At 39.3% G+C, this 71,883-nt stretch overlaps 4 protein-coding genes across 16 annotated transcripts in view; 2 read left to right on the top strand and 2 right to left on the bottom strand.

The window, feature by feature from the left end:
* LOC108533427 (uncharacterized) overlaps positions 1-9,639 on the bottom strand; it is a 17,312-nt gene extending 7,673 nt beyond the window's left edge. For 2 of the 4 annotated variants that reach the window (XR_001886732.1, XR_001886731.1), the window contains exon 1: positions 9,559-9,639. Coding sequence is in view for 2 of the 4 variants with exons in the window: in XM_017878081.1 (XP_017733570.1) it covers positions 9,078-9,324 (247 nt within the window). In the remaining 2 variants the exon portion in view is untranslated. Of the gene's footprint in view, positions 1-9,077; positions 9,352-9,558 lie in introns of those variants that run through there. The other 2 variants (XM_017878081.1, XM_017878082.1) reach the window with 1 other exon arrangement.
* Positions 1-17,530, top strand: part of SLC25A27 (solute carrier family 25 member 27) — a 41,482-nt gene extending 23,952 nt beyond the window's left edge. For 4 of the 8 annotated variants that reach the window (XR_001886729.1, XM_017878072.1, XM_017878073.1 and 1 more), the window contains one exon: positions 1-70. This exon is cut by the window's left edge and continues 499 nt beyond it. The gene's annotated coding sequence lies outside the window, so the exon portion shown is untranslated. Of the gene's footprint in view, positions 74-3,122; positions 3,236-17,436 lie in introns of those variants that run through there. The other 4 variants (XR_001886727.1, XM_017878077.1, XR_001886728.1 and 1 more) reach the window with 3 other exon arrangements.
* On the top strand, positions 9,508-23,581 carry TDRD6 (tudor domain containing 6). 2 transcript variants are annotated; one of them, XM_017878065.1, is made up of 4 exons: positions 9,508-15,787; positions 17,437-17,561; positions 19,165-19,254; positions 23,029-23,581. In XM_017878065.1, the coding sequence occupies exons 1-4, from the start codon at positions 9,742-9,744 to the stop codon at positions 23,065-23,067; spliced, it is 6,300 nt and encodes a 2,099-aa protein (XP_017733554.1). In that variant the 5' UTR covers positions 9,508-9,741; the 3' UTR covers positions 23,068-23,581. The 2 variants fall into 2 exon arrangements, with proteins under 2 accessions (XP_017733554.1, XP_017733556.1); XM_017878067.1 differs by lacking the exon at positions 19,165-19,254.
* Positions 23,582-25,441: 1,860 nt separating this feature from the next.
* PLA2G7 (phospholipase A2 group VII) lies at positions 25,442-58,526 on the bottom strand. 2 transcript variants are annotated; one of them, XM_017878070.1, is made up of 12 exons: positions 58,268-58,525; positions 43,901-44,042; positions 38,078-38,199; positions 37,487-37,631; positions 35,571-35,664; positions 33,371-33,439; positions 32,605-32,728; positions 31,665-31,778; positions 30,439-30,530; positions 29,090-29,260; positions 26,268-26,416; positions 25,442-25,812 (listed from the first exon to the last, which is right to left on the bottom strand). In XM_017878070.1, the coding sequence occupies exons 2-12, from the start codon at positions 44,007-44,009 to the stop codon at positions 25,682-25,684; spliced, it is 1,320 nt and encodes a 439-aa protein (XP_017733559.1). In that variant the 5' UTR covers positions 44,010-44,042; positions 58,268-58,525; the 3' UTR covers positions 25,442-25,681. The 2 variants fall into 2 exon arrangements, with proteins under 2 accessions (XP_017733559.1, XP_017733560.1); XM_017878071.1 differs by having other exon boundaries at positions 25,661-25,812; positions 43,901-44,039; positions 58,268-58,526.
* Between the last annotated feature and the right edge of the window lie 13,357 nt (positions 58,527-71,883).

Genomic DNA, 71,883 nt, shown 5'->3' with positions numbered 1-71,883 from the left:
TTATGTTTTGTAATTTTTAAAATTAAGTAAAGACTGGATCAAAATAATTACATCCAAACTGGACCATGAACAATTGATTTAGCTTTATTCTTTGGGGGGTTGGGGAGTTGGGATGAAAACACTGCTTATGCACTGACATCATGCCTTGGGATCTGGATCAACATGAATTTCAGGAATTTTTAACCTGAAATGACTCCTTGAGATTATCTGATTAACCTTCCCATTTCACATGTTAGTAAACTGAAATTCAGAGAAGTAGAGTTGTTTATGCTCATGAGTGACTTAGTAGCAGAGCCAGGATAAAAACACAGTTCCCCTAATTAATATGATTATTATGACTGAGAGTTATTGTTCACTAATTAGGTACCAAGGAAGGCTCTTATATCATGGTCACAACCCAGTAAAGTCTTCTAAAACAGATTTTCCTTATGGCATTTTATGTCTCATACATTTTAAATGAATCTGAATTACCTCTAGCATACATTTTAGAATGGAGTCACCATGCTTTAGCTTGAACAGTAAGACCTTCTATAATCTAACCAAATCCAGTATACCCAACACTCATCCAATCACATTCATAATTTTCTGATGAAATCATATCTACTGATTATCTTGGAACATTGCTTATTTTTGCCAACTTGGAATCATCAACTCATTTTCCAAAATAATTCTCAGTAAATAAAAGGATTAAAATTTCAGTAATTTTTGTGTCCATACTCACAGGCTTAAGAATTCCAAACTCACTTACTTATTATAATACCACTCTATGTGGTATTTCTCTACATTTTTTCTCCTCTCAAATGATTTTTTTCTTACTGAAAATGCATATACTTATTTTTAATTATGTACAGTTTTTTATATGTATAAATGAATTAGTATATATAATTATAGACATACAATATATAAGATATAAATCATATATGAATTTATATATATAATTAAAGGGGTAACATTTATTAAGTTTGCTTTCAATATGGAATAACATGTCTTTTTCAAGTGCTCCAAATCCTATTTGATTGTAAGCCACTAGTGGATAGGTGTACATCTTCCATTTTTATATAAATCTCTGCTCTCTTTAGTAGCATTTCTTTGCTATTAAGAAAAAAATGATTACAGCTACATATAACATGAATCAATTAATTTTATCTTTATTGTTTTAAGAATCTGTGACTATCATATGAGTCTGCAATTTCTCTTTTACTTAGCTAATAAATTCAGGACAATGTAAATATAAAAGAATTTGTTACTCAGTCATCTTCAAATTTTCAAGCACATTTATTTACAGTTGTTATAATTACATATATTTTTTCTATTAATGAAAACAAATTCCATCAGGACTTTCCTAGAAAAAAATGGTTAATTTTAATACTTGATGGTTAAAACAAGTTCTTTGGAAAGGAAAATAAGTAATTCTTTGCTTTCCAATTAAACTGAGACTCTTTAGAGATGACTACCAAGCAAATATATATTATTATTGAATGCCAGATAATGTAGAAGAAAGACTGAACCCAGAGTCTAAAGATCTTTATCCTACTTTGGGTTCTACTTCTGACAGAAGAGTATAACTAGGATCAAGTCCCTTCACTTCTGAATTCCCATTTCCTTAAAAGCTGAAGTGAGACGGGCGCAGTGGCTCACGCCTGTAATCCCAGCACTTTGGGAGGCCAAGGTGGGCAGATGCCTGAGCTCAGGAGTTGAAGACCAGCCTGGGCAACAGAGTGAAACCCTTGTCTCTACTAAAATACAAAAAATTAGCTGGGCGTGCAGGCATGCGCCTGTAGTCCCAGCTACGCGGGAGGCTGAGACAGGAGAATTGTTTGAACCCGGGAGGCAGAGATTGCAGTGAACTGAGATTACACCACTGCACTCCAGCCTGGGCAACAGAGGGAGACTGTCTGCGAAAGAAAAAAAAAAAAAATGCTGAAGTGATTGAACTCTAGAATCTTAACCTGTATATACTTAAAGGGAGCCATTATATTTATGTCATGTTTAAAAAAATAGAATTTTAAAATTTCATTAGGATTCTTTTGCCTGGGTTTATTTTCTCATATTTCAAGATAGGGGAAAAAAATTATTCAGACCTAAAAGTATAATACAGAGTTCTTAACGTGTCTGGACTGTCTCATCCTGAAATCCATTCTTCACAGGGAAGCACCGTCATCTTCCACTGGGCAACTTTGGGCATATTCTCACCTTCAATTTCTCCTATATACACACATAGTAAAAATTAAAACCTTTAATGCTATATCCAAGACCTTCTCATTCTGACCACAGGCCATTTTTCTCACTTTTACCTTTCACTGCTACCTGTACCCTACCTGCTTGGAAATGCATTGCTCTAATTATTTCCCTGGAGATGCTCTATACTTGCTGCTTTTCTATGTAGTTTATTCTGTTCCCTCCATCTACCTTTCTTCCCACCACCACCACCTAGTCATCTTTATTTGTATTGATTAAATTCTACCTCAGTTATCTAAAACGATCACCTGCTATTTCCTCTCTGAAGCCTCAGTATCTTCAGTACCCCTTTCTCTCATTGCTTCCCCTACTACATAGATGTACATATCAGCATCCCCTACACAAGATGCATCGCTTGAAAGCAAGGACCATGTAACACATCTTTGTATCCCTTATAAACTTCAAATAGGAGCCACTCTGAAGGTATCTGTTGAATTGAGAGGGTTTTTTGGGGAGTGGGGAGAAAGACATTTATACGCATGATTAAATCATTTTGTTCTTCAGAATAATTATGTTGAGTCAATAACATTTCTGATTTTATAAAATTTTTTACCATATTAAATGCTTAATTGTTTTTACATGATCATTTGTGTTTAAAACATGTCATAATTTTAAGGATCATCTTCAGTTTAACAGCTATTCCATAAAATCTAGAATTTGATAGTTTCAAATAATATATAATTGACTAACAGTTAATAAATATGTGATATGCTTACATTATTCTTCATTTTAAAGCATGTATGGAAATGTATGGAAACAAAGCATTATTTGGCCTTCATTGATGCCATACACATGCACATTTTACCCACACTCAAGTGTTTTATTATTTCTGAATTTTGAGGAATACATTATTTTTTTCTCTCCCCATACTTTACCCCCAACAGGCTGCTATGATTGTCAACAGCAGCAGGAGCCACTTCAAAGTTTGATAAAAGCAGATGAAGATGCTTAAAGATGTCTGTTTGCTGAAAATATCTGGTAACAAACAGGAATATATGTGAGTAAATAAACTATGTTATTCTGATTTTAAAAGTAAATGTTTTAAAGTGCCTAATTGCTTGTTATCACGGGTTTTGTTTTATCCTGGTATAGTTCTGAGTTAAGAAGGTAATAACAAGGAAGAAAATACATGCTACAGCATGGATGAACCTTAAAAACATTATGCTGAGTGAAACAAGCCAGGCAAAAGTGAACACATACATGATTTTACTTGAGGTACTAGAATAATGAAATTCATAAAGACAATACAGAATAGTGGGGAGGGAATGAAGAGTTGTTTAATGGGTACAGTTTCAGTTTGGGAGATGAAAAAATTGAAATGGATGGTGGTAATGGTTGTTCAACAATGTGAATACATTTAATGCCACTGAGCTCTACACTTAAAAATGGTTTGAATGGTAAGTTTTGTTTTACGTATATTGTACCACAATAAACAGAAAATTTAAAAATCCATGTGCATAGATGTGAAAAAAATTAGCAAATTAAATCCAGCATCATATAAAGTATAAATACATCATAACTAAGTGAGATTTATCCTGGTAATACAAAATTGGTTCAACATCCTAAAAAATCAATATAATTCACCCAATTAACAGAACAAACAAAACATGTATCAATAGAATGTGAAAAAGTATTTGATAAAATTCAATAGTATTTGATGATAAAAATTCTCAACAAAATAGCAAAAAAAAGAAACTTCCTCATCCTGTTAAAAAGGATCTAAGTAAAACCTGTAGCTAACATTGTATTGGTGAAAGACTTTCTCCTTAAATCAGGAACAAGGCAATATCAATTCTCACCATTTTATTCTAATCCGTACTGACGTTCTTAGTCATTGCAGTAAAGCAAGAAAAGGAAATAAAAGACACATATATTAAAAAAGAAGACATAGAACTGCCTTTATTCACAGATGATATAATTATGTATATAAAAAAACCTCAAGGATACCAAAAGCTACAAGAATTAATAATGAAGTCCTAGCAAATTCACAAGATATAAGGCCAATATACAAAAATATATTTTGATATACTGTCAATGAAAACTGGGGACTAAAATATTTAAAAATTAATATTATTTATAATAGCATAAAACATTAAAACTTAGATATAAATCTAACAAAAGTGTACAAGATTTGTTCACTGAAGAATATAAAACATTACTGAGAGAAATTAAAGATTTTAGTAGAGCAATGAACTGTGTCCATGGATTAAAAGACTCAGTATTGCTCCAAAGTTAATTCTTGTCAAATTGATCTCTACCTACAATGAAATTCTAATAAAACCCCAGCAGGTTTCGATTTTTTTTTTTTTTGCAGAAGTTGACAAATATATTCTAAAATACATATAGAAAATCAAAACAATTTTGAGGAAAAGAACAAAGTTAGAGGATTAATATTACTTAATTTTAAAATTAGCTTTCAAGCAGTTTAGAAAATAATCAAAACAAAGGGGTATTGGCACAAAGATATACAGATTGATGCAACAGAATAAAGAGTCAAAGAATAAACTCACATACATATGGTCAATTAACTTTTGGCAAAAGCGCCAAGATAACTTAACTGGATAGTATAGTCTTTGCAACAAATGGCAATATAACAATTGGATATCCATATGTAAAAATAAAATCCTCAACCCTTACCTCACTACAAAAAGTTAACTTAAAATGAATCATAGACCTAAATACAAGAGCTAAAATTATAAAACTTCTAAACAAAACACTGAAAGTTTGTTTTTGTGGGTTCTTGTTTTGTTTTGTTTTTTCACCTTGGGTTAGTAAAAGATTTAGTGGAACAATAACAACAAAATAAACTACCATTTAGAAAAGAAAAATGTGTGAATAGTTTGGTTTCATCAAAATTATAAACTTTTTTCTTCAAAAGACATATTTAAGGGAATAAAACTGTAAAGATTTGTCAAAATATCATCAAACTGTACAATATGAAAGTGTGAGTTTTACTGTACAAAATTATGCCTAAATAGATCAAATTTTTTAAAACCTAATTTAAGATTTTCAATCTTTAAGAATCTTAGAAGAGAACATATTTTTAGGTTTTAATTTCATTCATATTACTAATAACTACAACTTACTACGTTTCCTGTGGTGGGTATTTTACCCATATTGGCTCATTTAGTCATCATATTTAAGTATAGTTCCATTTTTATAGATGAAGAACCTAACTCAGAAAATTTTATTATCCATGTCACCCTGAGATGATAAACAGGGACTTTCAAAATCTAAAGTCCTTCCTTTCCCACTATGTTTTGTTGCATCTCAAGTATGTATTTAATGCAAACATGTTAACTGTATTTACATTAATTCATGCAGTCCTTGGAACCAAAGTGTAAGGTGCATGTCGTTATATCCGTTTTCAGATATGGAAACAGAGAGTAAATGATTTGCTTGGGTTACATGGCTCTTACAAATGGAGGCCAATCCTGCTGTAACTCAAAAGACTATGCTCTCTCTACTCTCATTGCCCCCTATAATGATCTGGTCTTGAATTGTCTGTGTGTGTATTCTAATAAAATTGTATTTTGTGGCACTAAAATCTTAATTTTTTAGAATTTTTTAAAACTTTTTTTTGAAATAATTTTAGATTTTCATAAAGTTTCCAAAAAAATTGTATAGGGATGTACCGTAACTGTTGTACACAATCAAAACCAGGAGCAAACAGACATTGGTACAATCCAGATTCCAAAGTCACTCATTTACAAGCACACATTTCTCTGTGTGTGTGTGTGTGTGTGTGTGTGTGGATGTGTGTGATTCCATGCAATTTCATCACCTTTGTGTAGCTTTGATAACTATCACTACACACAAGATACAGAACAGTTCATCAGCCCATGGCTGATGCTATCCCTTTATAGCCACTTTCATCCCTTTTCTTCCCCATCCCTAACTCCTGGAAGCCACTAATCTTTTCTCCATCTCTATAATTTGTTAATCTAAGAATATTATGTAAATAGAACAATGCAGTATGTAACCTTTTACTATTTTTTTCACTCAGTAAAATTCTATGGAGAACCTTCCTATTGTTGCTCACATCAATAATTCATTTTCCTTGTTATTGCTGTGTAGGACCCTTTGGTACTGATGTACCACAGTTTGTTGAACCATTTACCCATCAAAAGGCATTTAGGTTGTTTTCAGTTTAGGGTTATTAGGAATATAGTTGCTATTAACATTCATGTACAGGTTTTTGCATGAACATATTTTCATTTCTTTGGGATAAATGCCTAAATGCAATTTCTTAGTCATATGGCAAGTACATAGTTTTTAAAATGTGGCTGTACCATTTTACACTCTTACCAGCAACATAAGTGATGCAGTTTATTTACATTCTTGCCAGTACTGGTGTTATCACAATTTTTTAGCTTAGTCATTATCATGGAATGTAGTGATATAACATTGTGGGTTTTTTTTTTCTGTCTAATAACTAATGACATTGAATATCTTTTCATATTCTTCTTTGTCATCTGTACATCCTCCTCTGCGAAATGCTACTTCATATCTTTTACCAAATTTATTTTTTTTTTACTATTGAGTTTTGAGAGTCGTTTATTTATTATAGATACAAGTCCTATATCAGACATATGGTTTGCAAATATTTTCTCCCTGTCTATAGCTTGTCTTTTTCATTCTCCTAACAGGGTATTTCTTACTTGAATTGTTTTCTAAAAATATCCAGTGAATGTTAATTTTTCTAAGCAACTTTAAACAAGGCCGACTAGTAGTATAGAAACTATAGACTGTAAAGTATACTGCATTTCTACTTAAGAGTTCTCTATATACAGAGGTCTAAGATAGCACAAAATAAATATGATTTATTTAGCCCAATTTTCCTGCATCTTTTCCATAAAAAATATTGAAGTGGCTCACAATATTAGTATTCAAACACCTGTCATACATATTTCATCCCTGGCCTTATCCTTTCCCCTTTTATCCTTTACGTATTTGTATTAGGATAAGACTATCCCCTCTCCCAAACTTCACATACCGGGGCCTGTCAAGGGGTAGAAGGATAGGGGAGGGATAGCATTAGGAGAAATACCTAACGTAGATTAAGGGGTCATGGGTGCAGCAAACCACCATGGCATGTGTATACCTATATAACAAACCTGCATGTTCAGCACATATGCCCTAGAACTTAAAGTATAATAATAACTAAAAAAGAATATCCCCTCTCCCTTCCTTTCCAAAACCAAGGGCCTCTCAAGACTAATGGGAGGAAAGTTTATTATAAAACTCAAGATATTTTGCTTAATATAGTATGGGAGATATATGAGGGGAGCTTAATCTTCACAGTGCACTGACCTGATTTTCAAAATTAACCCAAGTCCTTGTCCAACAGCAGAGCAAGACAGAACAAACTAACATTAACTGCTCCAGATACAGAAAAAGTGGGACATTGGAAACATCTGGGTGGATGGGGGTAAGGGATTCGGATCAACCCATAACGGTCACGTGATACACCCAGACATCCTAGGATTAAGGCCATGAGCCATGAAAGGAGGTTGGAGGACAAATGAAATAGAAAAAGTAAGTCATAGTATCTACAACCCTGTGGTCTACAAAGGAGTTTGGTTATACAACATGAACCTGAAATAGACGATGGATTAAAGTCTCCATTATTCCATGTAATGATAAAACAATTTCAAGTGTTCATAAGACCATTTTATAATGAACTCCTTCTTTCCACTGTAAAGGGCATAGTGTTAGATTGCTTACCCTTTTGTTAAAATTTACTGGATGCTAACAGTCCAGCACTGGCTAGGCATCGAGAACATAAAAATGAGAAATGTTCCTGCTTCTAAGATGTTCCTACTGTGGTAGATAGAGAGCTACAAAATATGATAATATAGAAGTGTGTTAAAAAAAAAAAAGGAATAACTAGTTCTGCCAGGGTGAATAGTAGGGTCATGAGGAAAAAACGTTTGAGCTAGGTTTTGCTAGATGTTTTAAATAAAATGTTTTCTTCCATAATGAATAGGAAACAATTAGAAAAAAAATGGGAAAACTGAGTTTTCAAGGATGAGTTCTTCAGGAAAAAGCCAAAGCTTTTAGAGAAATTGGATTCATTCATTCATTCATTCATTCATATTCATTTAGCAAATATTAATTGCCTTCACTCCAAGCTAGATTCCAAGAATCCAACAAACGGTACTTGCCAAATGGAACCTGTTGGCTGGCGGAATGATAAGAGATCTGACAGTTGCCACACAATGTTAAAAGTGCCATGAAAAAGTAAGCATAGGGTGATGTGGAAGCACATGGTGCCTCTAATCTGGACAGATTGAAGACACTGAGATTTACAGTTAGGCAAGGGTCATTTTAAGCACTGCCTTATTGTATTTGTATTTAATGACATTTCGAAACAGGGAGTAGAAGGAAAAGTACAGGCAAACTATAAGAAGCTTCCAGGGATGTGTCTAACTTTGCAAATGAACAAAAATCTAATGTAGACATATCCTGGAAACTTCCCATAATTTACCTGCACTTTTCCATTCCAAATGGAGGTTTGGACATTTAACAAACAGAGGCCTCAAAGGGTTATCCTGTTAAGATTTTAGTAGATACAGCAGGGACTTGAAGGAATGTTGATTCCATATCTCTTGGCCTCCTTTTATGAATCCAGTTCTGTGCTAGCTCTGTTAGTAAATGAAAATGCCTTCAAAATTGGGATGCCAGAGTTAGCCTGCAAAGCAGCAAAGGAACCCTTATCAGCTAAGTGTGGGAAGGGAATATACCCGTCGCTATATACTTTCATACGTTATTTCAACCTCATATCAACTCTACCAATTCAGATGATGAAACAGGGTTAAAGAACAGAGGCTGAGCACCTGGCTGTCCACAGACACACTGAGCCAGCAGGAGCCGCGGCAGCGCCCGGGGCCCTCCGGGAGTTCCGGCCTTAACGCCTAGAAACGTGCCACTGGCTCCTGTGTTTCTCGTTCCCGTTTCTTGTCGGCTAGTACCACTGGCTAGTACCGTGGCTGGCCCCCAGCGCTCAATCCCTGGTAGTTGGGCGGACGAAAAGGAAATCCCTCTCTGGTCCGTCCTCACCGCAGGCCAGAGCCAGGCCCTCATACGGAGGCCTCCAGAGTCAAAGGTGCTCTGAGGAGATGCAAGTTGTGTCCAAAACCTCCCACTTCGGGGTCTCCTGAACGTCCCAAAAAGTTCCTTAGGCCCTTAGGCGTTAGGCCAACCCCAGGCCTCGACTGGCTCCGCCCACTTCCCGCGGCCGGAAGTGGCAGCGCAGAGCGCAGTAAATGCGTACCGTAGGCGCGACCTCGGGCGGTTGGTGGGGCTACCGGGTCTTACCAGTCGCTGCGTGAGTCCCGGAGGGGGGGTTGCTGAGGAAACGCCTCTCCGGCGCTCTTCCCCTCCCTGGGGTCCTTTGAACATAGTTTGGCTGGGACTCGCCTTTTGGCGGCGCGGAGGATTTCAAGGCCCTGACGCGCGGCCCTGAATTTCCGGAAGTGGGGGCCGCACCGCGCCGTCAAGATGTGCTCGACGCCCGGAATGCCGGCGCCAGGGGCCTCGCTGGCCCTGCGAGTATCCTTCGTGGACGTGCATCCCGATGTGATCCCGGTGCAGCTGTGGGGGCTGGTGGGCGAGCGGCGGGGCGAGTACCTGCGGCTGAGCCGGGAAATCCAGGAAGCGGCGGCCACGCGCGGCCAATGGGCGCTGGGCAGCGCCTCGGCCTCGCCCGGCGAGCTGTGCCTGGTGCAGGTGGGGCTTCTGTGGCACCGCTGCCGCGTGGTCAGCCGGCAGGCACAGGAGAGCCGTGTCTTCCTGCTGGACGAGGGCCGCACCATCACTGCCGGCGCAGGCTCGCTGGCGCCCGGGCGCAGAGAGTTCTTCTACTTGCCCTCGGAAGTGCTCGGCTGCGTGCTGGCGGGCCTGGTGCCGGCAGGCTGCGGCGCGGGCGCGGGCGAGCCGCAGCACTGGCCTGCCGACGCTGTGGACTTCCTTAGCAATCTTCAGGGCAAGGAGGTGCACGGGTGCGTCCTGGACGTGCTGCTACTCCATCGCCTGGTCCTCCTGGAGGTGCCCGATGTGTTCCAACAGATGCGGGAGCTGGGCCTGGCCCGGCGGGTGCCCGACAGCCTCTTCCGTTCGTTGCTGGAGCGCTATCTCACAGCGGCCACTGCTAGCGTGGGCTCTGGGGTCCCGGTTCTCTCGCGAGTCCCGCAGAAGCAAAAGCAGCCTGGTCTGGATTACTTCTATCCCCAGCTGCAGCTGGGCGTGACGGAGCCCGTGGTCGTAACCCAAGTGTGCCATCCCCACCGCATTCACTGCCAGCTCCGCAGCCTCTCGCAGGAGATCCACCGCCTCTCTGAGAGTATGGCCCAGGTATACCGGGGTTCCACAGGGACAGGGGATGAGAACTGTACCAGCGCCACCTGGGAGGAGAGGGAGGAGAGCCCAGACAAGCCGGGCTCTCCTTGTGCATCCTGTGGCCTGAATGGACATTGGTACAGAGCACTCTTGCTTGAGACTTTTCGGCCCCAGCGCTGTGCCCAGGTGCTTCACGTGGACTATGGAAGGAAGGAGTTAGTGAGCTGCAGCAGCCTTCGGTACTTGTTGCCTGAATATTTTCGAATGCCGGTGGTGACCTACCCTTGCGCTTTGTATGGACTCTGGGATGGTGGGAGAGGCTGGTCTCGGTCACAGGTCGGTAATCTGAAGGCACTGATACTGGGCAAGGCAGTGAATGCAAAGATTGAATTTTATTGCTCCTTTGAGCATGTATATTATGTCACCCTGTATGGAGAAGATGGGATTAATCTGAACCGTGTGTTTGGAGTACAGTCGTGTTGCTTGGCTGACCGAGTCCTTCAGAGCCAGGGAACAGAGGAAGAGGAACCAGAAACATCTCCTCAGTCTCAGTCTCCTGCTGAAGAAGTAGATGAAGAGATTTCACTCCCAGCCTTAAGATCTATCAGGTTAAAGATGAATGCCTTCTACGATGCACAGGTAGAGTTTGTTAAAAATCCTTCTGAGTTTTGGATTAGGTTGAGGAAACACAATGTCACCTTCAGTAAGCTGATGAGGAGAATGTGCAGTTTCTATTCCTCTGCCAGTAAGCTGGATGGTGTAGTTTTGAAACCTGAACCTGATGACCTTTGCTGTGTCAAGTGGAAAGAAAATGGTTATTATAGGGCCATAGTCACCAAATTGGATGACAGGAGTGTGGATGTATTCTTAGTTGACCGAGGCAATTCGGAAAATGTGGACTGGTATGACGTACGGATGCTGCTTCCTCAGTTTAGGCAGCTACCAATATTGGCTCTGAAGTGCACCCTAGCTGATATTTGGCCTTTGGGAAAAACTTGGAGCCAGGAGGCAGTTTCCTTTTTTGAAAAGACTGTGCTCCACAAAGAATTAGTCATCCATATTCTTGATAAACAGGGTCATCAATATGTTATTGAGATTCTTGATGAATCAAGAACAGGGGAAGAAAACATCAGTAAGGTAATTGCCCAAGCTGGATATGCCAAGTATCAGGAATTTGAAACAAAGGAAAATATCCCAGTAAATGCCCACTCCCCAGGGCATGTTTCAAATCATTTTACTACGGAGAATAACAAAATACCTTTTGCCAAGACTGGAGAAGGAGAGCAGAAAGCCATGAGAGAGAATAAAACCACATCTGTTTCAAAAGCTTTGAGTGACACAAGAGTTGTGACAAATGGTTCATCTGAACTAGTTGTGCAGGAAAAAGTGAAAAGAGCATCTGTTTATTTTCCTCTTATACAGAATTTCTTGGAAATTAAGCCAGGCTCCTCTTGTAAAGGAGAGCTGGAAGTTGGAAGTACAGTAGAAGTCAGAGTGTCTTATGTTGAAAACCCTGGCTCTTTCTGGTGTCAGCTGACCAGGAACATACAAGGACTTAAAACTCTAATGTCTGATATTCAGTACTATTGCAAAAATATAGCTGCTCCTCACCAGGGGAACACGCCTGCTTGTTTGGCTAAGCGAACGGTAAACAGACAATGGTCCAGAGCACTCATTAGTGGTATACAATCTGTGGAGCATGTCAATGTAATATTTGTAGATTATGGAGACAGAGAAATGGTATCTGTGAAGAAGATTTATTCAATTGGTGAAGAATTTCTCAAGGTTAAGGCTCAGGCTTTTAGGTGCAGTCTTTATAATTTAATTCAACCAAATGGTCAAAATCCCTTTGTTTGGGATGTAAAGGCGATACAGGCTTTCAATGAATTTGTAGATAATGCATGGCAAAAAAATCTAGAATTAAAATGTACAGTATTTGCTCTGGCTTCAATTAATAATGAAGAACTGTTTAACATTGTAGATTTGCTAACACCCTTTCAGAGCGCATGCCATTTCTTGGTAGAAAAGAGACTTGCGAGACCGGTAAAACTTCAGAAGCCTTTGGAGTCCTCTGTTCAGCTACATTCCTACTTCTATTCTACGCATGATATGAAAATTGGAAGTGAAGAATTAGTGTATATAACGCATATTGATGACCCTTGGACATTTTATTGCCAGCTGGCAAGAAATGCAAGTATTTTAGAACAGTTGTCATGTAGTATTACACAATTAAGTAAAGTTTTGCTGAATTTAAAAACATCTCCCTTGAACCCTGGAACCTTGTGCCTTGCCAAGTATACTGATGGAAACTGGTATAGGGGCATAGTAATAGAAAAAGAGCCAAAGAAAGTCTTCTTTGTTGATTTTGGGAATATTTATGTAGTAACAAGTGATGATCTGCTTCCAATACCTAGTGATGCATATGATGTCTTACTTTTGCCCATGCAAGCTGTCAGATGTTCATTATCTGATATTCCTGATCATATACCAGAAGAAGTGGTGGTGTGGTTTCAGGAGACTATTTTAGATAAGTCATTGAAGGCTTTAGTTGTAGCAAAAGATCCAGATGGAACACTGATTATAGAACTATATGGTGATAATATTCAAGTTAGTGCTAGTATTAATAAGAAGTTGTGGCTACTTAGTTACAAAGATAGAATAAGAAAAAAAGAAAGTGAAGTGCTCCCTTCTACAACTGAAAATCTTGCAGAAAAAAATGAGAATATGAAGTTGCCATGTACAGAGTATTTAAGTAAATCAGTAGGGAACAAGTTACATAATAAAAAAATTTCAGAACAGTCATATAAACCTAAGATCAACTCATCATACAAGGAACTCAGACTTTTACAAAGTTTAACAAAAACAAACTTAGTCACTCAATATCAAGACTCTGTGGGAAATAAAAATAGTCAAGTGTTTCCATTAACAACAGAAAAGAAAGAAGAAATTTGTGCTGAGACACTCTTGAAAACAGCAAGAGTAGAAGCCACTCTTTCAGAGAGAAAAATAGGTTCATGTGACAAAGATTTGCCTCTGAAATTTTGTGAGTTCCCACAGAAGACTATAATGCCTGGATTTAAAACAACTGTATATGTTTCTCATATAAATGATCTTTCAGATTTTTATGTTCAATTAATAGAAGATGAATCTGAAATTAGTCATCTTTCAGAGAGATTAAACAGTGTTAAAACAGGGCCCGAATATTATGCAGGTCCACCTTTGCAAAGAGGAGATGTGATATGTGCTGTTTTCCCAGAAGACAATTTATGGTATCGTGCTGTGGTCAAGGAGCAACAACCCAATGACCTTCTCTCTGTGCAGTTTATAGATTATGGCAATGTTTCTGTGGTTCATACTAACAAAATAGGTAGGCTTGACCTTGTTAATGCAGTATTGCCAGGATTGTGCATTCATTGCTCCTTGCAGGGATTTGGGGTTCCTGACAATAAAATCTCTAAGAAAATGATGTATTACTTTTCCCAACGGACCAGCGAGACTGCAATAAGATGTGAATTTGTTAAATTTCGAGACAGATGGGAAGTTATTCTTGCTGATGAACATGGGATCATAGCAGATGATATGATTAACAGGTATACTGTCAGTGAAAAATCTCAAATAGAACTTTCTACCCAAGTAATTAAAGGTGCCAGTTCAAACTCTGTTAACAAATCAGATGTTGACACTTCAGTATTTCTTAACTGGTATAATCCGGAAAAAAAAATGGTAAGAGCTTATGCCACTGTGATAGATGGACCTGAGTACTTTTGGTGTCAGTTTGCTGATACAGAGAAACTTCAGTATTTAGAAGTAGAAGTACAGACTGCTGGAGAACAGGTAGTAAACAGGAGAAATTGTATCCCATGTCCTTATATTGGAGATCCTTGTATAATAAGATACAGAGAAGATGGACATTATTATAGAGCACTTATCACTAATATTTGTGAAGATTATCTTGTATCTGTCAGACTTGTGGACTTTGGAAACGTTGAAGACTGTGTGGACCCAAAAGCACTCTGGGCCATTCCTTCTGAACTTTTGTTGGTTCCCATGCAAGCCTTTCCATGTTGCCTCTCGGGATTTCACATTTCAGAAGGAGTATGTTCTCAAGAGGGAAATGACTATTTCTATGAAATAGTAACAGAAGATGTGTTGGAAATAACGATATTAGAAATCAGAAGGGATGTTTGTGATATCCCTTTAGCAATTGTCGACTTGAAAAGCAAAGGTAAAAGTATTAATGAGAAAATGGAGAAATATTCTAAGATTGGTATTACTAAAAGTGCTCTTCCCTATGAAAATACGGACTCGGAGATAAAGCAGGCTCTTGGGTCCTGCAATCTTGATGTAGGACTTAAGAAATTAAGTAATAAAGCTGTCCAAAATAAAATATATATGGAACAGGCAGATGAGCTTGCTGAAAGAACTGAAAAAGATGTAAACAATATCGGAACCAAACCAAGTAACTTCCGTGACCCTAAAACTGATAAGATTTGTGAAGGTTTTGAAAACCCCTGCAAAGATAAAATTGATACTGAGGAACTGGAAGGTGAAGTAGAGTGTCATCTTGTTGACAAAGCAGAGTTTGATGATAAATACCTAATTACAGGATTTAACACATTACTACCGCATGGTAATGAAACAAAGGAGATACTAGAACTGAATTCACTTGAGGTGCCACTTTCTCCTGATGATGAATCAAAAGAATTCTTAGAGCTGGAATCCATTGAGTTACAGAATTCTCTGGTGGTGGATGAAGAAAAAGAGGAGCTAAGCCTGGTGCCACCAAGTATGCCACTCTCCCAAGAGTGTGTCACAAAAGGTGCCCTGGAGCTATTTACAGGGCAGCTTCCTCTCACCTGTGAAGCTGAGAAACAACCAGAACTAGAGTTACCTACAGCCCAGCTGCCTTTAGATGACAAGATGGATCCTTTGTCTTTAGGAGTTAGTCAGAAAGCACAAGAGTGCATGTGTACTGAGGACGTGAGAAAGGCAAGTTGTGTAGAATCTTTTGATGACCAGCACAGGATGTCATTGCATCTACATGGAGCAGATTGTGATCCTAAAACACAGATTGAAATGAATATATATGAAGAAGAATTTATAGAGTATAAAAACAGGGATGACATTTCAGCATTGATGCCTTTGTTCTCTGAGGAAGAAAGCAGTGATGGAAGCAAGCACAATAATGGTTTACCAGATCATGTCTCAGGTATGTGAATTTTTTTTCCCATTTACTTTTTTTATTTTGTTTGTTTGTTTATTTGTTTGAGGCGAGGTCTTGCTTTGTCATCTAGGCTGAAGTGCAATGGTGTGATCTTGGCTCACAGCAGCTTCTGCCTCCTGGACTCAAGTGATCTTCCCACCCCAGCCCAGCCTACTGAGTAGCTGGGACTACAGGCGTGTGTCACCACGCCCAGCTAATTTTTGTATTTTTTGTAGAGACGGTTTCGTCGTGTTATCCAGGCTGGTCTCAAACTCCTGGGCTCAAGCAATCCTCCTGCCTCAGCCTCCCAAAGTGTCCTTTTACTTTTAAGTTTAACATAGTGACTTTCCAAAGTTGTTGTTTGTTTTAAAGAAAAGAGAGTAATTCTTACATGGATTTCTAAAAAATAATTTTTTGTAAAAAAGATTAAAAACCTGGGAAGTGAATCAGATTGGATTTTATGAAGGGTATTTTAAACTTGGGGAAAATATATTGTGAAATCAGTGCAAAATTTTATATGCTGGAAGAAATGCTGAAATATTAGTTTTGTGTTTAAAAATTGAATGCTTAAAATCTGAGTCTCCAAAAGGTAATCACATTTAAAATGTAATCACATTTATAATCAAGAGGGCAAGTGTTGGTAAGTTTTATAAAACATGGTATTCCCTTGCCAAGTACTACGGTAGGCATAAATTTACAGTAAGGATTATTTTAACACGGTCTTTTAGACTTAACTGTATCATGCATTGATCTTGCAATTCATTAGAAACCCTTAAACAAAAAAAAATAGATGTAGGTAGCCTATATTAATACTTTCTCATGAGTAAATCTTGGAGAACATCTATTATATTAACTTTTTTATAAATTATTTTTACTGCTGTTTTCTTTGCTACTTAAAATTTTAAATGAGTAACTTTTAGCTTTTATAATCAATGCTATACTTTTAAATGTCGTTTTTTGTATTATTAAATTTGAACCATTGTAAAAATAAGGAAAATAATGAAATAGAATGAAAATCAACAAGAAGTTATCAATGTTAACACCATGATGTATTTTCTTTTTGTTGTCTTTTACCGTCTTTGTGTGTGTCTACTACACAGTTTTAAAAACAATTTAGATCATACTATCATACAGTATTGAATCCTGCATTTTAGTCCCTTAAAAATGCTTTCAAAATATTTTAATTGCATGGTATGCCATCCTGTCGGTACACATAAGTTATTTAAGTATTTCCCTTGCATTAGATATTTATTCCTCATTGTCACATTTAATAATAGTAAGTATTAACTGTGATAAGAATGTCTGCTCATTTGTAACATGCTGCTTTGTTATAGAAATGGCTGTTGTAAGTGTAAAAGACACTTGTCTTAATAGTACCATATTTTATTAGCAATTTTCAATGTTAGAAATCAGATTCACATCCTTATGATGGTGATTTTTTGTTTGGTTTGTTGGTTTAGAAAAGCAGTTAGAGATTATATGGGGGAGGGGCGCTAGAAGAATTTTAAACAAAATTGAGGGAGACAGTCATACCAATGTACTAATTACATGATATTGATGATATAGAAATAATGCAGATTAGGAAAATGCTTTGCTTGCATATGTTACATTAAGGAATTAAGAGATATGCATTGAGTCTTAATTCAATTTGGCAGCTCAACCACAGAACACCTACACTCTGAAAGCCTTTACTGTTGGATCTAAATGTGTTGTGTGGTCAAGTCTAAGAAACACATGGTCTAAATGTGAGATTTTAGAAACAGCTGAAGAAGGAACAAGGGTAAGTGACGTTTAAGTCCTTTATCTCCAAATGTTTTTGCAGACAATTAAGGAAATTTTACCAGACTCTGTCAGACTAGAGAATGCAGTTGAACAAATGTTTACCTGTTTGTTCCCCCTGATAATTTGATGTAATGCACAAATATTTAAAATCTCCATATATAAGAGTCATAGCAAGAAATCATCCTAGGCTGTATCATCTCTCTCTCTCACTCTTTCTAAATTCTGTTAGTCACCTAGTTCCACACTTTACACATCTTACCTCTTAGTTGGAATTTTTTATATCTAATGCCACTACCTTAGTTGAGTCATTTCACAACTACATTCCTCTAATAACCTTCTATTTTGTTTGCTGCTTCTAGTCTTCTTTAAATTGATGGTCCACGATGTCAGGGTGAAGTTTGTAAAATGCAAATTTGTTTACATCATTATTGTGTAAAACTTATTAGGGACTTCCAGTTGATTGTGTTTCTCCTGTGATTTGAAAATCACCTGTTTGAGAATTACCTGCTGTATTTTTTAATTGTATTATAGATTCCTAGGCCTTGGCCTGGCCTGCTAATTCAGAATTTCTGGGGTTAGGATTCCAGAATGTGCATTCATATTCCATTAAAATTGGAGAGCCCCTGACCTGGAACATAAAAGTCAAGCTCATTAACATGGCATAGGAAATCCTTTAGGGTTAAGTGTTTATTTACTCTCTTTGGCCCTAATTCTTTATATTTTGTACTTTATATTAGATGGACATCAAACTTCTTGGCTTCTCTTACGTATACAATCTCCTTGCTGTTTTGATATATTTAATAATTCAGTTCTATTTTACCTATATTCCATCCTGTTACCAAACTGGTTAATTCCAATTTACTTACCCATTGCATCTACCAGGGAGCATTCACTGATGTTGTTTTCTAAATTTATCCTTGTCCTCAACCTTCCCCCCCCTCCCAAAAAGGCCTTATTTCTGTATTACATTCCTATACCCCTTACTACAGAAGTCTGTACTTCTATAGTGTATTGTAATTATCTGCTTAGAGGTCTTTCCTCCGCTAGATTTTGAACTATTTGATGTTGAAATTTTATCCATCTTTGATCACCAGTCATAGATACTCTGTATATGTTTGGGAAACTGAAGTAGCATGGAGTTTGAAACATAAGGTTGAAGTTCAATACATTCATTTTCATTGTTTTTGAAAGTATTTCATTTTAGGGCCAGGTGTGGTGGCTCATGCCTGTAATCCTAGCATTTTGGGAGGCCAAAGTAGGTGGATTGCTTGAGCCAAGGAGTTTGAGACCAGACTGGGCAGCATAGTGAAACCCTGTCTCTACCCAAAATACAAAAAATTAGCTGGACATGGTGGTGTGCGCCTGTAGTCCCAGTTATTCAGGAGGCTGAGGTGGGCAGATTGCCTGAGCCCAGGAGGTCGAGGTCACAGTGAGCTGTGATCCTGCCACTGCCCTCCAGCCTGGGCGATGGAGCAAGACCCTATCTCAAAATAATAATAATGATAGTATTTCATTTTTTAAATAATTGCTCTGGTACATAAATCAGTTATTTTTTTGAATTGGACACTTAAAAAAAAAAAAAAACTTGTTTTTTCCTGTAGGTTTTGAACCTTTCAAATGGTTTGGAGGAGATAGTGAACCCTGAGAATGTCTGGAATGGCATACCCAAATCGGATAAGCGTCCACCTGAGGTATGGAATTCTATAAGTAGTAATTAGTGAGAGCATTGTTCTTCATTTTGAAAGGTGATTTAACAAACTATTTCCAAAGCCCTTGCGTTTGGAAAATGGGAGAAAAACCCTGTGACAATAGTTAAAAGCAGCAATAACAAAATGGATGATTTTGGTCCTTATGCCAAGTATTCTTCTGAGAAAACTAGTTATTAATGTTTTACTCCTTGATTAGAAAATGTTTTGGTGTTCATGACTCTCATAAAATATATATTAAATGCAGAAAACCTGGGAAATACAGCAATATTAAAAATGAGAAAGTAACAATCACCTGTAATATACCCATCCAGAGACAAGTAGGTTGACCAGTTTGGTTTTCTTTTATAGTTTTTCTGTTTATATGTAATGTAAGTATTGCATCTACATAGTTTAGACACAATTGATTTCATCCTATGTGTAGTTTTATATTCTGATTTTCTTCATTTAAGACTCTATGGTGGGCAATTTGCCGTGACATTATGATGTGTCTGGGCATTTGAGTTTATCCTGTTTGGGGTTGGTTGAACTTCTTGAACTTCTCACTTCATAATCTTTGCCTGATAGTTTTAATATCTGGTCCTCTTGGGGTTTGTAGCTGTTGATTTTCTTTCCCCTAGAGAAATGGTCAGCTTTCCTTGGTTCTTTGTATGTTGAGTAATTTTGGATTATATCCTGAACATTTTGCATATTATGTTTTAAGACTTTGGGTCCTGTTAAAATCTGGAGAATGTTTAAGTTTTTGTTATAGCAGATGATTGGCTGATTTCAATTCATACCACATGTTCTGTTTCTCTTTCTGTAGTTAGTGATTCTCCTGTTGGTTTAGTTTTCAATGCCTTTGCTGTTCAGATCCTCCTGGTACATAAGCCACCCAGGGTAGTCAGGGACTTTGGTCAGTGGTTTATATAATAGTTAGGTGTCAGAGACTTCGCTGTGCTTGTTTGGCTCTGTTCTGCATGTGCATAGCTCGGGGCAATCCTGAGACTTACAGTTCACGTGTAGCGTTAGGAGTTAAATATTTTCAACTCTTTTCTCTCTGAGATGTTCTCCACATTTTCTGGCTCCCAGGATCTTGTTTTATCCAGCCTCCAATGGCCCCTTTTTCTGGTCCCCTAGCCAGACAGTATTTTTCTCTCAACCTCTGTTCCACCACACAGTTCTGTTTGATTGCACATAAGAAGCAGATAAAGAGATAACAAAAACAATCTCCTATTACTACTCTTCAGACGACAGAAAGTTCTTTTCCTGGTTCCACTGGCTGGAGAGATGGGTCATCTCTCACATTTGTAGGTGCCTATGTTGCCATAGCTGTCACCAGGCAGTAACTGGGGCTAGCCACCCTCAGGGCAGGGCCAGAGGAAAAACAGAAAAAAAAAAATAACACCACAATACAGCAAAGAGATTTCCTACCTATTTCTTACTCTCTAGCATTCAGGGTTCCTTTATCCCTAGTCCACTGACTGTAAATAAGAAATTTCTCTAGAATTTTGCTGTCTACCCTAGCTGGGCAGTTTTGATTTGGCCCACCCTTAGATCAAAATCAGGAGACAAAGAAGTAAAAAAAAGAAAAGACCTGTGAAACTCACTCCTGTTGTGAGTCATTATTCACGTTTTTACTTTAATTCTTAATCTACCTATTCCTGTTCACTTTTGAATCTTTGAGTAGTTGCTTTTTATATTCTGTCTAGAATTTTTCGTTGTAATCAGTGATAGAGAGGTTATAGTCAGCTTATTCCATCTTGGCTGCACTCAGAAGGCCATAGACAATATTTAATAGCTGAATAATGCTGCATGACACTAGTGAGCCATGATGTAGTAAATATTTCCCATAGTGTTGGATATTTAGGTCATTTGAAATTTTTACCCTTAAAAATCATTGAACATCTCTCTTTACATTATGTTAATTACTTTTTTGCTTAGGTCAGAAATAACAGCCTACTACACTTTTTGCCTCAGTATTTACTAAAACTTTTTACATTCGGGTTGTCTCCATCCATTAATTATGAAGAATCCAGAGCCAAATGCATACATATGTACATACAAGATTCAGTTTGGATAAAGTTCTCTATCCCTGCCACATAGAAAAGAACTATTTAGGACTATTTAAAGTAAACATAAAATTATGTATCTAGATAAGTAAATAGATAACTACCTCTGGCTTTGACTAAGCCAGTTAGCAGACATATAGAAATTACTTATGAGTAAGACTCTAAAATTTTTGATTTGGCTACTAATGACATTTAAATATCCTTCCCTCAAATTTGAGGAAGCTCTTAAATCTGGATACCTGTCTACAAATGAGCTAGCTTTCCTTACAAAGTGAATATTGTACTATGCATGAAGTTTTTATGATACCTCAAGTCACTATGATCTAGGAATCTAATTACTTTTTTTAAAAAAATGGTTTCTTATCTGAGTTATTTTATTTTACCATAAGGGTATCTTGTGAATTAGTTTCTGTATCACATAATGCATGCACATGTTGCTGTTGGTTGTTAAAAGGAATATAGGAGAAATATTTCCCTTTTCATTGTCTTTAATAAAGCATCTGTGGCTCTACATGGATACTGTGTTTTAATAACAGCCCCTTGAACAATGATATGCCTCCCTCCTTCACCAATTACCAGAGTTGTTGGGGGTTTGGGAGCTAAACATTGGAAAAGGGTACTTTACGCCCCGTGTAGAGTGCTCCAGGGGTATGTTCTAGAGAAATGAGTATTTGAAGAATAGAAAATGTACTTCACATGATCCTCATTATAAAATCAGATTGTCATAATTTTGATAAAAATACATTTCGTTGTTTACATCTTTTCTGGCTTATCTGTGGTTCCATTTCTGATTTGAATTATTTTGTACTCATGATAAAGAATCAATAGCAATTCAAAGGTTCCTTTTGTTAGGCTGTATCCCAAAGAGTAAGGAAAGATCTTTACTTCATGTCATCAGGTGATACCACATTTAAAGGTAACTTGTGTTTTTAAAACAAAATACTTTTATCACCCAGAATTACAGTCTCTCAAAATACTGTTATGCTGAATCCCTCAAACAAAAATGGTTTATCAATTTCTCTGGACATAGGTAGCAGGGAAGAAAAACTACTTTAGGTAAAAAAAAAGTTTAAATATACTTATGGGAATAAATAACCAAAATGAGGATTTCTTGAAATATAGGAAATTTGTTAATTGAATTAATCTTGAAAGTTAAATTATGAATGTGATAAATTCACATTTTAAAGAATTTTATCTGTTAATTAACTCATATGTTCAAATGATCTTTGTTAAATAATCTCTTGGAATTTTTGAATCTTTAGTTTATATAAGATTCAAATTATTGGTTGGTTCTTGGTATTGCACATTCTTGTTCATAAATAATGCAATGTTCTTAGAATTGAGGCACGTTGAGAATAAAATCAGCTCATGATAGCTTTAATATCATGTGAAAATATATACAAATCAAAAGGACAAAGAACTAATTGATTATCAGCCTTGTTCACACCATTCTAGCAAAATATAAAATATGCCAATTTCATAATTTTTTAGAGAAACTTGATTTGATGGTACAGTGTGAGAACCAAAATATTAATAATAAAATAAAACATTATTTCTATGGAAATAATGCCCTGTAGTAACTAGACTACTCATCTGTCCCCTCTCCCTTTTAGAGAACTTTGCATTTGTCATGGTAACACCCGTGGAAATAAATTTTTTTGTTTGTATGTTTCTTTCTCAGTTTGAAGTTTTTCTCTTTTTGTTTCAGGGGTTTGGAGATGATGGAGATTTAATTGTGGATCTATAGCTGTGGCCAATCAGTCAGAAGCTGCCCTTGAACAAGTGGCATCTTACCCAGACCAACAGAATATTTGAGAAAATTGAAAACATGTAACCACAAGAAGTTGTCATTTTCAAAAACTTTTATATAGGTGGAAAACAAAATAGGTCTCAGGTTGACAGTGGAGTATATTTATAGTGATACTGTTGTATATACGGATCTGGGATCTTTCTTCTTTATTGTCTTATGTTTCTAATTAGTTGGAAGGATTTATTTTGCTAAACAGTTCACTAAGACATTACATTTCAAAAAACTATTTTGGTACCTTTCAAATACAGTGTTTACATTAAAATAGAAAAATAAAGGCTCATGACAAGTACATTATTTGATTCTACTTAGGATAGCTTTTTAGCAGGATCTCCTTCAGAATTTTGTCTTGATTTTGAATCTTTGCCTGTTTGTCTAAACATTTGACTAACATTCTGTTTGAATTTGGAAGTATTCTAATACAAGATTTGAATAAAGTTTATCCTTAAATAAAGTTTATCCTTAATATGATGGTCTCATTTTATTAAAAAGGAAATAGTTCTCTTAAATATACTTGGTTCCATCTCTCCTCTATAATGGAGGACTGGAGAAAGCACAGTAATATTAAATGTTAGTTCTTATGTATTAGTCACTTAGCTTGTACTTTAAATGCATTTTTTCACTTTAATCATCAACTTTGAAGTGCGTATCAATATTATCCATATTTTATAGGTGAGAAAATTGAAGCTTCATAGAAAGGTTAAATAACTTGTCTAAGGTCAGATAGCTAATGAGTCTCAGAGGCTTGATCAAGCCCAGACCTACCTAACTTTAAAGCCCATGACTTTTTAAACATGATTTTGCAAAGTATAGATCTTAGCTTTTGGAAACAGATCTTAGCTGTATGCTGCTTAACAGATATGTGACATGGGCAAATTATGTAATATTTTGAGATTGATCTCCATCTGTAAAGTGGTGATGATAAATCCTTTCTTGCAGTGTTTTTTAACATTAGAAATAATTGATATAAAGTCCCTGAAAAGGTTTAGGCATTTGGTAAATGTTTCCTTTCCCTGAAAAATACTCAGTGTGCACTATATTAGGTTATTTCTTTTTAACCTTATTAGATATTTTCAATAGTTATTTTCTCCTTTCAGCATCAGCATGCACCACCAACAAAAGAGATTGTAAGAAAAAAAAAAGAAAGTGTTGAATGGCACATCCATACAGTTGGAATGTTTATTTCTAAAATGAATGGGGAAAAAATGTTTGCTAAATGAGACTGGGGTAAAGTTGTATCTCTGGGAAGCATTCTCAGACTCTGAAGCCTAATGGAAATAGAATTATGAACCTTAAAAACCAGGTATAATTTCAGTAAGTAGAAGGGAGAGAGGTTTGCATTAAAAGTAATTGAGGTAGATGAGTATATTACTTATTCCTGGAATAATGAATAGACAAGTTTGGGTTACTCCCATAGACAATATAATGTGAATTGTCAGGAGCAAAGCTCAGAGAAGATGTGTTAGGGTCAGATTATAGAAAGCTTTCAGTTTCAAGCTGAGTTTAACTCCCTATTTTAAAAAATTTAATCTGAATGGCTACAGAGGTAAAATTTCTCAGAATTAGTGACTTTGCACCTGACACCACTAAGATAGGACTAGGGTACCAAATGAGTGGTAAAAATTTTTATATCCCTTGGGAAATAAAATCATTTTCCATGATTCCCATATTTATAAGTGTATAAATTAAGCTATATTTTTATCTCCATTTAATCGTGTTACTCTGTTTTACTACTACATATAGAATTGAAAACATAAAATTGGAATATGAAGAAGCTAAATGTAATTCTGAATGTTTTATTATCCTTCACAGCCTTTGTGTGAGTAATGTATTTTAACTGGAATCCCTGCTATATGCTGTAATACCTATGGAACCTTTCTTTAGTAAGTAGAATGCCTTAAAGAATTAAAGAAAATGCCAAAAATTACCAATTTTCTCTAATCCACTGCCTTTGCCTCATCTCTAATATTCTTAACCCTTCTCCACTCCTCATTTTTAGTACCACCAATCCTGTGCTACAACAATGGGCTTTTGCTTGTTCTAATTTTTCTTATCATGACCAAAAGTCAAAGAGAAGTGCTGCCAAATTCTACCTAGAATATCGTGTTGCTAAAATTAAACTCTACCACCCATAGTAGATAATAAAAAGCAAGAAATTCTGTTTTTAACTGTATGTTTAGAGGGTCTTGTATCATTGCAACAGGTTTTCACTGGCATTTTGCCTGTTTTAATCTGCTTGTCTGTCAATGTAAAAACATGTTTTAACTTCGACACTAAAAGGAAACATTTTGTAAAATTAAAATTTAGGCTGATATGAATATTGTATGCTGTATTCTTTCTTTACATCTAAAGGGAAAAAATTAGTTCAAGCTTCAATCACGATTACAGTATAGCCTATATTTTAAAATATGAGTCATTTGGGAAAATACATTAAGAATCTCTCTCTCTGTCTCTCTCACACACACACACACACACACACACACACACACATACACACACACATAATTTTAGGCAGTTTTGAAGCAAGACTTTTAAAACTGTTTTAATCCTAATTCTAATTCTCTGTTCCTGAAGAATTCTGTAACATGATGTATTGATTGGTTGTATTAATGTTGGTCCCCGGAATAAGATTCTCATCATCTCCTTCAATCAAGCAGTCCCACTGATCAAAATCTTTATGAAGTCCTGTAAAATATAAAGTGTTAATGAACATATTAAACTTTTGAGAGCATTAAACAGTTTGGTGCCCCTAGGTGGCAATACAGATTTACAAATTACCCAAGTTGCATTAGGATGGTAGAGACAAAGCTCTGTTTCAGCTGCCCCATGGCTGCTTTAGCAGCTGAATGCAAACGGGATAGGAGTGAGGCAACCTGCTGTCAGTGTCCTCAACATGGAAGTCCACTCTAGGCTTCATACAAAGACTATTAGCTTTAACAGTTGGGTTTGCTTTCTATGATATATATGATGTAAAGCAGCAAAATTGACTCTCAAATTTCTGTTTTCAAATTGATTTTACTGCTTTGTTCCATTGTAAACCAACTGGAAATAGTTTAAATGGTACTAAAGCTGTATTAAGATAGATAGGTTTGTCCTGAGATTCATCTGGTTTATTTCATGAAAAAATATTAGTTTCTTACCTAAATGCTTTTGTAAGAATGCTAATGAAGCTTTGTTGCTAAGATCAATCGCTACATCTGAATCTATATCTCCCTTTAATTTGAGCATGCGTCCAATTATTTTGCCAGTTGCAAAAGTGAAGTCAGCAAAATTCTGATGGACTGAACCCCTAAAAAAAAACAAGACATTTAAAAGTCACATTGGTTGATAAAATTATTATTTTTTTAGTTAGGGTGTAAGAAAGATACGGGTCTTGTTGGTCTGTTTACTGAAAACCAAGGAAGAAATAAAACTTGTAATTTGATCTACTTAGATGTATTTCAAGGGTCACAGGCTGTTTGTTTAGGGATCCCAGAGTATATTCATCTTCCCTCTAGAAAAACAAAGAATCTTGGTCTTGCTTGGCATCTTGATTTTAGAAGAAATGAGTCTTGCTTTTTAGTGAATTGGAATACATCCAATTTGTGTGTTGAGGGTCCCTGAACTCACAGCCAGAGCCTGCCACCTGCCCTCACCACTGAACATGGTATGTATTTGATGCTAGTCACTTTAAATTTAAATCACTTTAGATTTAAGCCTTAGAGGAAATAGATTTCAAACAACACCTTTCCCAGTTTTAAACTGTAAGCACTTTATAAATATCATTTGCACTGCTCTCTACATTCATCAATAGCCTAATGTCAAATAGAATGGCCTTTTTTCAGTCCTCGTTTTCTACCACCACTGGGACATTTGACACTTGATGGCTTTCTTGCACCTTTTTTCTTTTCGCTTCCTTAACGTTGCACCTTCCCTTCTGACACTAACCACTCTATGTTCTTCACTGGCTCTTCACCCATTTCCCGTTGGCTGAAAGTAGGCATTCCTTACGATTCTGTTGCCACACCAATTCTTTTCTCACTTTGCAATCTCCTCTACTTCAAATGTTTCATCTATGTTATGTGAATTATGTAATTATCCAGTTTGTGGCCAGACATCTGTAAACAGACTCCCCCGTTCTCAAGCCAAGAAATTGTGAAGTTAAAAGACATCTTCCCAGCCCCGCCCAAAGCTACTCTGCCTCTTGACTCTGCTGGTTCTTATAAGCAAACCATCATTCTTTTAGTTTTCTAAGCTCAAAACAGGGCCACTTAACTCCCTCTCACTCTTCCCCACACTGTAGTAGGAAACTTGAATGTCAGAAACATAAAAAAGATAAAACGGCAAGATTACAAGAGAATTGCAAGCAGAAGCTTGGATGCTCTGACTGTGGAGAACTGGCTGGAGGAGGAGAAATGGAAGGAGCAGTATTAATGACAGGAGATGCAGTAAAGAGGAGGGTCATAGTAGCCAAGGGAGCAGGAAGAGGTGTGGTCAGCAATGTTGAACAGATGCAGAGAGCAAGGTTGAGACTCTGAAGAGGCTGCTGGTGTGGCATGCAGCAGGCCTTTAGTGTCTTTGTTTTGGCATGCCGGTGGGGGCTCAGGAAGCTAGACCATAAGACTCAAAGAGTGGGTAGAAGTAAGCACATGCAATAACTAATATTTTTTATTCTTTGACAGTTTCTAGCAGAGAAGGGAAGAAAGAAAAGGTGAGAGCCTAGCAAGGAAGTAGGGTTGAGGGAGGGTTAGGTGTTCTGTATTATTTCTGTTTTAGAATTAGAGAGTCTTGCACAGACACATAAGCTAAATGAAGTCCTTGCCTGAAATACCTAAACCCTTCCTTACTATCTAAACTCTCTTGATCTAAACAACATCCAATTTTAGTGTCATCTATGAATCCTTTTCCGTTGGAAGAGACCCCTCTATTCTCTGAGCCCATAGTGGTTATTGCCTATACTCTGTATGTTTCATTCCCGCCTCTTCTCTTTTCCTAAATAAACCAGATTTCAGATAGGAAAGGGGTGAGTTCAGGTCCATCTTTGCTTTGTAGTATCTCATTAAGAGTTCAAAACCTTATCAGGAGTTCTTTTGCACCTCCAGAATACAAGAATTGCCAACACTTGATGGTACCCCATTATAGCTTTGGGGAATTTATAAACTCATATTTTTCTCAACAGGTAAGTATATTGCAGGTCTCAATAGATAATCTGACTTTTTCTTTAAAGAGTTCCTAGCCCAGTCTAATGATGAAATACTTCCCCCTAGCTCTACCCCCAAAAATCTGTAGGCATGCTCTGATGTTTAGATTAAAGTAGTATATAGTATAATGCTAATTTTAAAATTTTAATTACCAGTGATATAGTTTGGATCTGTGTCCCCACCAAATCATATGTCAAATTAGAATCCCCAATGTCAGAGGTAGGGACTGGTGGGAGGTGACTGGATCATGGGAGCAGTTTCTCATAGTTTCATACCATCCCCCTTGGTGCTGTCATTGTGACAGTGAGTTCTTGTGAGACCTGGTTATTTAAAAGTGTGTAGTACCATTACCCATCCCTCTCCTCCTCCTGCTCTGGCTATGTGAAGTGCTCATGCCCCCATTGCCTTCCGCCATAATTGTAAGTTTCCTGAGGCCTCCCCAGAAGCCAAGCAGATGCCAGCATCATGCTTCCTGCACAGGCTGCAGAACTGTGAGCCAATTAAATCTCTTTTCTTTATAAATTACCCAGTCTCAGGTATTTCTATATAGTAATGCAAGAACAGACTAATATAACCAGTATATATACAATATACATTAACATTCCCATTTTAAAAAGAGTAAGACTAAATGTTCTTAGAAACTGAGATTATCTAATTCTCTCCTTATTGAAAGTCTAAACAACAAATTCAGCAATTCTGTAATGGTTACCAAATGATATCTATTGTTATTTACCCAGGCTTCAAGTTTGTTTCAGATAATGAAATAAGTCACTAATACTTACCTGATTGTAATCATCTTTCTTTCTTTATCAGGTGAGTAGCATTTTTTCATTTTTATGATATTAGCAGGATATTGGAAATATTCAGAGTTGATAAAAAAGAGGGGCTGAGGAATTCTGGAATATACTTCATCACCCAGTGGAAGCATCCATGCATCAAGGGCAATACCACATCTGTAGATATTTGTTGACAATGATGAAATTAAACCAGTTACATACTAGCCAACATTGAGGACATCCTAATAATGCTAGGATTGGTGGACATGCACCATACCAGTTTATTATGGGTTATCTCATTGGAATAAAGAGGTATTATGCTTCAATGTGGGAAAGGGATATGATTAGCTTTGTAAAGTATCAGACCTGGAATTATGTATAATCATTTTCTTTATATGCCTTTTAGGAATTGCAACCATTTGAGTGATATATCCTTAACAATTTTTATTCAAAATAAATTTTAAAATACATAATAATTTCTTCAACACTGTGGAGTATCTGAAAAAGTATAATAAATGCACCTTTGTTTTCAGAGCTTTTATGCACCTTGTAGTGTGTTTATTATAGCTTTTTCAGAGTAGCAACTGGGCCCATTACTCTATATTTAGAGGCGCTTCAGCTGAAAAACTGTCAGAGGGTTGAAAAAAACACATGGAGCATATCATTTGAAAATGGAACTAACTTCCTTTTTAAAAATAAGTTTATCCTACGTTTCCTGACCTTTTGCTAAATGGATGAAAGAAGAGAATTCTCTTACACTGAAATGAACTTCTAAGAAATTTGAGGTGAAGTTTCACAAATGATCCTGCCCACTGTCTGTACAGTCGGCCCTATATGATCTCATCAATCTGGAATGAAGTAGTTTAAGAAAGAAAATGTTCCTGCAAGCTAGAAAACTGGGGTCTGGTCCCCACTCCTACCCAAATAATCGTAATTTTAGATCCAGCTCCATCTTAAAGGTGGAAGGGGGAAAAGCCTAATTAAAAAATGTCCTGCCAACTGGAGAAGTCTGGCAATACTGTAAGATGACAATATTATTATCACAACCATTATCTCACAAAAAAATTATATAAAGATAAATTTTTAAGTGAAAAGTGTTAAGCCCTTGGGTAGACAAGAATAATGAGGGAAAACATATGGGAGTAAGGGGAGATTTTAATAGCAGGAGAAGTAGATGTTTTAGCCTAGGAAAATGTATATAGAGTACTTGATGGGGGCAAAAGAATAGCCTTATAAACTCCAAGAGATCCCTTCTTCACTAAGAATTTGAATAAAAAATTATATCTTACATGAGTTATCACTCCCCCTCTTCCAGTAATTTACTATTCTCTTGCTTTACTATCTTATTTTCTTACCTGAATCTCTGATCTTCACTAAGAGTCTGAATAACCGTTGCTCCACCAAAAGAATGTCCAATTACTGCTATTTTTTCCCTATCGATAGAGTCCTGTGTGAAAAAGCATGGTATAAATTTATAATTATCTCGTGGTGTTAGAAGAAATGATTCTGTCAATTATGTAATTGTTCATCTTATGGGGATGGTTAAATACCTTGATTTCTTATAAAATATACATATACACACATACATTTATATATACCATACACACATATACATATATACATACCCATATAAAACACATTTACACACATATATATAACATATGTAAAGGTTTGAAAGTAAACTTAATGGTCTTTGTAGTCACCCACACTGGAAATTTCAACATCAGTTCTGACTTCTACCTCTCCTCACCCCATGTTTATTTGTTTTTTTCTTTCCATGAGTATTTATTGAGTACCTACTCTGTGCCAGGCACTGCAGTCTCATTTCAGGGAGCTTGCAGTCCATCAGGGAAGAAAGTTACACAGAGGCATGATGCAATACTGTACAGTGGTACAAAGGAGCACACAAGACAGACAGCGAGCCTGGTCCAGAAGTGGGCATTGGGGTCTAAGAAAGCTTCTGAGAGGAGGTGATGCTTAACTGGAGTTTTGAAATTAAGTAAGAGTTAGGCAAGGGGAAGAGTGTGTCAGGCCAAGGGGACAACATGTACAAAGGCAAGGATACAGAGGAGAGTGGCTGCTTGAGGGACAACAAATTTCTTCATTGTATCTGGAGAACAGACCATCATCTTATTCTCTAGTTCCCCCTAATCCCTGCACTCTATATGCCACACACACTTTTGAGTCTTTGCTCGTTGCTGCCCACTCTGTCTGATATTTTTCCACCCACTCCCAAACTTGTGTCAAGTTTTCAAGGTCAAGCTTAAAAACTAGCAGGAGCTGTCCATGAAATAATAACACTTCCACGGGAGTTATGTTGAACCACATGACATTGCTGTTTTTGTAGATCAAAACTGACTAACTTTTGGCAATTTCATATCTAGTCCAAGATAATGCATTCTTAATTGCTGCAATACTTTACCTGTACTGCTTTGTGTGTGTATGTGTGTGTGTGTGTTGTGGTGGGAGGTGGTTGCAGCCCTTTATGATGTTATACCTTGCAATATAGCAGAAAATGAGATGACAAAAAACAGTAAAGGACTGTAGGACAAGAGAAAAATTTCTTCTTTTTTTAGCTTACCTTTAGTTGTTCCATATCAAACTTTAAATCTAATGCATTCTTCACTGGCTTTCCATGATCAATGTCAAGAATCAGATTGAGAGCTTGGGAACATTCTTTCGCTCTTTGCCGTACCTAATATAATTATTAGAAGAAGGAAATGACAAAGTAAAAAGTTAAAACATTTATTTTAAAGTTTGTGTAGAAGCTGTATGTGGGAAAAATCGTTGGTCAGTTATAAACTGGAAACTGGATACATGCTACCATAATGACACAGGCCCCAGCTTTGCACATAGGTATAGCTTAGTCCAAATCCTGGCTCTGTTGCTTACCTACTATGTGACTTGAGATGACTTACTTAACCTCTCTGAGTTTCCATTGATTGTACAATAATGCCTACCTAAAGGAAATGTGGGTGGGCTCAAATGTAATAACATATGTAAAACACTCACTATAAAGAGGAAGCCAATATGCTTCACTTAACTTAATTGCCCTAATAGCTCTGTAAGACAGACCATGTTTTTATTCATTATTTTGTAACAAAATTAAGTGGTGGAGCCAGGGTTCAAACATAGAAAGTTGGGTTCTAAGGCCTATACTCTTAATTCTATTGTATACTGCCTCTCTGAAAAGTAGTCCTTTTATATTGCCTGTGAGGAAGAATCTATTAATTTATTTTCTAGCACTTTTTAGATTCTAAAATTAGAAGTTTTAATTCAGGGGAATTCTGACTACTCACTGTCATCTCCCACATTTTTGTATTTGCCTTTGTTTTCACTATGAACGAGATATTCCATTAAGGGAATTTTACTACTCCGGGAATCTATTGACAGGTCTTTTGAGAATGGGAAATAGGAGAGCTAGAAGCATAACTTGCCATATCTAAAATTAAATTAACAAATGTCATCCTTTTGTACATGCTTTTAGGTCACCATCCACCTCTCTTTTCATTGTAATGTACCTGCTTATTTCGTATATGTATCTCCTCCTCTTCTTTCAGGGTTCTAAGGTAGAGCCAAGACTTTTTCCCTATTTCTGCAGCAGATTGGTTCTTGAAATAGTAAGTTGCAGATGCAGATCTATCTCTATAATACAAGTAAAATTATTATTTATGTATGCTCCTTCCTTTCCTCATCTGACCCATGTTTCTCAGTTCCACCCTTGACTCAACTTCCTCTGATCTTTTGACATCCCTTTCTTCTTCCACTCTGTATTTTCCTTTAAAGAAGACCCTAAATGAGTTCCAGGAAATAAACCTTATTGTCTATTGTCAAGTTGCAGGTAAACTCAATCCATTCTATCTTCCTGATTCTGGGAGGCAATGTTAGCCATGTTGAAACTCACTCTCAGGAATCAAATACCGGCACTGCCACTTACTAGTTGTGTGACTTTGGGTAAATTACCCTTTATCACCTCTATATTCCCCTTCCTTAAAACAACAACAATAATAATAACCATCTCATAGGATTGTTATGAAGACTGAATGAGATGGTGTATAAAAAACATTTTGCATAGAACACGGCAGGCAAATAAACCCTCTAGAAATGCTGGGTGTTTTTAAGTCTTTCAAGTCGACAAACTCAATCTCCTTTTTTGCTCATCATGTTATCATACTTGAAAGTTCCATCAACATTTTAAATAAACTTTTATGAAAATTAGAAACATAATTATGAGCATTGTCATTCCCTGTAGTTGGCCAAAGAGCCCAATTACATCAGATAACATACCTGTGTTCTACAGCAGCAACTATAAACCCATGAGATGCCAGGTCAATGCCAATAGCAGAATAAATTGTCCTTCAAAACAAAAAGAGGGAAGCATTACGACTACCAGTCATGATTACAAGGCTGAGTCTGCTAATAAAACTGGGAACATGGAGGCCGTTACCTCCCATAGTAGTGCCCTGGGGTGGAGTGGAGAGCTACGGTTCTTAAAGGAGGGTGATTTTGTTCCTTAGGGGATATTTGACAATGCCTGGAGGTATTTTCATTACCATGAATGTGGGCGAGGGTACTACTGATGTCTAGTGGGTAAAGGGATGTTGTCAAACATCCTACAATGCACAGGGCAACACTTCACAACAAGAAATTATCTGGTCCAAAATGTCAAGAGTACTGAAGTTGAGAAAACCCAGTGCAGTGATTATAAATATTGCCTTTGAGAGTTTTGGGTTTTTAATCTTGGGTCTGCCTTCCCAGCTATATGATTTTAGGTGATTACTGCATGTTTGTCCTCACCTGTAAAATGGGCCTAAGAGTAAAGCATTTGTTCTAGGGTAGTTGCAAGGTTTTGCTAAGATAATGTATATAGGAAAGCACTACAGTATAGTAGTTATGAGAATGAGACCTGCAGTCTGACCACTGTCTTTGAACCCTGGTTCTACCACTTGTCAGCTGTGTACCTTTAATAAGTCACAATATTTTCTCTGCCTTGGTTCTTTATCTATAAAATGGTGATGCTATAATAGTATGGTACCTCATCAGTGAGGATCAATTGAATTAATACATTTTCAGTACTTATAATCATATTAGAAACAGGTAAATACTTACATACATGTTAGCTATTATTAAATGATTGGACTGGGTGAAATACTTGAAAAATCATGTGCTAAGCACTGCATTTATGCCCTCTTTCACAGCTTCATTTGCACAACCTTTTCCTCATACCATGCGTCCAATAGGAAATGTCCACAGAGAAGAAAAAGGAGGTAGCTAGAAACTATGTCTTTCTTGCTGAAGATACAGGACCTTTTCAAGAGGGGGAAATGATATGGCACAGGGATTAGCAAACTTCTTCTGCTGAAGGCCAGAGAGTAAATATTTCCAGCTTTGTGGGCCATACAATCTTTGTCACCCCTACTGAACTCTGCTGTTGTAGGACAAAAGTAACCATAGACAGTGTACAAAAATAAATGGGTGTGGCTGTGTTCCAATAAAACTTTATAGAAATAGGCAGTGGGCTGGATTTGGCCCTTGGGTTCTAATTTGTCAATCACTAGTGTAGGAGAAATCAAATAGCTAGCTGAACTACATTTAAAGTGCTGAAAAGAATTCTTTATTGCAGGTGCTACCCAACTTGTTCCCAGCTAAAAGCCATCTCTCTTATTTTCTGAGTTTTACAATCCCCTGCGGTAGAAGAGGTACGACAGGTGATAAAGTGGTGGAAGAAAGTGAAGAGGGTGGTTGTTGTCAGGAAAATGTGCCACTCAGCTATCATGCTACAGACTTCATAACTTGCTAGAGACCCTATCCAGCTCCTGCCCCTCTGGATCCATCACCATGGTCAAGTGGAAGCTAAGCATCCAGTGAGCTGCTCCCAGAGACTTGTCACAGCATGGGTACTAACATTAACCCATTCCTATGAGATACAGGACTCTTGATAAGCAAATTTGGCCAAGCACCCCTTCCATTGGCCTGGCTCAATATTTCTTAGAACCATGCTGCAGTCTGAAGCTCTTCTTATCCAATCCTTCTCCCTTCCCCATCACCTTTTCAGGTGTCCAACCTGTGTCATGGTCCAAAGTTTCTCCCCATCTCTTCCTGCTCCTTCTCTCGCCTTCACAGATATTTCTCTTAACAAATGTCTTTCACAGCTAATCTAAAATTGGTTTTTCAAAAGTCCTAAACTTTACAGAGGATAATTTTAAGAGTGTAAATATTACAATATAGAAGGATAACTATAAAAAATGCAACACCCTTTCTTCTCTGCTGTGAGGCTAATCTCAATGAGCTGGTAATAGGGAAAAAAACTACTTGACCATACAGGGCTAGGACTGATCAACAGACCCACAGTCAATTATTGAGGAACCCCAATTCCTCTAGACAAGGGCCTGCATGACATTCCAAAATCTGCTATTTCTTTTTTGAATAAAAAAAAAATTGTCATTTATTCCTGGAAGCTAAAAGTGTTCAGCCTCTTAAAGATTACCTGAATGCTCCAAGACCATGAGAAAAAACAACAAGTGGATATTTTTCACCAGGCCTCAGAGGGGAATTCCAGTCTGCAGGAGTTGTCACTGAACCTACACAACAATGGGAGATTATAGTTAGTGTTTTCTCTGAGTGTTGCTAGTAAATTTATTTCACATCTCATTAGCATAAAATGCAGACCCATCTGATTTATATCTACTTTTTTATGGATGAATAATAGTAGATTCATTAAAAAGACTGCTACTAGATACCCACCAACCAAAGACCCGAACTATAAGTTTTTTGTTTTTTGTTTTTTTTTGAGACAGAGTTTTGCTTTTGTTGCCCAGGCTGAAGTGCAATGGCACAATCTCGGCTCACTGCAACCTCCGCCTCCTGGGTTCAAGTCATTCTCCTGCCTCAGCATCCCGATTAGCTGAGATTGCAGGCATGCGCCACCAAGCCCAGCTAATTTTGTATTTTTAGTAGAGATGGGGTTTCTCCATGTTGGTCAGGCTGGTCGTGAACTCTGGACCTCGGGTGATCTGCCCACCTTAGCCTCCCAAAGTGCTGGGATTACAGGCACGAGCCACCGCATCCGGCATAAGTCCTTTCCTCAGACCACAGGATTATTAACGATGAGTTGTCACTGACAGCTCTGGACTTAAGGTGAGAGATTTTCACAGGTGTATTCATAAAGGCTGCTACTTATTGCCATTCCCAGGTTTTGGAAAAATTTCAAAGGGAGTGTTCTGAAACCAAACTACCCATAAAACCTCACATACATTACACTGAGAGCTAGAATCTAAGAAACAGAGATGCTGTTCATTATGATTTGGTCATAATCATGCAGCAAAAGGTAGAGAAACCACTGACTTCATACTGAGTCATGGATGCAGCTCTCCCACTTCCTAGCTATGGATCTTGGGCAAGTTCCTCAAACTTTCTGTGCTTCAGATACCTCTTGGGTAAACTTGAGAAAATGATATCTCTTTCATAGGAGTTGTGTGAGAATTTTATTTAATTAGGTAATATATGTAAAGCACCTATCCATCACATAGTAAGGGGCTCAAAAATGGATATACTGTCTTCTTGCACTTCTCAATTTTTATTATCACCATTATTATCAGCCGTCATTTGTGTTTCATTTTCTTGTCTATAAAATGCAGATGTGGTCACAAAGACTGAATGTGATGATTGCTATGGAAGTGATTTATAAGTTATTTTGCAATATAAATATGCAGAGTTATGGCATTTTCATGTCTGTTATAAGTGGTTTTTAAGACAATTAGAAGCCGATGTTTAAGATGAATCCCAAAAGTTGTAAATAGTTTTGTGGGAGAAATGTGAAGACACAGTTAACATCAGCTCAACAGTCATGTCTAGTCAAATAGGTAAGGAAGGAAAAGTCTACATTAGCGTAATGTAGACAGTAAGTCAAGAATGCACATCAGATGGTCTTAGTGATGGGGGTAGGTGATGGGAATGAGAGTAGAGTCTCTTCATTTATGACAAGTAAGGCATTAGCTTTGACTCCTTTGTTTTGGATCTGGAGAGTTTGGTGGCTTCTACTTTCTTTCCCTTTTTTTCTAACTTAGCACAGAACATGCAGGATAGTGGCCGCACCAAAGTACCTGCATTCTCACCAAGGTATTGCCTTCTCCTTGGTATGTCAGATGAACACTAAAGAGCAGCCATAGAAAGATGTCAGAGTCAGTCTGATACTCTCGGCCACTCCCATCCAACTCGGAATGGACAAAATGAGAACCCTTGATTCTGTCATAGTTGCCTGGGCTTTAAAGAAATAATTTCCTTATCATTTTTGGAGCTGTTGGGAGTGGAGAAAAATCTACTCTGGGCTTAACTGCTTGAAATTATTGTTGTTTTCAAGGTTTTCTTATATGCAAGCCTACAGAGGACCAACAGAAATCTTACCAAAGAGTAAACTCAAAATGTTGCCCATAAGCCAGTGTTTTCCAAGATATTTGCTAAGACCCCAAAAATATTCCTTATTTGGGATCCAAAGGGTGTCAAGGCGATCATCATCTTGGGATGGATAATATAAACGCAAGAAGGTGCCCTGTTAAGAAAGAAATTAATGCACTTTTAGAGAAGTTGTGTCTCAAACATATTCGAGCAGCTATTTTGCATATTTAATTAGTGGGGACACAAATACCTCTGTGTTCACAAGGAGGTCTAGAGAACTTTTTAGGCTGCTGTGGTGATTGAAGACAGTCATGAAAGAGAAACAGAAAAACAATGTTCTATCTCAGTGAAAGGAAAATATAAGCAGCCTGGCTTCAGGTATTTTATGAAGTGAAAAATAGGGTTTATAGGGAAATTAATCAGACAATAGCAGTGAATTGGGGAATGGCTAAACTAGTAAAAGCCTTCATATGAAACAATACAAATTGCAAAATGAGTCATTCTCAGGTGAGGGCAAGGTCACATTTGAACACCTTCTAGTAGTACATAGCGACAGACAACAGTAGAGTATCAGGATAAGTTGTATAAATCAAGCATTACCTTTTTAGTGTGATCAAACATTAAGTCTGTACAACCAACGGAATAAGGCCCATTTCCCTTAGGGATTTTAGCTTGGCCAAAGCTTGCAGCAGCCATCAGTACTTGTATTTTGTTGACCCATGCTGAAAAACAGGTATATATTATCTCATTTGTCATCCATTACACATCAGATTTTATTATGCAAAGGAATTCTAATGGAATCAAATTACTTCCCATAGTTTCTGGCCTTCTTCCTTTCTCAACCTAACAAGTAAAATATGCAATTATTGAGGGTCTGCTCTGTTTGAAACACTGTGTAGGGGTTTTGGAGTGTAAAGAGATGAAAGTAGACATAGCCTTTCTCCCAAGCTACCTTGGACTGTTACCTCCTAATGTTTGCAGCCTTGCCCTCTCATTCTACTTCTATCCAGAGTATATTAAAGATGACTCCACAATCTGTTTTCCTAAACATGAACTTTGTGTCACATTTCAGATTTGTGCCTACAACTTCTCCTTAAACATTTCTACCTGATGTCCTTCCCATAAGAATGTCAAAGCCATTTAGTTTCCAAAATGAAACTAAATGACCATCTTTCAACTCCCCCTTCTCATCTTCCAGCCACACAGCCTACAACTCAAGAACTCCTCATCTCCTGCACCACAAGCCAGAAACCTTGGAATCATCCTACTCTCCTAGCTCTTTCTTCCCACCAACCCCCTACATTCAACCAAGCTTCTATTTTTTTTTTTTTTTTTTTTTGAGATGGAGTCTTGCCCTGTTGCCAGGCTGGAGTGCAGTGGTGTAATCTTGGATCACCACAACCTCCGATTCCCTGGTTCAATCTATTCTCCTGCCTCAGCCTCCTGAGTAGCTGGGATTACAGGCATAGGCATGCACCACCACGCCCAGCTAATTTTTGTATTTTTAGTAGAGATGGGGTTTCACCATTTTGGCCAGAATGGTCTTGATCTCCTGACCTCGTGATCCACCCGCCTCAGCCTCCCAAAGTGCTAGGATTACAGGTGTGAGCTACTGCGCCCGGCCCCAAGCCTCTATTGCTAACATTAGCTTTTAGCTTAGAATGATCTCCACAATATATCGCTGACCCTCTAGCTCAACTGTCTCATTTATGCCCTTACTGTCTCTTGATCAGACTGTTGCTCTCTCTCTCCTAACTGTTCTACCCACTTTGGATCTTGACCCCTTCAAACACATCCTTTACACAGCTCCTGGAGGGATTTAAAGCACAAATCACACCAGACAATTCTTAAAATCCTTCAATGGCTTCCTATCAGCAAGTGTTCTTTCCTTGAAGGGGGAATGTATTGGAGTCTTTTTGGAAGGCAGTTTGTATGAGGAATTTAAACCTCCACATGCTTTTCTAAGCAAATACATGGCTACTTGCAAAAATGTGGCCTATCCTTCCAGTGCTCTGGGGTTGAAACATACTGAGGTTCACAGGTGCACAAGTTAAATCCCAAGTTTCTGGGCACTGCAAACCCTCCACTGGACGTCCATTGCCTCGTCGTCTTCTTCTGCCTCTTCCCGTTAAGTTATCACCCTTCCTTGTGCTACAGTATTCCTGAGTGACACACTGGGCTGATTTGATGCCTCTGCACCTTTGTAAATGCTACTGCCTATGCTTAAATCCCCTTGGCAAACTCCTATTCAAACTTCAATACCTTGGTCAGATATCCTGTCTTCTCTGAAGCCTTCCCTGATTCCCCAGACAGACTTAATCATTCCAACCTCAGTATTATATAGATTCTAGGTGCCTGTGTGTTTACACACATGTAATCATTCTTCCTATCACATATTAAAATGATGTGTCTGCATTCTACACTAGGCTATTTCTCCAGAGTCATATCCATGTCTTTGCATCCTCTGATCTTAACACAGTGTCTAGCACATAGTCAGTGCTCAACAAATACTTGTGAAAATGAGCTTAGTTAACTTGAATGGCCACTGGTCTTTCTTGTTTTCCTTTAAACCCTTTATCATATGTAGTATTTTACTCACCTGCTCCTACAACTCCTTTTCTCTCTCTGGTGCAATCCTTCCACACACCTGCAGCTTCATCTGTTCTCCTTTCCAAACCCCAATCAAATCCATATTTAATTCCAAGATGTTGAATCCATATATCAGTATATTCAGACTCTCACTTTTCTTGACATATTCAGCTTGTCCACCTATTCCTTCCATTGGATGGTGAGAGTTGATTACTCTCTGCTAGCCAGCTATCAAGAGCTATGTTAGGTAAGGCGTCTGCATCAATACCATGGAGCACTGCCCAGAAAGGTTTTGAGTCATGGGAAGAAACCAATTTACAGCCTCCACACTGGTGACTCATGTGTGAAACACCTGCCCATCATGAAGCCTTTCAGTACATAAGGCTCGGCTACCCAAAGCTGATCCATGGACCAGCATCATTGGCACCACCTGGAGCTTGGAATCGCAGGCTCCTGGACTTCACCACAGTTCTACTGAATCAGAAAAGGAGTGCCCATTAAAGTTTAAGGGACACTGGGCTGAAGTTCCAGACCACCTGGCCTGACACACTGCTCAGCAATCCATGGTCAAATGGTAGGAAGTAGTTCCAAGACAGACAAGGGGAGAGGGGGTTGAGATGAACAAATCCTGGGAATTGGAGGGACATGGTTCTATTTCAGATTTCAGGTGTACCTCTTACAAGCTATAATCCTCTGGCCTAGGCAATTTGCTCCCCTCTCTGATCCACATTCATGAAATGACAAAAGCACTTGACCAGCCCACAGGACAGTTGTCAAGATGAGGTGAGAATGTAGGTCAAGTTCTTAGTACAAAACATGACACATAATGAGCAGACAACTAATGCTGTTTACTCCTTCCCCAGAGTTCATTTACTCTTGCTAGGTAAATCTGTGCTGAGTCCTTAGGGAAGTTTTAGCAGGTCTAACCTCCCCCCAGGTAGATTCAAACCCCAGAACCTTTTTTTTTTTTTAACTTTACCTGTAAGGTGAACTTTCAGGGTCTATTTAGAATTACAAAAGGCTCTTCTTCTTCCATTAAAAGAGTATCTACTGAGCCATGCTTCTGGTGTAACAGGGAGATGTGAAGTCCCAAGGAGGAGGACCTTAGGGCAGGAACACCTGCCTTTTCTTCTGTGGTGAGCAGCCTGGTGCTACTGCGCCCCCACCCCTAGGCAGGCAAGGTGTGCCTGTGCAGGGCTTGGGGCAGGGAGACCTCTGGCTCACACAACTCGCTAAGGAGCCCCAGAGTCACAGCTGCTGTTGGAGATACTAACCTTTAGAATTGGAGGCTCAGTTCTGGAGGCATGGGAGGGTTTCACCCAACACAAGCCTCCATTTGTGAGATCTCAATTCCAAAGGACCAGGGAACCTTTTCCAATAAGTTAGGAGTGCCCTGGTTGTCCAACACCTGTTCTCCCTGAGAAGGTTTCTCACTCAGCATTCAGGAGCGTCAAGGTGAGGCTATAAGTCTGCCTGTTTCAGGACACCTGACCCCTGAGAAGGCCTCAGGAATCGTCAGGCTGACTCAGGTTTTGGTATAGGTCTATGGGGTCCTGTGCACCAGTACCAGGGTGCCTGGGAGTGGCATGGAACAGGCTCCATAGCCTGCAGCTGACCTGGTTATGGGCCTGGATTTCCCATTCTCTAACCATCTGTCAGGAGTCATCATTAAGGAATTGGAAGGAGGAGACTCATCAGATCAAATGACCACTCACACAGTTTTGTGGTTTAGAATTTATAAATGTCTCTTCTTAGTTTTCTTCTACTTTATTGTAATAGGAGGATTGGAACCTATGGTATGCTATTAATTTTATTACATATTTTTGGGGGTGTTCATTTGTCAAATATTCCTGATGTTCAATCTTGGGTTTGGAGATGAACTGTAAACATGCTAGGAAAATTACACTCTTATATGGCTTTAGGTCCTCCATTAGCAAAGAGGATATCTCTAGCCCATTCTTAGAAACCTTTTAACCTGCATAGCCATATTTTCTGTGTATTCATTTAGCAAGAAATTATAAAGAATCACCTATTATTTTAATCTTATTTAATAAACTATTTCTAATACTTTAAACCAATATGTATGCATTCATTTTTTTTGTTTGTTTTGGGACAGAGTCTCGCTCTGTAGCCCAGGCTGGAGTGCAGTGGTGAAATCTAGGCTCACTGCAACCTCCTCCTCCTGGGTTCAAGCAATTCTCCTGCTTCAGCCTCCCAAGTAACTAGGACTACAGGTGTGCACCACCACACCCAGCTAATTTTATGTTTTTGTTTTGTTTTGTTTTTTAATATAGACGGTGTTTCGTCATGTTGGCCAGGCTGGTTTTGAACTCCTGACCTCAAGTGATCCATCCACTTTGGCCTCCCAAAGTGCTGGGATTACAGGCGTGAGCCAGCATGCCTGGCCTGCATTCATTTGGGCACTGCATTGGGCTCAATGCTGGGACTATAAAGATAAATAAAGCAACGTCCCTGTCCTCAAGTTTCTGTCAGTCCAGTGACAGCTTTCCAATGATTTTAAAGATAAAGGGATTTAAAATTTGTTTAAATTTTTATCCTGTACCAATAAAAAGTGAATGATATAAATGTTTCCTGGATGATGATTTTCCCACCATATAAGATATTACCTGTTCTCAATCCACGGAAAAGGTAATAGGAAAAATCAACTTAATGTCATCTAGGATGCAGGACCCTTGAATTTGGCTATAAATTTATTATCTTAGTCACTAGTGTATCCTTGATGACTTAACTTCCTGATGTGTTGTAGGATGAATGGACCTGTGAGATATTATTCTATTTCCTATGCAAATGTAGATATAAGATATAGGACCTCTCCTAATGCATTCATTTTCCTGGTTATGTAGTAGGGCAGAATTTAAGGTACTGAGTTATGAAAGCTCTTTTGCAAATTCTGTAGTAAGGAGTCACCCATCAAGCTTGAACAACTAGATCCAGAGCAACCCACAACTACCCAGGTGCACAGCTCTGTAGGTATAGTCACTATGACACCATTCAGAAGCCACCTACACTGCTCTCCATAGGAGACTGGGAAGAGAAGTTTATGCATCACAACCCTTTGGGATGAGCAGGAATTTGCAAAGCTCCAGAAACAATCTCTTTGCAATTAAGGTCCCTCTTAATGACATTAAATGTAGCTGTCTAAAGATGGCTGTCCTGTTTTGGCCCCTCCTCCTCCTAGGTTTGTCTAAGCTTTCCTCCGCTTTCTTTCCCCTCTTACCACAAGGCAAGAAAGAATCAGTGATCACATCCATTCTCATCTGGAACTCCCTAGCACCTCCCTTGTCCCTACTTCTCTCTATCATTAGGTAGGAAAGATTGTTTCCCTTTGGATCCCAAGACCTGAAATTGTTATCTCACATGACTTTCCACTATTAACCAGGACTAGGCCTGTTGAACAAGACACCTGCTTCTTCTCCACCTCATGGAAGCAGGTTTTGAGGCTGCCTTGGAGTGGACTCCAGAGCCATTGCATTACTATGCTTGTGTGGGCATATGTTAGGGCAGTTGGAGAGAGAAGGGGTGGCATTAAGGAGGTTCTCCGTGGTGATTGCAAGCTGAGCTTCCAGTGCATCTTAAAATGTCCCATCCTGGTTCTGTCCTGCAGTCCTGACACTGAAGAACACAGGCGCTTCTTCAATTTCCGTTGAAATGAGAAAAAAGTGAGAACCTCTTCCCGACTCCAGCAGAATGCAGGATCTCCATAAGCATTTAAATAAGACTTGTTTAGATGTGCAGATGTGCAACTTCTTGGGGCCCACTTGAAGTATGCCAACAGATCAGTTGCTCAAGACCTTGAACAAATATACCTCTTACCTGATGATGTCATATGTGCAACAGGATTTAGGTATTGCCAGTCAAAAGGATGAACCACAGCGAGGCAGCCGCAGAGGCAGAAAAGCACACACAATTTGGGTGGCACCATCTTGGGAGCTGAGCAGCAGTTTCAGCTAGTCTTCTTTAAAGCAAATGATTAAAAGAAAAAAAAAAACATGCAATTAAGCGGCCTTAAATAGGCTGACAAATCAAGAGAGGCTGAGGTACTAGTAACACTCGGAAAAAATAAAACATGTATTTTCTGGGCTGGGTTTTAGATTGGCACTAGAATAGTAAAATCTTTGGTAATGTAGGATTACCATTACCTACATTACCAAGGATTATATTGGATTGTAGAGCACAGAAATAATACTTTCAGACAGTTAGATTAAGCTTTTGGTCACTAGTTTTCTAACTTTATAACAGTATAGTCAGCAATAAAAATAGCCAACAAAATATAACAAATATAACAACCATCTATCATCATCATAATAACATCCATAGGTATGTCTAGCACATAGTAAACAGTTCATAAATTTTGGCTATTTCCATCATTTAATTATACAGTGATTAAATTTCTGCTGCTATGGTTGTTTTGGGTATTAATATGATATTATATTCTTGGTAATTTCTATAATCCTACTATGATATAAGTTTCCAAAAAGCAGAGGTCAGGTCTTATTTGTTGTCCCAGTGCCTAATAGAGGACCTGGCAAGAAGTGGTACTGCATAGATGCTTGTTGAATCAGCAAATGAAACAACAGAATATGAGATGGGTGGTAATAATAAATTATATTACAATTAGGCTGTATGCTAACATCTTATTAGCAAAAACTATCTTGCATTTGTGCACCCACTTTCCCCTCTAAAATTCGGCCCTTCAACTTTTGTGGGGGATAGAAAAGGTCCAAGCCACCACCATCTCTCACCTAAAATTTGCCATCACCTCTAACGGGTCTCCTTGCTTTTGCCCTTGACCCTATAATCTATCCCCAACACAGCAGCCAGAGTGATTGTGTCACCCTTCTGCACAAAACCCCCAAATGGTGTCATATATTACAGGGTAGAAGCCATTCACCCAAAAATAGCATATAAGGCTCTACAAAGCCTTTACTGAACACACTCCCAATCCTTCCACTATCCCCTCTTGGACACCTGCTGCAATCACACTTGCTTCCTTGCCATTCACCAAACATGCCAAGTACTCTACAACCACCCTCCATCCCCACCTTGAGGGCTTTGAATATCTTCCCTTTTGTGGGAATCCTCTTTGCTCTGACACCCAAATGACTGGTCCTCTCACTTCCGGGTTTTTGTTCCAGTGATGCTTTCTCAGTGACACTTTCCTGGATCAATCGATTTAAAATTGCAATCTAACCTCCTTCTTCACACCAATACATTCCCTATTTCCCTCCCTACTTTATTTTTCTCCAATATTTATCACCAACTAATTTGTTAGCTGTGTATCACCTTCCACTAAAAACTTAGTTCCGTGAGTGGAAGGATTTTTTATGGTTTTTCCCCCTGCTGTATTCCCAAGACTTAGAATAGTACCTGGTATACAGAGGCACTCAATAAATGCCTGCTGAGTGAATAAATCTAGCACATCTGGTTAGTAATACAAACTGCGCCAAATTTAATGATCCGGTGTCCCACGGACACTAATGAAGCGCTTGTTAGTATAGCTATTTTGTGGGCAGATGTAATATAGCTGTGTGGCACAGACAATGAGTGCTCCTGAACATCTATGTGCGTCCCTACATTTCTTAGCCGCCCCTGTGCTTGGGCTGGGCCCGTGGGACTAATTCCTGAGAAACAGAAATTTGAACAGAAGTGGTCTGAAACAGAGTCACTGTATCTCCTTCATGCCTTCCTCTCCCTGACACGGCAAACTTAGAAATCACGTGCTGACATAGTGCGGTCTTGAAGTGAAAGAAGCCTGGATGCCTAGTCACTGAACAGAGAAGAGCCCCTGCCAATTCAAATGATCTTTCACAAACAGGAAATAAACTTTTGCTGTGTTAAGCCACTGAAATTTCCAGGTGAAGCTGTTATTGCCTTACTGCAGCACAGCATGGCCTATCCTGAATATCAGATCTGCAGTCATTCAATCAAAGGGTATTACTTAAGCAAATACTATATGCCCTCTGCTATGGCAACAATTGTGGTAAGTACCAGAGAATGTGACACAATCCCTACTCTCAGAGAGTTTACAATTGTGTTTCAGAGACAAGACTAGCATATATTAATAATATAATACAGGAAGAAAGGAAATTACAGGCGTATTTTATAATTCTTAAATGATATGGTGCAAGTTCTGAGAGAGCAACAGGAATTTAGACAGAAAGATTTCAAAGAGATGGGGCTTTCGTGCAAGGGCAGCTCCTATTGTACAGGCTAGAAAGACCCAGACAGGCCGCTGGGAAATGTGTTGCTGAAGCTCTAAACATTTTTTTTTTTTTTTTTTTTTGGACGAAGTCTCACTCTGTCATCAGGCTGGAGTTCAGTGGTATGATCTCGGCTCACTGCAACCTTCACCTTCTGGGTTCAAGCAATTCTTCTGCCTCAGCCTCCCGAGTAGCTGGGACTACAGGCGCCCACCACCATGCCCAGCTAATTTTTGTATTTTTAGTAGAGACGGGGTTTCACCATGTTGGCCAGGATGGTCTCGATCTCCTGACCACATGATCTGCTCTCCTCGGCCTCCCAAAGTGCTGGGATTACAGGCGTGAGCCACCACGCCCAGTCAAAACTTCTTAAACTACTTGCAGAGGGACTATATTTCCTTATTCAACATCTTTCTTTTGATCAGAAAAAAAAGTATATATAGTGTAACTCTATAAGATTATTTATAATGTTGGTTGATTTTTATNTTTTTTTTTTTTTTTTTTTGGACGAAGTCTCACTCTGTCATCAGGCTGGAGTTCAGTGGTATGATCTCGGCTCACTGCAACCTTCACCTTCTGGGTTCAAGCAATTCTTCTGCCTCAGCCTCCAGAGTAGCTGGGACTACAGGCGCCCACCACCATGCCCAGCTAATTTTTGTATTTTAGTAGAGACGGGGTTTCACCATGTTGGCTAGGATGGTCTCGATCTCCTGACCACATGATCTGCTCTCCTCGGCCTCCCAAAGTGCTGGGATTACAGGCGTGAGCCACCACGCCCAGTCAAAACTTCTTAAACTACTTGCAGAGGGACTATATTTCCTTATTCAACATCTTTCTTTTGATCAGAAAAAAAAGTATATATAGTGTAACTCTATAAGATTATTTATAATGTTGGTTGATTTTTATTTCAGTATTATATTTAATTTTATTATAAAGTTAATAGATGATTTCAAAACTCCAAACATAACAGGAAAAGGTAAATTGAGTTGTCTCTTCACAAATAATGACTTGCTAACAGATTTTTTTCCAGAGGCATTTCTAGGCTTGAATACATGCATACTGCAGGGGTCAAGGGGGCCATGGGTGGCATTGCCCTTGGACCTCTGAAGGTTCACTGAAAACAACTTGTAAAGGCAGATTATTTATCTAATGTGTATTCACAAGGAGCCTTCAGAATGAAAACCCAAAGATACAGGGGAAACTGTCTATTTTTATGCATAGATTCAACAAAGTATGAACAGCTGTGTAGAAATACGACTGGACAATAAGGGTAAGCTCTAATGCTAATAGACTCACAGGGGAAACCCACCAAGGCCTGTCTGTTCAGATTATCCTTGGTCTCTCTGTGCAGCATTCCTTCCTCCAGGGTAAGAGGACCCTTCCTGGAATGAGGGTCTTATAACCTACAATCAGGTTAGAGTCCTGCCTTGGGCAGGTGAAAGGAAGGCAGGAAAAGGTCAGAGAGAAAGATTCTGCTTTCTGAGATCTGCTCCTGAAGCCTAAAGCACTCCAATATTATAACAAAAGACTGTAGCAAGGGCTGCGGGAGTTATGAGCCGGGAACCATATTAACATGTAATAATCACAATGACCACAGAGGCTTCTGAATATGAACACACAGGAATAATTCATAAAACGTCTTTTCACTTTTAAAGTTCTCTTGACACAGGTAAGTACCTTTTTCTCAACCATGGGATATGAGTTAGCTAGAAATGTATTTATATTTAAGAACTAGGACCCTGAAAAGCCTAATGCTAACTTTAGACATTCTTTTAGAACTAGAGAATCCAAAGGGACTACACTAAAACCCTTGGTACAGCAGTCTTCATCATCACATTGCATGAAAATCTATTACCATAACCACAATCACTGGTCAATACAAAAACACAAAATTTTTTTCCTTTTTTTTTTTTTTTGGAGATGGAGTCTCACTCTGTCAGCTAGGCTGGAATGCAATAGCACCACCTCAGCTCACTGCAACCTCCGCCTTCCAGGTTCAAGTAATTCTACTGCCTCAGCCTTCTGAGTAGCTGGGATTACAGGCACCTGCCACAATGCCTGGCTGATTTTTGTATTTTTAGTAGAGACGGGGTTTCTCCATGTTGGCCAGGCTGCTCATGAACTCCTGACCTCAGGTGATCCACTCACCTCTACCTCTCAAAGTGCTGGGATTACAGGCATGAGCCACTGCATCCGGCCAAAATTTTCTTTGAGAAACATGTCACTGGTCAAACAGATCAATAACTAGTAGGCCAGAAGTCTAGGAACACAGGACCTACGTTTTAAGACTGCAAAGTTTACCAAAACAAGTCAGCAATGCCAGTGGACTTATAAGTGGATACACTGATGTCAGGAAGGCAATTTGGCAAGACTTAAATTGTCCACACCCTTAATTGACCTTTTAATTAAATTCCTGGGATTAGCACAAAAATATCTTATACATAGGAAAATAAAACTCTAAAACCTTGATGACCTACAATGTTTATTTCAACTCTATAAGCGCTAACACATACACATATATATACTTACAATGAAAACCCTACAAATATCAGACGATATAATCAGAGATTTTTATTCAGTTATTGACATGATATTCACAAAATTAACTATTTACAATGCAATTTCAATTGAAAAAATACATAAAATTACCATTTAAAACTTCATAGTAAAAAATATATATAAAAGGGGTGATGGACTTATAGGTATTTTCCCCATTTTTTAGTATAAAATGTTTGTTTACTAATAAATAATTTTAAAGGACATTTAAAAAGCATTTGTATGATCATGAAGAGTGTTTATGTTTAATATCAAGTAACATGCCATGTAGAGAATTAAGAAAATTATCCATGATCCCAGATACATGAAAAAGAAGAAGAGGGAGGAGGAGGAAGAGAAAGAAGAAGAGGAGGAAGAGAAAGAAGAAGAGGAGGAAGAGGAGGAGGATGAGGAGGAAGAAAAACAAATACAAAAAATAACAAATGTTTGCCAAGTTTATCTTTTTTGGAGAGTTTTGTATAGTTAGAAACTAAAGGTAATTTTTTCAAGCTTTTCCTACTTTTCTCTTGTCCAACATTCTAAAGCAATGGGAATGTTCACTTTAAAAATCAATAATTTTCTTCAAATAGTAAGGCCTGAAAATAATTATCTTCAATTAGGCACCTGACCACTAGATAAAATATCATCCTGGCAATCAAGAAGACTTTCAATGAGCACTCAGATAGTACATTCCATTTAAATGGATTCCACCTTTCTGCTCTCTCCCGTAGACTTCATTTCTCCCACTGAAACCACAGTTCCCCACCTGTTCTTCAGATCTCAGTTGCAGTCTCCATACACAACCATAACTGCCACAAATCCTTATTTCCCCTATTTGTCACTGTTAAATTCTCATCAGGCATCATTTCCCTTTTCAAAACAAAAGACAAACCAAAACAACAGGTAAAATGTCCAATCTCAAGTCTGGAATCTCCCTGAAGAGCTGACAAATAAACCATCCAAGTAAAACCTAGTCCTGGCAAGAAATTAGGGCAGGCGGGCCTTAACTCTTGTGTTATTGGTAAAGAGTTAGAAAAGAAAATGCTCATTTGTTAAGTATCAGTACTCTCTTTCCAAATTCTTCCTGATTGACCTTTGGAATGGGGGCATGTGGCAGGCTGAACAATCCACTCCCACCCAAATGTCCATATTCTAAACCCCAGAACATGCGAATATGTTATGTTCCATAGCAAAAAAGAATTAAGATGCAGATGGAATTAATGTTAATCAGTTGACCTTAAAATAGGGAGATTATCATGGATTATCTGGCCCAATGTAATCGTAAGAGTCCTTAAAAGTATAAGAGGATGGCAGAAGAAGAGGTCCAAATGATGTGATGTGAGAACTTAACCTACCATGGCAGGCTTTGAAAATGAAGGAAGCTGGCATGAGCTATGACATGTGGATGGCCTCTAGAATCTTGGAAAGGTAAGGAGACCTCTAGAGCCTCAAGAAAGCAACACAGCCTTGCTGACCTCTGAAGGTTCACTCAACCTTTTATTTTAGCCTATTAAGGCCGTGTCAGACTTCTGACTTTCAGAACCATGAGATAATAAATTGTGTTGCTTTAAGTCACTAAATTTGTGGAAAATTTTTATAGCAGCAATAGAAAACAAATATGGAGCATATAAAGTAACCGAATGAGACAAAGAGCAAATAATAGCCCAATTCAGTTTCAACTAAAGTCAAAGAAAGTGGCTTAAATACCTCAAAACTGACCCATTATTAGACCAAATGATTGCTGAAGAAGATAAAATCTTCTTTGGATATTTTACAATAGGATGAAGGCTGGAGAATGCAGCTGGAACATGACTCTACAACAGTGTCTCTCATCTAAAGCAGTTTTGCCCCCCAAGAAGACACTTATTAATGTCTGGAGATATTTTTGGTTGCCACAACCAGGAGGGGCTGCTACTGGCATCTAGTGAGTAGCAGTTAGGGATGCCGTTAAGCATCCTGCAGTGCACAGGACAGCCCTACAACATAGAGGAATCTCAAAATTTCAATAATGCTGAGGTTGAGAAACCCTGATCTAAGAAAATGCTGGGGCAACTCTATTCTTGTTTAATAAGGAAGAAATATTTCATTCTAGGGAGGCAGATGCATGAGAAATAAAAGGAAGAACATTTTGATAATTAAGTAACTTGTAATGTCTACCTCACAGTGTGGAGTTCTCTATCATGAGAACTCAGACACTGCTAAATAACTCCCTGCCAGGGATGCTGAAAAAGGGATGAGTGTGGTTGAAGTCTTAGGTCTCATCTTTATCTAAGATATATGATTCTCTTTAAAAGTATCTGCAAAAAATGTCCTACTCAATACTTGCTAATTTGAAACCAAGAAAGAGAAAAGATAGTATCTACTCTATTATTTTCTCTCTACCATATTGGCTAATGGAGTCAAAACTTAACCTGGACATTATCTCAAATGTGTAGCACTCAAGTGACTTCTGCAGAAGTGTCAAAAGCATCTTATTTTGTGGACGGTAGCCACAACTCTTGCCTAATCATTTCACAACCTAAGAAAAGAAGTAGGGTCAAAAGAGCAAAATAAGAAACAGTTCCCTATTGTGGAAGTAGTTTAATAACACAGCCATTTATAAGTACAAGTACTGTACTGAAAACCTGCAAGTAACATATAATTAGTTGATTCTACTCACAATTTTGGAAATGGGAACTAATCTGCATCCCATGTGCAAATGTCCAAATGTTTGGTGTTCTATATGGCTTAATGGTCATAAAAGGTAAAAGGTGTCTAAGATCACTGTGCAGCTTGCTGTTACACTGAAAGTTCCTGATCTTACTCTCAGACTCAGTCCCCCAACCTGCCTGCCTAGATAGGCCAACCTGGCACTGTGACCTCAGCTATTATATTCTCTATAGTCTTAAAGTGAGTTTAAAGCTTCAGAAGAATGATTTTTCTAGAGTAACTGTGGCTTCTCCTTAAAGGATCAGAGCTCCTTGCATCATGAAAAATGAAAGTCACAATCAACCCCTGCCCTTAAAAAGTGAAACACAGTGGGAGAATAATAAACACATATATACACAAATACACACACCCTATGTATGCAATATTACTCACAACAGTAAGAGTAACTGGATCTGTTGAGTGTTGTATGCACAAATGGCTACATGATGGTCAGGTTAAGGTCATGGGTATACTTCTTGAGAAAACTTACCTGTGTCAGAATGATAAAGTGGTTTAGAAATCTAGCTTCAGTTTCTGGCTGCCAAGGTTTGAATCTTGAATCTGCTACTTACTAGTTTGGTAGCTGCAGTTAAGTTCTTACCTACTTTCTGCTTTTCTCTCCTCATCTGTCAAAGGGGAACCCTGATAGTGAGGTTGTTATGGGGATGTGAGCCCTTGGAGGAATGCTATTATTATTATCTGAAGTCTACCAATTGCTCCTCAGCCCCAGGAGTCTGTTGTGCAGGTGCAAGCCACAGTGACTGCAGTGTGGAGGAGCCTGAGGCACAGCGGAAACAGGATGTACAAGCAACAGGCACAGATCCTCTCCTGCTAAAAGAACTCAGTGTCCATGTTCTCCAGGAAGATGCAGTATTAAACTGACATATATGCCCCAATACAGAGGAAAATACTAAAAGAAGCTGGAAAAATGATAATGAAGGCCACAGAGGGAAGGCAGTTCTGAGAAGAGCTGTTAGCTCCCTAAAACATCCAAATGCACCAGTGCCCATCCCATAGGCAAGATTAGAAAAGAAGTGCTTTCCCTCAGACTTTACCCACCCACTTATCTGATGTCATATGTACACACCAAAATGAATAAAACGTGGTAGAAAAATAAGATCGTGTTTGTATGGCAGTTATTAATAATGATGGCTTACTCTGTGACAGGTACCCTTCTAAGCATTTCATATAAATGAACTCATTTAGTCCTCAGAGTTCTTCAACATACAGATGAGAAAATGAAGACAAAGAGGTTGAGTAACATGCCCAAGTTCACAAGGATAGGAAGTAGCTAAACCAGAATCTGAACCTAGACTTTGACTATCAAGTAGGGATTCTTAAGCTCAGCACTCTCAACACTCGGGGCTGATAAGTCTCGGTTGTGGGGCTGTCCTGTGCATTGCAGAGTGTTTAGCAGCATCCCTGGCCTCTATTCACTAGATATCAATAGCACACCCCAGTTGTGGCAACTAAATATTATGTCTCCAGACATTGCCAAATGTCCCCTGGAGTGGGGGCAGAAATCATCCTCAGCTGAAGACAATTGCTCTCAAGCTGTACATTGAATAGTTCTCCCGTAAACTCTCAGGAACAATCTAACTGGAAAATAAGCCCTGAAAGTAAATTTAAAAACACAATGGATTGGCCAAGAAAAATCTAAAGACATCTTCAGTTGCATGACAAAAGTGTAACATCATAGAGAAAGGGAAGCCACCCTCCCACTGCATTCTGCACCAGTTAGACCAAATCTTATTGAATTGGTGGGGCTTTAAGGATTTTAATAAAGGTTCAGGCCAAGGGACAATAACCCAAAAATAACCAGAATGATGAGGGAACAAGGCAGCAAGTCACATGAGGAGTTGTTGAAGGAATGAGGAATGTTTACTTTTAATGGGGAAAACCAAGATGGCATGTGACAGCCACAGTCCTGTGCAAGGGTCCTAAACATGTTCTATGTGGGCTCAGACTGTACAGCTCCATCAACAGGAGCTTTTCAACAACTAGCATTATCTTCTTTATCAGAGGAGCAGTTAAAGTACGGGTCTGGGGACTACCAGCAGGGGTACTGGAATATAGATTCCTGCATTAGATGAGGGTGAAAGTGTAACAGGCCGCACTTGATTGCCCTAAACCTGAAGTTAAAAATCAAAAGTCTACAAGGGCCAGACAGGTAATTTAAATGAGTCAAACAGGTCTATGCAATAGAATAAGGACTGGTGTGGACTGTGGCAAACTGGATCATCCAAAGAAGGATAGGAAGTAGCTAAACCAGAATCTGAACCTAGACTTTGACTATCTATTCCAGTTCATTGCTTCCATGTAGGAATGGCAGCTCCATGTCACTAGATCATCTGATTGTTTCCAAGAAAAGCTGGAAAATTACATTTGTATGTAATTTCCACTGATTTTTAAAGGAGCAACTAATTCAACATTTCAAAACATGAGTGAAACAAATAGATTTCTGGCTTCAAGGAGAGATGTAACTTCTCCCTTTAAGATACCCAAACACCCCCACTCCCGAGTCCTAAGAGAAATATGGTGGTAGATATGGCAAGAGATAAATCATACAGATCCCAGAATTACTATCACATTTTGTCTGCAATTCAAATCACCAGACTAGCCACTTCAGGCTGAAATTCAGACACACTGACCAATAAATAATTAAGGGGATCTGGCAAGTTAACATGACCTAGGGACTATTAAGTCATGAGCTGACATTTCCACTGCCCACAATATAAATGAGGAAGGGCTTGGTTTCCTCTAAGCAGGCATATCTCCTTCTAGTAACGTGCACATCAAAGTGAGTCAGGAAAGAGAAACAGAGTTGCCTCATTGTGGCAGTTAGTTGTAGTGTCTCTGTGAAGAACATGGCTATCTTAGTTGATAAACAACTTTAAAACTTCCTGACTCTCTAAAACTTAATTATCAACGACAGAAAATTCAAGAGCTTCTTCTGAGGAATGCTTCACAAAGGGAAACAACCCTACTCAACTCTGGTCCACAGCCTTCTCCAGAAATTCTGCTGCCATATAGATATTTTCAGTTATCTACAAATCTTTGCACTCACAGATATCTGCATGGCCATAGCCAGGACAAAGGCAAATCGGTCCAAAATATTTTTTCCCATTCCCAGCTTTAATTATTCTATTTTTGAATTTTTATCTGAGCATATTCAACTTTTCAAATTAAGCCAGATATTATTTTAGCAATAATTTCCCTACATTCTGTGGTGACTTGTTTTTATTGGTAACTCTCAGTTAAGAGTTTCCAATTCTCTGAACAGAGAAAATATTTTATGTATAATAAATTAGATTTATTTAAAAGAATATAATAAGACATCAAAATTTATTAAAACAAATTTTAAAATAAAGCACAGGGAATTCAAAGTAATATGATATTAGCAAATAATAATGGTAATAATATCTTATACTACCCTTCAGGGCATATTCATTCATTTATTAGTTTTTACAAGTGGACCAGGTATAGCAATGTCATTCCCATTTTGTAGATGGGAAATTTGAGACAGAGAAACATTAACTTCCTACTGTAAGTATAAAAAATAGCCTATGCCCATCTACTGCTACCACCCTCCATCAGTAAACTCGTCACTGTCTTCCTGTCCCCTCTCCTTCCCCTATAATCCACTCTCCACATAGCACCCAGAGTCATCTCTTTATAAATGTAAATCGATTATGTCACACCTCTGCTTCAAACTCTCTTTTGGTTTCTCTTTGTAGTTAGAGTAAAATCCAAATGTTTCCCCTGGCCTATGAGGCTCTTCCTGATCTGGCTCCTGCCCCTAAAGCTCACTCCTCCAACTCTCCTTCTCCCTCACTTAACTCCAGCCACACTGGCCTTCCAGCTGGGCCTCCAGCACATCACACCTGTTCCCAGGACCAGGTCGTTTGTGCTTGTGGTTCCCTCTACGGGAATGTCTGCCCATCTTCCTGAGGTTTCATCTCAAGGTCTTCTTGCAGAGAAGTCTCTCCTCACAATCCAATCCAAGAAACTGGGCACCTCCCATATGTCCAACACACACATATATATACACACACACACACACACCACTATCCTGCAGCACTCTGCTTGCTTTTCTTCTCACTATATGAATTCACGTAGTTCATCCCTCAATTCTAGAATGTGAGCACTATGAGAGCAGGGAGCATATGTATCTTACTAACTGCTCTGTACTCAGCACATGGCACTTAGGATCTGATCAAAAAATATTTTTTTGAAATGAATGAATGAATACAACTTCTACTAGGAATCAACTAACCCACTTAATTCAATGAGCATCTACTCTTACAATAGACTGTTTATTTCTCCTCAACTGCCAAGTTTCTTTAACAACAAAAAACCTACGTTTGTATGTATTAGCCTGTTTCTATTAGTGTTATGAGTCACGCCCATAAAATTGAGCAAAATGACAGTGAGGGCACATAATGTGTCTAACAGATGACTGGCGTCATAAATAAAGGCAGTAAGAACCCAGAATCATATTCTGGAACAATATGATTTTAGAATTAAATGTTTCCCTTCAATTTCTCTTCACTCAGTACTTTCTCTTCAATGCTTTTATTTTATGGAAATTTCTCAACGTCTTGAGACATCAGTCAGGCTTATTATCATGGATCTTGAAAAAAAAATTAGGCTTAAGAGGAATCAAGAGTGTAAATAATCCAATAACCGCCTTTCTTTCCAGGAAAGAGTCATCTTCTTGGGTATTAGTAAAAGGAAGATAAAGGGGACTCCTAAACTGACCTTCCCAGGTGCTCCCACTCCAGCTGCTCAGGTACCTAGTTAGTACTTTTCTTAATGTTCTATGCTGACAGAGGTTCAAAGAGGGTGGAAAATCGTATTCATGTGTAAAGGTGAGGGTGAGGGAATGTGTTTAGGCCCATGTATGTTCCTCGCGACAAAAGTGCAAAGGGCACAGAGATGCAATGCAGAGGAAATGAGGACCCAGCTGTCCCAGGTTCTGTTTGAGGGAAAAGTCCTGCGGTGCTAAGCAAGCCCTTCCACACCTCAGAAGGGATTTCTCAACTGTAAAATGAGTGGCCAAACCAGATTCACAACACTCCTAACGCTGCGACTCCTTCAGTCTCGTTGGCTGTACAGGTAGTGACAGACTATGGTGCCAGCCTTGGGTATGAAGGGCGCAGTTCAATGAAGAAAGACATTGAGACATCACCACATGGCCAGCAGCAGCTTCTGGTGCACAAATATCTGGGGAGGGGAAAGCCCTTTCAGTGCCCAAGTGCAAGGAGCTGAAGCAGGCCTGATGGAAAATGCCAAGGTGGTGGGCTGTCTCACCACTTTCTGCAGGGCCAGCAGAATTCCTCCGTGAGGGAATCTGCCTGGGTGATGGAGGCTCACCAGTGCCTCGTGACCAGAAGGCCATCTGCTTCTTCTTGATCAGGCCAGTGCTTAATGCTCAGATCTCTGAATTCAGTGTAAGCTCAAGGTTTGGTGCTGAGCCTCCTGGGATTGCCAACACCTCAGGGGATACATTTTCCAGCTCCTACCCATATAGCAGTCTCCCAGCTCAGCATTCTCATCTGGATCAGAGGAAATTGTGCAAGCCTGATTTGTTAACACATCCCTCCCAAATCTGAATCTGTGTGCCTTTTAAAGGTGGCAAGCTGCCATTTATGAGCCATAGGCACCTCTCCTCCTCCCTCATCACCCCTGCAGCAATCCCAAGAACCACAGACATGAATAAAAGCCCGAACTTTTCGTTTTTGGTGACAGAAATTTCTCTTACAAGCTCCAAGAGATGATGAGGAAGACAGTGTTCCCTATTTTCTGATTTTGCTTAATTTTTTGAAAACGAGCCTCTCCCTTGACTTGGTGAAACAGCTGTGATCTTACCTGGCCGGCAGAAGGATGCTCCAGGGAGAACAAAGAGTGCTTTTTTTGTTCCTACAGCAGCCACTCATAACTGGACTCCAAAAGACGCAATACTCCTCAAAGGGAGAGTGAGAGAGAGCGGGGGGAGAGAGAGAGAGGAGGCAGAGTGAGAGGTGTGTAGTGGGGTGTGTGTGTGTGTGTGTGTGTGTGTGTGTGAGAGAGAGAGAGAGAGAGAGAGAGAGAGAGAGAGAGAGAGAGAGATTGTCCCTGTAGGAGATCTACAGATAAGAAAACTCCGGAGCGGGCGTGGTGACTCACACCTGTAATCCCAACACTTTGAGAGGCCGAGGCGGGCGAATCACGAGGTGAGGAGATCGAGACCATCCTGGCTAAAACGGCTAAATCCCGTCTCCACTAAAAATACAAAAAAATTAGCCGAGCGTGATAGGGCGCGCCAGTAGTCCCAGCTACTCCGGAGGCTGAGGCAGTAGAATCGCTCGAACCCGGGAGACAGAGGTTGCAGTGAGCCGAGATCGCGCCTCTGCACTCCAGCCTGGCGACAAAGTGAGACTCCGCCAAAAAAAGAAAAGAAAACTCCGTGTGTTCCCTGTTCCCCTGACCTGATTCTCCCCACTAGCTCTGAACTCTTAGAGTTGCTTCCTTTGCTTTCGCGAAAAGGTTTGGAAGAACTGGTGTCGAATCCCGTCACTCTCCCCCGCTCCCCGCGAGGATCCTAGCGCCGTTTCCGAGGGCTGCAGGGACTGTGAGCCCAGGACCGGCCAGCAGAGCGGGTGCGGCTCAGCTAGCCCACCCCAGCCGGTCGCCGCTCCGGGGTCCCGGCCTCCAGCGCGGCGACCGTGCCCTTCCTTCCTCCCACTCCCGCCTCGCCCCCGGGACCTCTCCTCACCCAGGCGCGGCGCGGAGCTGCTCACGGGAACCGGGGTCCCTGGGCGTGTTCCACCGCACACCAACGCGACCCAAGCGCTCCAAACCCAACTGCTTCTCGCCGCCAGCACTGCGAGCCTCCGACCCGCGGCGGTCCCCGTGGCTGCGGGCCGAGCAGCTCCGGCAGGCGGCGGGCGGGTGGGCTGAGCCCCGGCTGTGTCCTGAGTCCGCTCCGCGCGGTCTTTTGTCCCCGACCCTCTCCTCCCCGGGCGATGCTGGAGGAGGTACCGGGGAGGAGCGTGTGTGGCCCCGGCCTCCCACTAGCAGCTGCGGCTCCCGACGCGAGCATGCTCGAGCGCACCCAGCACCCTCCCCAGGGCCAGGGCCAGGGCCCGCACCTGGACCCGCAGTTAACAGCGCGCTGCGGGCAGAGTGCATTACAGCAACACCTGGGTGGTGCCGTGCTGGCCAACTCCGGTCCGCAGAACTGATGCCGATCAGATTTACTCCCTGCTGAATTCGCCTCTCAATCAGGCTGGTTTTGCTTTTTTTCACCATGTTCTCTGACTACACTGAATTACTCCGAGCATCTATAGTTGGCAATGCCCTGCGCATTTTCCGCACTCCGGTGCATTGTACACTGAACACCGATTCGGAAGCTGTGTGGACCGTGCTCCAGATTGGAAGGCCTGCCACTGTGCTGGTGTCATTTCTCCCTGGAAATGACAATGAAGGGCAAACAGGAATAGCACTTATGGTCTGAGGAGAAATGGAGCTAGAAGGAGCTGTTTTATAGCTCAGTTTAACCGTTATTTGGGGTTTAACTGAAACGCCTTCCTCCATTTTCCAGTGCTTTCTCTTCAATCCACTTTCTAATAAATTAAAAACACACTCATTTAAAACTTCAGTTAGAAACTTAGGGAAAGTAGTTGGAAATTTATGTGGGGTGTTATTAAAATTTTATATTTTTAAATCGTGTTTTGGTTTTTGGTGAGTTGCCAGAACTGGAGATGAAATTTGGTTTATTTTGATTTTGAGTACTCTGCAGTAAGACGGCCTGAATTTTAGCTTGTTTCTCCCACTTACGAGTTGCATGACCTTGGGGAAGTTCATCATCTCTGCTTCAGTCCCCTCATCCGTAAAATCAAGAAAATCAAAATCAGTCAGTTAGAGGCAGTTTGTGAGCATGAACTGCGAATACATGTGAAATGCTTCGGACACAGCTTGGCTTATGGGAAACATTCATTCAATACGTGTTATCTAATGTTGATGCTTAATGAAGCAGTGACTCATTTAAACCTAACAACAGATTTTTTTTTTTTTATTTAAATGAAACTCTATCCACCTAATGACATTATCTTGTACTTCCTGGACTAACCCCCTGTAAAACAAATGGCCCATAAATATCAATCTAAAAGGATACATTATGCCCTACCAAAGAGATCTCTAATGTCTTCCGTTGACCTTAAGACAAAGATGAAGACAAAGTTGAAGTTGAAGACCTAACCCCACACTAAAAAGGTGATAAGCTTTGAGAACAGCTCCTAAAAACAAGTATACAACATTTTATTCACTTCTCTCATTGCCAGCAAATGTCATCTCCCATTGTCATTAGGTCATATTCTACGAGCAGCCCCACATCGGTTGGCATTTGACAGTTTAGTGCCTTGAGAAGATGCCCAGTGAAGAGTGCCCAGATTTAGCAAATAAAAATGTAGAACACTTGGTGAAATTTGAATTTCAGATAGACAATAAATAGTATTTTAGTATAAATATGCCCCATGCAATATTTGGGACATATACTAAAAAGTTATTTGTTGTTTATCTGAAATTCAGATAACTGGGCTTCCTATATTATATCTGGCAACCCAGTAAGTAAAATTAATAAAGAATATTCCTCACATTCCAAGAGGATAAGTCAACACAGACATACAGATTATAAAGTGAGTCTGATATGGGTTGTTTTAGTTTTTTGTAAGTTGGTTCTTTGTCATTCTATTTCCTACATTTAATTCTTCCTCTCATTTCCCATCAACATAACAGTACCTATTTCCTCTTTAATATGAGTGAAACCGATGGCTTGGCTCTTCCCTTCAATCAAGATATTAAATTGTAATAATGTGCTCAATTTCTTTTTTTTTTTTTTTCTGGAGACATGGTCTCACTCTGTCACCCAGGCTGAAGTGCAGTCGCGTGATCACATCTCACTGCCACCTTTACCTCCCAGGCTCAAGCAATCCTCCTACCTCAGCTTCCCAAGTAACTAGGATCACAGACACATATCACCACACCTGGCTAAAATTTTATTTTTATTTTTTGTAGAGACAGTGTCTCACTATGTTGCCCAGGTTGGTCTTGAACTCCTAGGCTCAAGCGATCTTCCTGCCTCAGCCTCTCAAAGTGCTGGGATTACAGGTGTGAGCCACTGTGCCTTGCCATGCACTCAGTGTTTTTGTTTAATTTAAATAGTGTTTATTGAGGTGAGGGCCAGCTGTATGTCAGGTAACATTTCAAGGATGAATAAGACACAATCTTTCCCTGGAGGATAAGGAAATAACAACATAAAGTGCTACCCTATTAGGCAAATAGAGTACTGTGGGAGTTCAGCAAGGTGAGTTATTTAATTATCCTGAGAAAGATGTGGGAGTCAAGGACACCTCACTATGTGGGACCCAAAGAAAAGTGACTCCAACCCAGATAACCAGGAGAGGTCCCAGAATGGCAGCAGTGTCGAGGCTAGGAAGCAACCCATCCTGATTGCAGTAGGAAGACTGGAGGGAAAAATAGGGTTCAATACAATCGAAAGCATGACTAGGAACTTGGAAGCCCTTGAGGCTGTTAGAAGGTGACAGAATGCAAAGAAAAAAAAGATTCATGGTTAAATTATTTCCATCTAAAATATAAAGTTAAAATTAAAACTAGGATCTTCAAGGGAGAAAATGTCCAGGAAAGGCCTGATGCAAGTGTGATGTACCTAAAATGGATTGATTTTGAGCTACTAGTGGTGTCTCAAACAGGAGATCCCATTTAAATCTGAAATCTGAATGTTCTCCAAATGACCCAGAGCAGGAAGCATAATCAAGCCCTCCACAAGAGTACAGGGAACAATATTCACATAGTCACAGAAATGCTGCCTATTGGTTTTCTGCTTTTAGATTCACCTTATAAACAAGTCAAAGAAGAACTATGACTATAAAAGATAATGTAAGTATGACTAATTTTTTTAATGCACAGGGTAAACATCAATAGGCAGAAAGGGGTAGGAGCAGGAGCAGGGTATAGAGAAGGGTGGGGTACTAAGGTTCTCATTTTAGGAACTGACAGTCAGAAGATACTCTCTGTGGTTAACAGGACAAAATGGTCTGGGTGTACAGAGGATAGAGCAGTGCAGGGCTGAGTATAGAGACGTATCTCTATTAGGAGGTTAGGGAGGACATAAGACCAGTGTGTATGTGAGTTAAATATTCATTTCTCTTAGGAAAAGTTAGGTAGATAGGGCCTAAGATGATATACCCAGAAATAATAAGATACCATGTTATTTTGGAAACCTGGAGATCACCACCAGAAATCTAAAAGCAGAAACCATTAAGAGTTTGGAGAATGGCAATGAGATTGAGACTGAGGTTGGTGCTGGGGTTGGGGTGGGCTGAGGTGGGGACTCTTGCTTTTCTTTTTTAGGTTCAGTGCTACTTATTTGAACTATGCTCATGATTGTACGGAATACATATTTAAAACTTTTCAAGATTAGAACTTTGTGAAAAGACTTCACCATGGCAGTAGCTTTCAAGCATGAGTAGGAGTTCTTCCAGATGAACTCCTACTCATTCTACAGAATATAGAACTTCATGAGCAAAGGCTCAGGGGCCTAAAAGTGAATAATACATCTTGGGAATGTCAGGTTCTCCATCATGTCAAGAGCATTAGGCATATGGATAGGACAAACCAGAAGATAAGAATGAAAGGAGGGCTGGGGTTACTAAAAAAGTCCTCTGGGTAATGTAACAGAATTTGGACAGTGAGCACTTTGAGGACAGAAACCACAACATTTTTATTCTCGCATCCAGTAAAGTCTAGCACATGGCAGTAGTAGTACATCACAACATGCATCAATTATGTCATAAGAAAATGACATAATTGATGGTAATTTGAAAACATTTTTTCCAGTTAAGATGTAATATTGATATTGCTAGAAATCTAAACAAAACAGAAAAAAATAGGAAATGCAGGTTGCCCTATAACCCCAACTTCATTTGGTAATTATTTAACAATTTGGTACATACCTTCTAGATACTGTTTTAGATGTGAGTGTGATTATTGAGAGAGCAGAGTCAGACAAAGCCTGGAATCCAGCTCTACCTGTACTCCTTCTAAGGTCTTGGGCAAGTCATGTAGGCTTCTAACCCCTCAGTTTCCTAATCTGTAAAATGGAAATAATAACAGCAATTACATCACTGGGTTGCAGTGAGGATGATAAGGAATAATGCACGTAGAGTGCTTGGAACAATGTTTGACAAGCAGAGTGAACACTTGATAGATGTTAGCTATTAGTATGTATATAGATATATATGCATATAGAGATACGTAAATTGTTAGAAATAAAGCTCTGAGTCTTAAAGAAAAATGAGCAAATAAAGGATATTTCAGCAAAGCAAATTTACTTCTGTGCAGAAGGATGCTTCTTGTAGGGCTGGTTGCCACGAGAGCACACCGAACAAAGGAGAGTAGAAGCTTTTATTCCTGGGGCGACTCCTGCTCCTGTGTCCTTTCCCCATTGGCTGGGGTCAGACTGCACAATCTAAGCTGGACTCGATTGGCTAAATATTTAAACTTTCTTAGATAATGTGGGCTCATGATGGGAGAGAGGGGAGAGGAGGAAGGGGTCATCTACAGAGGACTAGAGTGCCAGTCCATTCCCAAATAAGGAAAGAAATGTGAGCTGGGGCTGTGGCATGCCTGGGCATGTAGTAAAATCAGAAAGAAGAAAAGGAGAAGAAAGAGGGGTGGTAATTTGGAATTAGAGAATAAGAAGCTGAGCAGGCTGTTTGAAGAGAAATCTTGCCATATCTCACATAAATATACATATGAGAAAGACAATTCATACATATATGAATATGTATGTGAATAACTAGGAAGACCTGGAAGATACTGGTGGTTTGTGTGGGTTGGAAGAACCTACCACAAGACAGAGTGACAGAAGTGGGAAGGTAGACTATCACGGTCTGAGAATAGAATTTGAGATCCAAGAGTCCAATGATAGTAACTATGCCTCTAAGTTTTTGAAGTAGAAAAAAACTAATCTTTTATTTGATATTTTAGCCAATTCAGAAACTTATTATCCAATGCCAGGCTAAGCCTTCATTCCTCATTGGCAATGCCTTGATATCTTTTGTGGATGTGGTTCGCTTAGGGACTTGAGAACTGTGAATGTCACAATGGGTTTTTGTTGTATGCATTCAGTAACTGGATTCTACCACTTGGCCTGCCAAATTGGTCTTCAGGGCATTTTTCCTTACCCCAGTCATTGATAACACCCTTACTCACCTTAATCAAGATGTAGGAGGCATTGTGCTAAATCTGAACTCCCAGGTTTCTCTCAGTTGGCATTGTGATTCAGTCACCCACATCCTTTATCTAGTTGTGCAGTTCCTACTGTTTTCGTGCTAATCAAGGCCCTCAAAAGGTCTAACCCTGACAATTACAAAATGTTTCTTTTGTTTACACAAATTATACATGCTCATTATTTTAAAAAGTTCTTATTACTAATTAAATATATATCCATTTAGGCTTTTTCCACATAAACAAATACATATACTGAAATTATTGGCCATTTTGATAAGACTCTATTTTCATTCAACCATATAATACTAGCATTTTACCAAGCCAACAGTTCCACATCTACAGCATCGGTTTGAAAGGCTAGATATTTACTTTCTTGTTAGTGAAAATTTGGGTTACTCATAATTTTTAATTTTTGAAAAGGTACTTCAGTGATTATCATTGCAGTTAAATCTTTATGCATGTTTTTAATTGTTTGTTTGTGAGAAATACCTAGAAATGGATTTTCTGAATCAGAGTATATGATATTTTTGTCTTCTAACCCGTTCTTCCACCTCCATGGGTATCCTTTACCCCAGAATACATTTTACATTCTTATTGCAAAATTACATCTCCAAAAATAAGGGATGGACTTTAATTCAGTCTACTTCCCCATTCAGCAACTGCCAACATTTCCCACTGGACACAGGTACAGATAAACTCTAGACATCCTGACATGGCATTTGTGTCCTCCCAGGATCTGGCCTCAAGCTCTTTTTCATTTAGGCCTCCCATATTCAGCTCACTTTATGCTCAACCATTCTGGACATCATGTCGTGGCATCCCCTTGTCTTGTTGAATTCCTATTTATTGGTCCAGGTCCTGGCAGGAAGCACGCAGCATGCTCAAACTGGATTATTGGATGAATGTTTAACAAAGTGAATGTGGACAAAGGTGAAAGGAGAGTTTAGGAAACCCAACAAGGCAGAGTGCAGTGACTCTGGGCAAACAACACTGAAGAGCCCTTATCATGCATGGACCTGCAGGAGCAAGAGGAGAAAGCAGTAGCTGTGACCTAGCAAGAACAACTCTATAGAGTAGGCCACCAGATAGGAGCTGTAACAGTCACAGCAAATCCTTGGCACTCAGGCAGGAGGGAGGCCAAGGGACTAAATATTTCAAACCCATTCTCCATCCACCCTCCAATCTCATGCTGGAAATTGCCCAGGCCCAACCGGAAGCCAGTGGCACCAGAGCCCACAGATGCCAGGTGGGATCAATGAAGAGTGGATCTGATGAGACAAATGGAAGATGTCCAGCATACCCGCTTATTCCTATATACCAGTCTTCAAGTGCTTTAGTGCCCCTCTTACGGCATTTAACATAGCCTCGATTACATTTTGTTGTGCAATATCTTACCTCCTCAACTAGATTAATAATTCCTAAAGACAGAAGTGATCTTTTTCACATGTGTGATCAGGTGCTCAGGAAATAATTTGTTGTGAATTTATCCCCCAAAGAGACTCCTTCAAGGAACTTGATTCGGGTACAATAGGCATATCAGAGAGGCTAAAAAGGATGACTTGTCTGGACAAGGCCTCCTAGGTGGGAGGAATATGAGATACCAAGGCAATGATATGGAGCCCTTTTGTAAACCCATGCAAGAGTCAGGGTCTACAGAGTGAGGGAGCTACGTAGGCCCACCTTCAGTTTGTGCAGCACACAGGAGAGACTGAGAGGAGAGCCATAGCTATGTCTTTGAAGCTAGTATCTGCTAGTACAACAACACCTTAGAGGAAATATGGCCCACTTGGAAATCCTAACTCCCCAGAACAAGATTTTACAAGCTTCATGCTGGATTGACACACGCTTCCAGTTTGGACTGATCAGCAGCAATGCTGGAATCCTAGATCCGATCCAGCACAGGCTTTTTCTCCAGTCTCTTCCCATGGGTGGTCCAAGATGTCAACTTGGGTCCTACTCCTTCACTAGGAGGCCCTGTGAAAGCTCCAGTAAAATGGATAGATACATAAGGGAATGAATAATCCAGAAGCCCAGAAGGAACCCAACTCTTACCCTCCTAGTCCCAGATGCAGGGAACCCGAGAACTTGCCTGAGGTCTGAGCTTTGGTAGTAGCGCCATCAGGCACCAAGTTTCATCAGCTCTCATCCTCATAATACTCAACAAGAAATAGAGAGACCTGCTTTGAGTACGTGTAAACCCTCTAAGCCTCAGTTTCTTTCTTTTATTTTTTTTCAAGAGAGAAGTAGAGAAAGAAAAGAATGACTACTCCATAGGCAGAGCAGCTGAGCCTATTTCTTTGCCTGCAAATTATCTGTATTTCAGGCTTGGTGTTAGGACTGATGAAATAATATCCATAAAATACTTAGAATAATACCTCATGCACAAAGGCATCTAACAAATATTCCATTTCCTTCCTGCCACTCCCATTGTCCAAGTCAGCATTCTGTCCCTTTACTGTATTGCCTCTTTCATACATATTGGTTTGAAGTTGAAACTGGGTTATTTCCCAGGTAGAGAAGTCTTAACTTCAATAACTTTCAAATGTAAGTTTGACTTCCACCTCAGGAGGCAATGTGTAGCACAGTAGATAAGAACATGGATATTGCAACCAAACTACCAGAACTGTCCCACAGCTAACTTTGTAAACTTAAGGAAGTTACTTGATTACTACGTGCCTTTGTTTTTGCTTCTGTAAAGCAGGCATAATAGGTGTACCTGCCCCACAGAAATAAACTTGTTAATGTGTTTTCAAGTACTTAGAACAAAGCCTATATGGGTTTGTTATTATTATCATCCTCTTTAGAATTGGAGGGAGGTAGGAGAGAATCAAATCTCAGTGTTCTGAGCATGAGTCAGCAGCTCATGGGTGGCAGAGCTGCCCAGACCACACCCATTCAACCCTGAACCCTGAGACCTGAACTGAACCCGTAACGTGCAGTTGCTGTGCATCTATTATGTATATTGAACTTAGCTGGGGTCGGGGAGGTGGTAAGAGATGAATTAAAACACAGTAGCAGTGTTACTTTAAATAAATAATTTAATGTCAATGGCTCTCAATATTCTCACCTATAAAATGAGTTTTGGATTCATTATTTCCAGAGTTTCTTCCTGATCTAAAAATGACTTTGATTCCATGGAAAAAAGGTCTCCTGCAAATCACCTCATCCAGAAAATTTAGTCCCAGTGCTTTGGCCAATGTGACCAAAGATCAATGGCTGGCCCATAGATATTGCCCCAGGTGACCTCTGTGACCTATCGCAGGATAGGTGAGAGACTCTTGACTGTAGACTTTTGACCTTCATTCAGTCACAAAGGCACACTAAGAGCACTGAGAAACACGTATCATACAAACTGAGTATCACGTTAGCAGACCCTACTACTTGTAGTTAGCAAATAATTAATATTTTCATAAGATAAAGATTTATTTTGGCCTTATTTTTATATAACTCTGTGTATTATGTCAAAGTTTTTTTTTTATTCAAAACATACTACACTATTTTGCACCTTTTTTCATCACTTCTTCTTCTTCTTCTTCTCCTTCTTCCTTTTAGTATAGTGGAAGTAGCTCAGTCTTGACTTGTGAAAAATCCTGGGGAAATCCTGGGGGCCTCTGCCTTTGGTTGCCTCACTCTCTGGCCAGCTTATGACTTGTCAAGAAATTAGATGTTAGACACCTGTTATTAGGGGAAGGAAACCTGTGAGACAGTGTAAAGAGAAGGTAAGGCCACAGATGCATGCAACTTTTTACTATCTGTCCCTTATTACAAGCTATTTGAGGGCAGGACCTCTGCTTCTGTACCCTTGCATCAGCACATACTAGTTACTCATCAAGTATTTGTCCAATGAAATCAAGCTGAACCTGTTGCGGGAAGTCAGAGATCCCAAATGGAGGGACCAGCTGAAGCCATGGCAGAAGAACATAAATTGTGAAGATTTCATGGACATTTATTAGTTCCCCATATTAATTCTTTTATAATTTCTTATGCCTACCTTTACTACAATCTCTGAACATGAATTGTGAAGATTTCATGGACACTTATCACTTACCCAATCAATACCCTTGTGATTTCCTATGCCTGTCTTTACTTTAATCTCTTAATCCCATCATCTTTGTAAACTGAGGAGGATGTATGTCACCTCAGGACCTTGTGATGATTGTGTTAACTGCACAGATTGTTTCTAGAGCATATGTGTTTGAACAATATGAAATCTGGGCACCTTGAAAAAAGAACAGGATAACAACAATGTCCGGGGAACAAGGGAAATAATCTTAAACTCTGACTGCCAGTGAGCTGGACAGAACAGAGCCATATTTCTCTTCTTTCAAAAGCAAATAGGAGAACTATCACTGAATTATTTTTCTCAGCAAGGAACATCCCTGAGAAGGAGAATGCACCCCTGAGGGTAGGCCTATGAACAGCCCCCTTGGAGGTGGCCATCTTTTATGTTCAAAGCCGAAGGGATGAAATAAGCCCCGGTCTCCTGTAGCGCTCCCAGACTTATTAGGACGAGAAAGTTCCCGCCTAATAAATTTTGGTCAGACAGGTTGGTGCTCTCAAACCCTGCCTCCTGATAAGATGTTATCAATGACAATGCGTGCCTGAAACTTCACTAGCAATTTTAATTTTGCCCCATCCTGTGGTCCTGTGATCTCACCCTGCCTCCATTTGCTTTGTGATATTTTATTGTTTTGTGAAGCATGTGATCTCTGTGACCCATACCCTATTCGTACACTCCCTCCCCTTTTGAAAATCACTGATAAAAATTTGCTGGTTTTATGGCTTGGGGAGCATCACGGAACCTGCCAACATGTGATGCCTCCCCCGGACACCCAGCTTTAAAATTTCTCTCTTTTGTACTCTTTCCCTTTGTTTCTCAGACCAGTCAATGCTTAGGGAAATAGAAAAGAACCCACGTTAACTATCGGGGGCAGGTTCCCCCAATATCTGATGCGCCAACATGGTTTTTTCTTTTTTCCTAGGTGCATATGGGAACCTGATTCCCTTTGGTAGATGTGGAGAAACGTCATCGGTATGGTCCACAGATATGCGTGTTCAACTCCCTGACGACTGGTAAGTAGTCTGTGTATGGTCTGGGTTAACTGTGGGTTACACGGAGTATAAAAATTATACTTACCTCTTCTATATTAAACCCCGGTTAAAATAGAAAAGGGTTTGAGTGCCCATGGAAAATACGGTTACTCTATTCAGGGCAGTGGTAAAATTCTGTCCTTGGTTTCCTGAAAAAGAAACCTTAGATGTAGACCTGTTAAAACAGGGAAGGGTCCGAGTAACCACAGAAAATATGGTCACTCTATTCAGGGGGCGGTGGAAGAATACTGTCCTTGGTTTCCTGAAAAAGGAACCATATATGTAAAAGTATGGGATCTTGTTGCAGCATTCCAGGAACTGGTCTGGACAGGGAATTATGTTCCCATCGCTGTTTGGGATGATTGGGCCTTGGTGCATGCCATACTAATACCTCCTCAACTTTCCTCTCCCACAGGGCCTTCGTTATCTGATCAGCCTCTCCCTTCAACTACTCCTCCCCTACCTAAAGATACCAAAAATTCGATGTCTAACTCCAGTGACTTTGACTTAATGTTACGCCCGATGATCTTTTTTTCATGAAGAGCCAGTACTTGAAGCTCCCAAGGCCAGGACTCACACAGCCCAGGACCAAATGGACCATAGATATGCTAATTATTCCCTCTTCAAACCTTTGCAACATTTGCCTCCGGGTGTCACCTAATGGCTCCAGGACCAAACTACAATTTACCTGTAATTCTATAGGCCCTTCCTGTCCACTTCAGCCCCTCACTTTCCTGTCATCTCGGTTCCTCAACTGGTCACTTTGCCATCCACTCAACCTGCTTCTCTGTACCCTTCTTCACACATAAACGCCTGTAATCACCAGTATACTTCTGCTTCTTCTACTCCTTCAGTTCCCCTTTCTCACACTCTCATTCCAGTCTGCGTTGATATGCGCTGCTCAATTTTACTTTTTAAAAATAATTTAAGGATGCTCATACTCAGTATCGCCCTACTTCTCCTTATGTTAAAATGATATTACAAACTTTTTGTACTGAGGTCATTTTGATTCCTTTAGACTGGGACCTTTTGGCAAAAAGCTGTTCCATCTCAGCCTGGTGGGCAGAGGAGGCCTGTCTGCAGGCTCAACTAAATCGAACTAATGGCATTCTAATTACTCAGGCTCAGCTCGCAGGTTCTGACAGTTTCTCTAATACTTATGCCCAATTAGGCTTTGATACTCTTATCACAAAACAAGTAACAAAGGTGTGTATGAGAGCTTGGGATAAATTATGTGCCCCAGGTCAAGCTCCTGTTTCTTTTACTACTGTTAAACAAGCTCAATTGCTTTTACTACCTAATATCGTTTTAAACAAAGGAGATAAGACATGCGGCCCTGGGATGGTGGCCCTGGCATGGGCTCCAGCAGTGAAAAGGCAACTTCTTGGATTAATGTAATTTCTAAACAATGGCCCACCTACACCGTACACATTAAAGGAAAAAAGTTTTGAGGGCCTAGTAGATACTGAAGCTAAAATTAATATTCCACATAACTCTTATAGTGCTCCCAGTCAGCATATGATGGAAAACATGGGGTTTGTTCCTGGACTTGGTCTCGGTCCAAAACATGAAGGGATTACTAAACCCCTCCCAGTTATTATAAAAGAAAACAGGACTGTTTTAGTGACGGCCGCTGCCACACCTCCTGATCCTATCACTTTACAATGAAAATCTGACACACCCGTTTGGATTCAGCAGTGGCTGCTTTCTAAAATAAATAAATAAATAAGATAAAATAAATAAATAAAACTGTAGGCTTTAACTCAACTGGTTACTGAACAGTTACAACTTGGAAATGTGGAACCCTCTCTTTCCCCTTGGAATTCTCCAGTGTTTCTAGTAAAAAAGAAATCAGGCAAGTGGCAGATGGTAACGAATTTAAGGGCCATTAACACTGTAATTAAACCTATGGGAGCCGTCCAACCTGGCATGCCTGCCCCTGCTTTAATACCTAAAATTGGCCCCTCATAGTTATTGATCTTAAAACTGTCTTTTTTTCATATTGCTTTACATAAATTGGATTGTTAAAATTTGCTTTTACTGTTGTATTAATTCCCATTTTGACTCCAGGAAAAGTGTAATGTTGGTTCAAGCTTGAGAAGGAATCTGGATTCCAGTAACCTTGCCCAGACCTTGGAAATCCTTCCGCTCGATACATTTAATTAATGAAGTGTTACAGCGAATTCTAAAAAGATCTAAGAGATTTGTTTTCACTTTAATCGCTGTGATCATGGGCTTAATTACAGTCACTGCACTGGCCACCACTGCTGGAATGACATTACATCAATCTATTCAAACGGCTCATTTTGTTAATGATTGGCAAACCAATTCCACCCAAATGTGGAATTGTCAACAAGGCATTGATCAAATATTGGTTAATCAAATTAATGATTTAAGACAGTCTGTTATTTGGCTTGGAGATTGGGTAGTGAGTCTCGAACATCGCATGCAAATACAGTGCGACTGGAATACCTCTGATTTCTGTATCACCCTGTATGCCTATAACAAGAGTGATCATTCATGGGAAATGGTCAAAGGACACCTTCTGGGTAGGGAAGATAATTTATCATTGGACATAACTAAATTAAAGAAACAAATTTTTGAAGCCTCTCAAGCTCACTTATCCATTGTGCCTGGAGCTGAGGTATTAGATCAGGTGGCAGAAAATATTTATGGATTAAACCTCACTACTTGGATTAAATCTACTGGGGACTCCACTGTAGTAAATTTTGGAATTATGTTTCTCTGTTTAATCATCTTGTTTTTAGTGTGCCAGACCAGTCAAAGAATCCAGCTTAAAAATCAAGAGAATGAACAAGCCTTCATTGCTATGGCACATTTATATAAAAAGAAAGGGAGAGATGTTGTGGGAAGTCAGGGACCCCAAACGGAGAGACTGGCTGAAGCCATGGCAGAAGAACATAAATTGCGAAGATTTCATGGACATTTATTAGTTCCCCATATTAATACTTTTATAATTTCTTACAC

This window comes from Rhinopithecus bieti, unplaced genomic scaffold (assembly GCF_001698545.2).
Source record: "Rhinopithecus bieti isolate Rb0 unplaced genomic scaffold, ASM169854v2 scaffold_9981, whole genome shotgun sequence".
Taxonomy (NCBI): Eukaryota; Metazoa; Chordata; class Mammalia; order Primates; family Cercopithecidae; genus Rhinopithecus; species Rhinopithecus bieti.
The sequence above is the reverse complement of the archived record's forward strand: the minus strand, read 5'-3'. Positions and strand labels throughout refer to the sequence as shown.

Excerpts from the sequence above, each read along its gene's own strand:
- TDRD6 (XM_017878065.1), top strand. The coding sequence starts at position 9,742 with ATGTGCTCGACGCCCGGAATGCCGGCGCCAGGGGCCTCGCTGGCCCTG. Across the intron at positions 17,562-19,164 it reads CAGCTGAAGAAGGAACAAGG|GTTTTGAACCTTTCAAATGG; the intron begins GTAAGTGACGTT and ends TTTTTCCTGTAG. Across the intron at positions 19,255-23,028 it reads CGGATAAGCGTCCACCTGAG|GGGTTTGGAGATGATGGAGA; the intron begins GTATGGAATTCT and ends TTTTTGTTTCAG.
- PLA2G7 (XM_017878071.1), bottom strand. The coding sequence starts at position 44,009 with ATGGTGCCACCCAAATTGTGTGTGCTTTTCTGCCTCTGCGGCTGCCTC. Across the intron at positions 33,440-35,570 it reads CATGGTCTTGGAGCATTCAG|GACAATTTATTCTGCTATTG; the intron begins GTAATCTTTAAG and ends TTTGTTTTGAAG. Across the intron at positions 30,531-31,664 it reads TTGATATGGAACAACTAAAG|GACTCTATCGATAGGGAAAA; the intron begins GTAAGCTAAAAA and ends TTTTTCACACAG.